We start from the raw sequence: 60,948 nt of genomic DNA, 5'->3' as shown, positions 1-60,948 counted from the left end.
GGACTTTGGGTGTTGCAGGCGTATTAAAGTTCCGGAGGTAGAGGAGGCTATGCATAAGATGAGTAGGGGGAGAGTAACCGGGTCTGACAAAATTTCGGTAGAATTATGGAAGAGCGTGTATAGGGCGGACTTGGAATGGCTAACTGGGCTATTCAATGTCATTTTTATAACAAAGAAGATGCCCGAGAAATGGATATGGAGTATGATGATCCCGTTGTATAAAAACAAAGGGGATATATATTATGAAAGTATGGGAGAGGGTGGTAGAGCTGAGAGTGAGGAAGATTGTATCTATTTAAGAGAACCAATTCAGATTTATGCTGGAAAATTCGACTACATAAGCTATTCACCTTGTTAGGAGGTTGATGGAGTAGTATAGAGAGAGGAAGATGGATTTACATATGGTGTTCATCGACTTCTAGAATACTTGCGATAAAGTGTCGATCGAGGGAGGTGCTGTAGAGATGTTTGGAGGCTAGAGGCGTTCCTGTTGCATACATTAGGGCTATTAAGGACATGTATGAAGGTGTTAAGACTCAGATGAGGACAGTGGGAGGGGACTTGGAATACCTCCCGGTTGTGATGGGGTTGCATCAGGGGTCATCCCTCAGCCCATTCCTGTTTGCCCTGGCGACTGATGCACTGACTCGTCACATTAAATGGGAGGTGTCGTGGTGCATGTTATTTGCAGATGATATTGTACTGATTGACGAGACACGTTGTGGTGTTAACGAGAGGTTAGAGGTATGGAGACATACTTTGGTGTCTAAAGGTTACAAGTTGAGCATGACCAAAACATAATACTTGGAGTGTAAGCTCACTGGGTGCGACTCAGGAAGAGGATCGAGACGTGAGGCTTGATTCATAAGTCATCCCTAGGAGAGAGAGTTTTAAGTACCTTGGATCTATTATACAAGAGAATGGGGAGATTGACGAGGATGTCACACACGGTATCGGGGCGGGATGGATAAAATTAAGGCTCGCTTCCGATATTATATGTGATAAAAATGTGCCACCAAAACTTAAAGGTAAGTTTTATAGAGCGCTAGTCAGACTGACTATGCTGTATGAGGCGGAGTGTTGGCCAGTCAAGACATCCTATGTCTAGAAGATGAATATGGCGTAGATGAGGATGTTTAGATAGATGTGCGGTCATATCGGGTTAGATAAAATTAAAAATAAAGTTATCCGGGACAATATAGGTGTGGCCCTTGTGGAGGACAAGATGCGGGATGCGAGACTGATATGGTTCAGACATGTAAAGAGGAGAGGCACTGATACTCCGGTGAGGAGGTGTGAGAGGCTGGCACGGGAGGGCCAACGGAGAGGTAGAGGCAGGTCGAAGAAGTATTGAGGAAAGGTGATTAGGCAAGATATGACGTTGCTCCAACTCACTGAGGACATGACCATGGATAGGAAGGTGGATGTTGAGAATAAAGGTAAATGGTTAGGTAGCCGAGTGTTGTCCTTGTTCGTAGCAGTAGCTTTGATATACTATTTGGTGCCTTCTGTGTTTGTAGCAGTAGTTTGTTTTTCTCTTCTCTTCGTACCCCTAGTCTTCTGTTACTACTTGTTGTTGTCTTTTGTTTCGGTTTTCTGATTGCATTACCTATTGTTAGTTTTGAATTTTTGCTTCGGTTGTCAGATCGGTTTGCTTGTTATTGCCCCTCCCCTCTCCCCTTCCTGAGCCGATGGTCTACTGGAAACAACCTCCCTGCCTTTTTAAGGCAGGAGTAAGATATGCGTACACTTTATCCTTTCATACCCTGCTTATAAGACTACACTGAGTATGTTGTTGTTGATTTCTCTTAATTCGCCACTGAAAATAGTTCAACGGATAACGGATCCTTTTCCCAACAAAATAACCAAGCAGAATGAACATGACTGGCATTGGATATAAAGGCAAACACAAACAAGATTATTATTTTAGTCCGATGAAAACAAGCATTATTTGTTGGATGATACTCTGTCAGGGATTCCCACTAAACTTCTATTGTAAAATGATTTTTGCTATGAGGTGCCCTTTTGTATTTGTATGCTTAATTGAATAAAGTTTAAATATTACTTTTTCAATTTCTCAGCTATAATGAAAACAATAATTTTCAGGGTACGAGGAATACACCTCACTTTCAGTCTAAATGCGACACAAATTTATTATTTTAAGATTAAAATTTATACATTCTAACTATTCAAAGTTCTTGAAAATTTGGAAGAAAATAACCTTTTTTAACTCTCCATTAGTAATAGTATCATATTTTTTAAATATATGATATATTTTTTTGAACAATGATACTCTGCATGATAAAAGCTGTTACTGAGATTGAGATTTATAAATATGTGTATAGTGTAAAACTGTTAATTTTATAGTAAATGTGTGTGAATTACTTTCACGGTAGACGTGTAAAATTAAAACATATGAATATGTAAAAGTTATCCCCCATGCAAATATGAGTGGGATAATACTATGCATGTTGTTGTATCCACCCATCCAATATTTTTTGGCACATGTACAAAAATAGTCAATTATGTGTGAAATTTGATAACTACAACAACAATAATAACATACTTTTGTAAAGGAATTTTGAGGGAATAATGGTTATGCAGATCTTACTCATATCTTTATAAAGGGAGAGAAACTATTTCTGATAGACCTTAACTCAAAAAAAAAAAGAAAGTAATCCCATTTATCATAGAAAGAAAAAAGTTGTGAAGCATATTAAATAATAGTATTTTGGAAGAAGTGATAGATTTTAGGGGTCGTTTGGTAGGGCGTATAAGAATAATGCTGAATATGATGTATTAGTAATACTGATATTAGTTATGCTTACATTAGTTATGCTGATATTAGTTATGCTTACATATTTTTTATCAATTGTTTGATTTGATGTATTAAAACATTGCATAATTTTTAAAAGAATTGTTTGTTTACAAAAATACTCACATAACTAATCCATCACTTTATTTTTTTAAAAGAAACATATGTTGAGGAATGTTTTTATATGAACAAGATTTTAAAAAAATTATTTGATTTGTCTACCTATATTGTAGTATAGATATTTGTTTAATAAAAATAAAATATGCTAAGTGTTTATTTATTTACTAGGGATATAATTTTATTTCTCACTTTCTTGGATTAATTCAAACTTGCATTAATATAATAGCATATTTTAATAAAGCATAAATTTTGAAAGATAATTTTATCTTTAATTAAACTAATGCATGCATTAAACCCCATTGTATTGTTAATACCATGGTTTCTTATGCATTAGTTATGCATAAGATAATGCCAAATATGGTGTATAACTAATGCATAAGTTCAAAAAATGTACCAAATAAGGTATTATGAGTATACAAAATTAATGCATGTATTATTTTATCTAATACATTATACCAAACGACCCCTTAGGCAATATAAATGGCCTACTATACACGCGTATCTTTTTTTTTTTCTTCAAAAAAGTTGTTTGAATTTAACGAGCACGGTAAATCTGACAATCAGTTGATTTGGTTGAATCCAAACCCTGCTTTTAATCCAAAATTTATAAATTTTATGTGAAATTGATTACGAAGGATCTTCCACGATTATTTATCAGAGTATTTAATGTCATTTTCCTTTGAACTTCGCATAAAGATTAAAAACTAAATATAATTTATTGGAACAAAATTGTATGACCGTGTGGAAAATATTTGCTGTGAACTAAGCCAATATCTTTTTAAAATAATTTTGAAAATGAATGAAAAGCCAGTAAGAGCTGAAAGAACACGATCACTACTACCCAACAAAATCTATGTAAAGATTTGAAAATTTGATTTGATTGTAATAATAAGTAATTATATGATTTGATTTGCTTGTTTGGCCAAAAAATCAATTAATCAACACCGAATCAATTGTAATTGCAAACTACTACTATTACGTTCTCAAATTCAAAATAATGTGATTTTTCAAATTTAATTATTATTTTTTAAGAACCTACTCCTATTTTGTTTCGACAGTTTTTTATCAGAATTTTATTTTTACGAGGATGATTTATTTGAAAATTTTACCGGTTTATTTTTTATTTTTTAAAAAAATGGCATCAACATTACAAAAACCATTGATAATTGGTGAAGCGACAAATTATTGACCGAGTCATTCTCTTTGATCTTTTAAAAAATAATTAATTTTTTCTTGATTTAATAAAACTACAAACTATTTTTGAGAAATATAAGGACTACATAAACTGAAACAAGTATTTTGACCGGAGTAGTGAGGTAATTACAAAGACGGTAATGTTCAGACCAAAATGGACTTGAAAGGGAAAAAGACACATTGTCGCTCGTATTTCCTACGTCAGAGGGACGACAATATTTTGACTCGCCAAAGTGGAAATCCTAATTTCACGGTATTGCTTTTTACGCGGGAACATGTAATGTAAATAAAAAAGGAATTGGAAGTAAAAAAGTGTAGGACACGCGCAGAGGTGGGCCGTGGTAACAGACAATCATCAATTAGCGAAAGCAAGTGTGCTGGTGGCTACACCGGCAATAAAAGCCATCCCACTCACTCCCTCACCTTCCACTCTCCCTCTCTCTCTCTTTCTTCTCTCTCTATCAGCTTAATTCTTGCCGGAGATCCATTATTTGTCGTTTCTAAGCGCTTACTCCGCTGTACTCTATGCATAACTGGAAGTACTTTTAGGAGCATTTCCGCATTTCCTGGATCTGTAAAGTACAAGCATTGATTGCAGGACCTGCATTGTCCAGTTTTGAGCTAGGGTTTTTTAGGGTTCTGAAGATATGCAATCTTTGGATTTGAGTAAAGGAAGTTCATGGAAGGTGTTTTCAGCTTGACTACTAGTAGAACCCTAGAGAAGTTAGGAGAATGCTGTTCCAGTTTGGATACTGAGGATGGTGTTTGGGAATTGCGCTTTAGAGAGAGAAGATGCCAGCTGCTCTGATGCTTCTCTTTCTTCTTTCTTTCCTCACTCTGCTTCCTACTCCTTTCGGTAATTTCATGCCCTTACTTCTTTATTTTTTATTTTTTAAAATTGTTTCTTGAGATGCTGGTGGTGGCGTGAGATGAATTTAAACGGAGAATCATGGTTAGTGAGTTCTTCTCATATAGCCGACCCAAACTTGTTTGACACTAAGGTATAGTTGTTGCTGTTGTTGCTTGTGGTGTTCGATGTCAGTTTATGCATACATTGACTAATACACTAGGTAGTCTGCCCACGAGCACAGGTGTCGGCTACACATGCTCATTGGTGCTGGAAAAGATGGGCTTACACTTAGGTTGTAGCTGAGATTCGATCATTTTTTCATAGAGTAGTTGGGGGTTCAAACAATATGCTTACTTCTTTATTTTTTTCACTTTTTTTTTTTATCAAACATAAGGGGAGGGGATTACAAACTGGGGAATCAAACCCCATAAACAAGGTGAAAGTTCAGGTAGGAACCAACTGGACTACTATGAAAATTTAGCATAGCTTAGTAGGTGTGAAGGTTGGGATATAATCAAGAGAGAGCCATTGTGTGGAGTTTATTCACGATTCTAGACTGTTGGGGTGTGTAATTTCGAATTAAAATGCACACTTGTCATCGATCAGTAGAAGGTCCTACTTGCCTCCTTTTGCATTTCAAATAAAAGGAAGCCCCTTCTTGTTTGGAAAGAAATAAAATGACTCGGATTAGAGCAGAACAAATATATAGAGCTCATATAGTTGACTCCAACTGTTATTAGGATTGCCGCATAGTTGATATATAAAGAAAGCCCTTTCCTGTTTGAAAGGAACGGGATAGACAGGCATTAGTTAACTGATGCTTGCGGCTTGTAATGTAGGAGTGTTTCCTTTTCAGTTATCCTGTTTTAAGAATTTCTACTGTATGATTCCCCTTTCAGATGTAGACCTGCCATCGGTGAAAATTATGCATTCATGAAGTTTTTGGATTGCCTAATTATTTTTCTGTACTTGAAGTTCGGTTACTTATTTGCTTCTATTACTTCTTACTTCAGGGATAACATTGCCGCATATTTACCTGTCTCCTACTCTACTGCCAAGCAAGGGTTACTTTACAAGCAAACTTTCCTTAGAAGATGGTAAGACTGATACATCAGCCTCAGCTTCTTATGGCTCTATAATGATATCTGTTGACTGATCTGCGAAGCAATTTGTTTGATGAAGATTAGAGAAGCAATTTGTTATGCCATTTTAGTGATAAATTTGGATTTGGAATATACTTAGTGGTTCTTAACATTGTTTTGCAGTAAGATTATTGTCCAGACGTGCCTCATTTGCACCAATGTCAGCACCCCATAGACACCATTTTAAGCAATATCCGAAACACTCTAGTGCACCTGCTCCTTCCCCTGCATCTCGAGGTACTACAAGTTACTTCTTTACACCATCTTTTAGGACTTCTTGGGATTTTATTGATGTGAACCTCTAATCTTTAGGTCTAGCCCCCAGTCCAATTGCCAGCCGAGTGGCAAGACATCACCGTCATAATAATCATCGGGCAAGAGCTCATGTTTCCCCATCTCCAACTGCGGGCTCAGGTAATGTTGCAGGCGTAATATAGAATATCCTGTTGATACTATGTGTTTTTCCCTCCTGTTCGATGCTTCAACTTTAGGAAAAAATGTGGACCAAAGGAAAAAATTGAAAATGAGAATAGGAAGAATGAAGGCCAAGGGTGCATTGGAGGGCACAAACTAACAGCTTACTATATGTTCACCTTTTTGCGTATTCAATGCATCACTGTATATTCCCTGTCGGTGATGTTGTATATATAGAGCATGCGTCTTGCATATAAATCTGGCATAATTGTCAGCTTATATGTTACAATGGGTATCTGTTAAACTTGTTTCATAAATGTTTAGAATTGGTGAGCCCCCTCATAGTAACTGGCATTGCAGCTACATAGTTTCTCTACCATTTGTTGTCAAAGTGCAGAACCTCAACGGGTTGTTTGGTTCTCTGATACGTTACACAGGGATTTTAAGATAGAGAGATTGTAATATGGTGATTAATATACTTGAATTCTTGTACTTACTATTGGATGTTCGGTTCCGGTCATAGATATACTGTGGATGGTCTAAAACGTATGTTTGGTTTTGAATTGGATAGAGATTTGTTTCCAATAATACTCTTGGCCAACAATAAAACTTTATCCATTCTAGTACTAGTTACTATCATATGTAATTGAGAAAAGCTATATTTGTGATTAAAAATATTTAACGTAATACAGTGAAAAGTCAAATAAAAGATATAATTACTGAGTTTCAATTACCTGAAATGAATAACAACTTTAAGAAGGAAGCGAATGGGCTATACTAAAATATTAGATAAATAAAGAAATAAAAAAATCTTGAATTTCTCTTTTAGATGGGAAAATTCTTATAGACAAATTTCTTATATTTTAAAATCAATACTACAAGCAGTTTGGAAACATAAGAGAGAGATTAATAAGCGATTAACTAAACAAGAAATAATTTAAAGTGTATTTTTGTCATTTACGTAATAAGTGTGGTACTCTAAGACTAACTGTGGTATTCTAACATTATATTGCTAATACATTTCATGTTAATTCAGAGATTAATGCATAAATTATGCATGCATTATCTCTACAAGAAACAAATATGGTAGCCAATCGTCGTATTGACAGTGCATTGTTTTATGGTCAGGTTATTTCTCTTATCCCTCGAACCAGATGTGCCGGTGATGTACTACTCTTGTTCCTAAATGTATTACTATCATTACAAAACTATCTCCTACGATTCTCCTTCGAATAATCCTAAACTATTGTCCACCTTGTTAAAATAGGAAGTCAATGCACTGTGCTTAATACAAGAGTTACATGATATTCACTTTTATTCTCTTGATACCGTTTTATCTATTCCTAAAAAGTAAAAAGTTATATGGTCAATATATCCTTCCCATGTAGAAGTGAGCACCTCATGCTTTTTACTGCTTATAATGTGTTAAGCTGAACTAAGACATTCAATATAAGATAGAGAATTTAGATGCTTTGTCGAATTTTTGAAACCAAATTCTTATATCATAACTTATAGGAGGCTGCAAATGGATCTTCTTTTGGAATTGTGATTTTTCTAATAACAAAAAATGGGGGTTTTCCTCTTTAGGGCCCTGATTTACCAGGATTAAGGAAGTAATGTCCCGCCCTATCCATTAGGATGTTGCACATAATATCCTAACTATTGTATATTCTCTCAAACATAGGCTCTTACAAGATTCTTTTTTTTGGGGTAACTCTTAAGCTCTAATAAGCTGAAGTTAGATTTGGATGGTAGGTATATGACCATCAATATTTATATTATCACGTCTTTTCTTTCTCCTAGAAAATATAAAAAGATAGGACTCCCTTTTCTCCTAGAACAAAATCTAATTAGATAGTGAACATAATTGTTATCTGGCTTGAGGGTGCTATTCATTTCATGCATCTCTCACCAGGAGTTATTGAAGGGAAACTCATGGTAGTGATGAATTTGTCTAAGTGATGAGTGGATTTGTCAATTGTAAGTAGAAATGAGTCCATCAAATTTGCAGAAGATATAATTAAGTTGCTTAAGAAGTTGAAGTTTCCCACTCTCTATCTTGTGCTCATCCAATTGTACCCAGGTTCCTCTTCATCGAAAGTTAACTTGTATTCTTCTGAGCGAGCTACCAGTCCATTTTCCTTTTCCAACCACATACCAACTTTGGCACAAAATTGGTGACTTGTTCACCAAGATCTCTTATTAAATCAACTTGAGAAGTCTCGTTAAACAGAAGGTTGATCTTCTTGGTAAGTGAAGCTGGACGGAACTTTTTCTGTTCCCTCTAGTTGTCGGTTATCAATCTTCCAATTGGGCAGCTAACCACAGCCAAAATGAACAAAAGAAAAGGAGAGACGTGGACGACTGATTCAGAGGGGTACTGAGGATGAATGAGAACCTTGTAGCTAGTAGAGAGACTAACATTATTCTCACAAGATCTGGTTAGAACATGAGCACATACACTAAGATACAAAAGATTGTGAGTATTAAAGGAAAACACTACAAGTGGGATATTCAAATTATATCTTGAATTATAGATTTATCAACCGAAGGAAGACAGTAAAATACAAGAAAGGACATGCTTCAATATTCATAACTTCTACCTTAAAGAATAATAACTTTGATCCCTCATAAGCTCTCATATTTCTCTCCCCCCACACAAAACCCACATGATGGCTAGAGGGGCAACATTCCACGCCCAACATCTTCTCTTCCTTCTTCTAAATACCCAGATATATATTGTATGCATCACGATATCATTCTATGCATGTCAAACCATCCAAATTTAGTGCTTCTTAATGAACTTGGAATCTTCTGTGGCTTGTTCGTTACAACTGAGAGATTCAAGCAAAACTTGGAACTATAGGATAAGATATGGGTATTAATTTTAAAACATTTGGAGGTGTTGGTTTCAAGTGCTAGAAAAAAGCTGCTGCAGAACCTATTCTGACACGAGTTACAGGAGTGCATATTGCTCCTTTTCTTACTTAAAAAGAAAACGATTCTTGGGTACCAAATGGTGTGGTTTAGGATCAATGAAGTAGGTGAAAACTGATGGGAGATCCGGGTTTAAATCCCAACAGAGATGTTTTCTCATTTGCCTAAATCTTGGGGGACAAAGTATCCTGTACCTGTGTTGGTGGGAGGTAACGAGTACTTGGTGAAATAATTGAGGTACGTGCAAGTAGCCCAGGCATCACCATATTAAAAAGACACAAAACAACAACAACAACCCAGTATAATCCCACTAGTGGGGTCTGGGGAGGGTAGTGTGTACGCAGACCTTACCCCTACTCTGGGGTAGAGAGGCTGTTTCCGATAGACCCTCGGCTCCTTCCCTCCAAGAACTCCCCACCTTGCTCTTGGGGTGACTCGAACTCACAACCTCTTGGTTGGAAGTGGAGGGTGCTTACCACTAGAGCAACCCACTCTTGTCTAATCATAGACAAGCAAATAACAATATAAAAGAGAATTTGAAACATTAAAAAATCTTCTTTTCTGAGTAGATGAGGGCAGTAATAAAGTATACAGGAAAGCGGCAACATTTTATTTTTTTCTTCCTAATCAAGAATTTGCATTTTCTTTGTGTCTTTTTAAGCACAATATAGCCCCTAGGACAGTACAACTTTATTTGGTTATAATTTCCCCCTTCCCTTCCCTTCTTGTATGGGAAATTAATTCAAATTGTCATTGATATGCTTAACATGCTAATCTAAATCCTCTAGATCATTTCTCCTACAGTTAAGTTCCTCGTACACAATATTCTATGTTGAATATTCTTGACAAATTTGCAGGTTGTGGCCAGATCTGTGCTGAGCCATTTGCTTCTGTTCCTTTTGTTACACCCTGTGCTTGTGTGTTTCCAATGAAAGTCAGACTTCTCTTAGACAAGTCGCTTTATTCTATATTTCCTGTGGTTAGAGATCTGGGAATTGAGGTTGCAGAAGGCACCTATCTAGATCCAAGTCAAGTTGTTGTAGTTGGAGCTAGTGCCGATAATCAAAATCAAGAAAGAACAATTGTTGATATTAATTTGGTTCCCCTAGGGGAGAAGTTCGATAACACCACAGCTATGCTGACCTATGAAAGATTTTGGAAAAAGAAGGTGCCTCTCAATAGAACGATGTTTGGGGATTATGAAGTGATGCACATTATCTATCCAGGTATAATATGAAGTGTTTATTATTATTTTCCTTTTAGCTTAATGGAGTTATGGTGAAATATAACCTGAACAAGTTATTCCAGGGCTGCCTTCTTCTCCTCCATCTGGCATTGATTCTGGTAATGGTCCAACTGGAAGTGCTGTCAATCAACAATTCCCTATTACTGCTGATTTTGTAAACAAGAGTCAGAGAATGAGTCCCCGAGTCATTTTTCTCATTGCTTCATCAGCATTAGTACTGTTGGTGGTATGCTGTGGTGCACTAGTTGTCCTCTTAAAATGCAGGAGGACTGGCCGACCGTCAAATGCTGTTGGTCCAGTGTTTACACCATCTATGCACAAGAGATCTGGTAAAGGTAGGTACTTGTTTCCTTGTTTCAAATTACTCATCAGTGATCTTTGAAGGTGGGATTTACTGTGAAGAAGCAGAGATGTAAATTTTGAAATGTATGTTTAATTTAACCACAGTACTTTTTTTTTTTATGTTTGTGTAAAAGAAAAAACATGCGATTTTATCATCTTCTGCTATTAGTTATACACTGACCTGTACTATTAAAAACTTTTGACTTCTCTAAGCCTCTCAATTATTTACGTCATGAAGATCGAATGAACGCATATTTTGGTTTGCAGGAATTGGGTCGACAATATCAAGTAGCCCGACTAGTTCAACATCGATTTCCCTCATTTCTGCTATGCCTGCTTCTATCCTTTCTGTCAAAACATTTACGCTTGCGGAGCTTGAGAGGGCAACTGACAAGTTTAGTTTAAAAAGGGTTTTAGGTGAAGGAGGATTTGGACGTGTTTATCATGGTATCTTAGAAGACAGAACAGAAGTTGCCGTGAAAGTACTGACTAGGGATAACCAAAATGGAGATCGTGAATTCATTGCTGAAGTTGAGATGCTAAGCCGATTGCATCACCGTAACCTGGTGAAATTAATTGGTATATGCAGTGAAGAGCGGACTCGCAGCTTGGTATATGAACTTGTTCGGAACGGTAGTGTGGAGTCTCATTTGCATGGTATACTCTCTTTAAATCCTCTACCTTCGTTGTTCAGTTGTTCTCTTACTAGTTTTACTAGTTCTTTTCAGGCTCAAAGTTCCTTTAAATCACTTATATTAATCGTGTATTTCAGAGCACATAATAATCTTAGTCATCCTATGCACAAGAATTATGGAAGTCCATTAGTGCTTTTTGACTACACGTTTCCTTTCTATTGCTAATACCAGTGTCACGTTTCTTGAGACATTTTAGTCGATCTACTCAGCAAATCCTTCTCTATAGGAGGATTGCCGGGGACCACCTAACTTTACTCTTTGAACTACATTCTGCGCAAATTTTTTTGACTTCTGGAAAGGCATTGTATTCACCTTATCCTTGTTTTTCCTTCTTTTAGTTTTAAGCCAGCAGCTCCTTCCTCCTGCCTAGGACCAGTTTCCTTGGCTTTCTTTTCTTCTTTCTCTTGTTTCTTTTGTTTGTGGGGGAGGGGGGAGGGGGAAGGTGCACCTGCAGTTTCTGCTGTGGTCCTGGCTACCATTTTCTTTCCGTTTTTGCATTTCTGTTCTTTCTTTTTGTCTGCTTTGCTGCCCACCCAACAACAATGGCGAAGAACTCCTATCCAAGCTGGTGGGACTTCGTTTCCTCTTGTTCTTCCAGGTTGATTTTCCCTAAGAATAGGTACAGAGAGTAATTTGCCAACGTGAACAAGTTAATTGTTCTTATTTTCAATCGAGTATAAAAAATTTCCAAGAAGCTTCACCATTTACCAGCTAGAAGCATAACAATGTCTTTGTGCCTTGGTGCAAGAAGAACCTATTATCATGTGATTATTCTCCTTAACAGAACTCTACTGCTATATTTCAGGAAGAGACGGGAGAAAAGAGCCACTTGATTGGGATGTGAGGTTGAAAATTGCTCTTGGTGCTGCGAGAGGACTAGCTTACCTTCATGAAGATTCTAATCCTCGTGTAATTCATCGTGATTTTAAAGCCAGCAATGTTTTGTTAGAAGATGACTTCACGCCCAAGGTTGCAGATTTTGGGTTAGCAAGGGAAGCAACCGAAGGAAGTCACCACATATCTACAAGAGTCATGGGAACTTTTGGGTATATATCTCTGAAACATAACTAATTTTGAAGAGGTTGCAATTCACTCAACTAAGAGTGTAATGAACTTGTGGTGCGATAGTGAAGCATACTCGTCAGGAAAAAAGAAGAAAAGAGTGAACGCAAGTATGATACCAAGAATAACTATTATAAGCTCCAATTGGTTCCAAAATGGATCATCTATAGGAAGTTTTTACTAGTACTAACAAAAAACTTGTTAAATTCTCAGTCAAGTGATGCTTGGCTGTGTTTCTGGAGGTGTAATTCACGAAACTGATGTTGAAATTTGTGCTGTTATAAAGTTGTGTGTGTTGGAGAAGGTGATTAGATAGTGTGACACTATTTCCTGCACATTGTCTGAATTGAGTTTTCACAACAAAGGAAACAAGAAAACCCTCTCCTGAAGCTGTATTTGCAGGGACATCTATCCACTGTACCACTTTTGTCATTAAATTCTATCACCCTACTAAGAGGATGGTCGTCTCAGCCCTAGCCAGTAGTTCTCTAGTGCATCAGGCTGTGGTCAATATTCCTAGATATTGTGAAATCATGCTGTTACATTTTTTTAATTAGTTTCTTGGGCATCATTATTTGTTCGCCACTTATTGTCCTAACAGATATCATGTTTCTCTTTTTCTTTGATTTTTTATTTAAGTTCTTTTGTACAAATAGCCAATTTATACTTGCCCTTATTTGCAACTCTGATTTGTGCTATAAAGCAGTTGCTAACCTTCCCTATTTAATGGGTTTTCAGGTATGTTGCTCCTGAATATGCAATGACGGGACACCTACTTGTTAAAAGTGATGTGTATAGTTATGGAGTTGTATTATTGGAGCTTCTCTCCGGAAGAAAACCTGTGGACATGTCTCAACCTCCTGGAGAAGAAAACCTGGTAACTTGGGCGCGACCTCTTCTGACCACTAGAGAAGGTTTGGAGCAACTAGTGGATCCTTCTTTGGCTGGAAGCTATGACTTTGATGATATGGCAAAGGTGGCTGCCATTGCTTCAATGTGCGTGCACCCGGAGGTGACTCAAAGGCCATTTATGGGAGAAGTGGTGCAAGCTCTCAAACTAATCTATAATGACAATGATGAAACTTGTGCTGATGGATGTAGCCAGAAAGAGTCTTCTCTGCCGGATTCAGATTTCAAAGGTGTCCCTTCCGATAGCAGTTGGTGGAATGCTGGTGGGGTTACACCAAGATTAACATATGGACAAGCCTCCACTTTCATGACCATGGATTACAGTTCTGGTCCACTTGAAGAGTTCGAAAACAGACCTTTTTCAGTTTCAAGTTTTAATCTTGGTGGAGGGGCTGGCTTAACAATAAGCCATGGTAACAGATCTGGTCCTTTGAGGACTGTAAGGAGTAAACCTGCTCTCTATAGGTTAAGGGGCAGTATGAGTGAACATGGTGCACTTCTTCCAAGACATGGTTGGAAGGATGGCACCAATTATGATGCTTCTTTTTAGAGTGTTTTGTCAAATGTACAGTGCCGAAGGCCGTTTCTATTTGGGAAAAAAGATGGTTCTCTGGTGTAGATTAGGAGTTTGAAATTGCCGCTATATCCCTGTGGGGAGAGTGGACTAAGCCTTCTAATTTTGGTAATCTTACATTCATTTTAATACAGACAGGAAAGATAAACAGGGCACTCGTTGTATATGTTGTCAAATTAACTTTTTCTTTAGTCCAATATTGGATCGGACTACTAGTCTTTCTACGTTTTCTTTCATTTCTTTTTTGTTTCTTTTATAATTCATTGAACTTGCTTGGAATTGAGACGTACCCGACCTACATGCTGAGGAGTACTTGCTCACTAACTGGGTAAGTTCTTGTTTAGTCTTTCTTTGTCTCCTCTTCTGTTTTCAATAAAGTTTTCGGCGGATGAGCATAACATGGTTTTAAATTTTTGGTGTTCCTTTAAGGCAATGGGTGCCATTCTTAGGTGAACCAAACTGTTAGTTTACTTGTCACAAAAGATGTTAGTTAACTTACACAGTTGTTAATTCTCTTCAAATAATTTAGTGACAGATTCAGAAGTGGAACTCCATGTGAAGAGAATATGGCCCTGAATATTTTGTTTTGTTTGAACAACATTTTGATGTCACGAAAACAGAGATTAATGGAAGGTTTTGATTCACATAGACTTTGAGAAGTTCTGACTAAAGAAAGACGTTGAGGAGTAAAGAATGCTTAACCAAGCAGTTGTTAATTATGATTTATTCGGTATGAAAAAATATGTTTCGGATAGTGTTTTTCAAAGAATAAATAAATCATTCTGATGTTTGGTTGCTACAAAATATTTCTCAACGGAGGTGGGAAAATAACATTTCTGGAAGTTATTTTCTTAAACCTTTTCCAATATTACTTCAACCAATATTATTATCCATCTTTAATATTAAAATTTTTGACAAAAAATTATCATATTTTCTAATCTTCAACAACTTTTTTCATAAAATATTTTTGACTTTCCAGTCAAACATAAAAACATGTTTTTACAGAAGATAAATTATTTCTCAGAAATGCAAATGCTCCCGGGTCCAATCCAATAGATGACTAAAGTCCAAAACCAAGAAAATAGGCCTAAAAATAAGGCCCATGCTCTCGCTTCTCATCTACATCAGTGGATATGTTATTGGCCGTCATTAGAGACACGCGCGGTTGATCAACGCCACGCGCTTCCGCAGTTTAATGCTTAATATCAGGTCCTCAAAAATGGCGACTTTAGGACAGCTGCTTCCAACTGGCAGTGGCGCAGTGCTAAATTCTAGGACCCTTTTGCCGTCTCCCTTCCCTTCGCTAACTACAACTAGGTATACTGACTTAATTTAAAAATATATTTTTCCTAAAGATTATTTAAAAATACACTGTTTCACCAGAATAAGCTGACAGTTGTAGTGCAGAAATTTCAGAGTGAAAATGTCAATTCCGGCGACTCAAGCTTCGATAGTGCTCCCCGAAAATCGCATCATAGTGGGTCCCTTTTCCTCTGCTTCTTATGGACTTGTAGTTATTATTAGAGTGAGTATACTAACAGATGAATTTTGTTATGTAAATTGAGCACAGTTAGGTTGTGGGTCGGTGGGAGTGGACTTCTTGGCTGCTGTTGCTTCTTATCCTAATCCAGATGATAAGATTCGAAGCACTAGCTTTCAGGTTCTTTTTAAACATTTATACAAAGACTGTTACTGCTCAAGTTTGAGCTCAGTTTTTTTTTTTTAATTCTTTGCATAATGAGAAATGATTATTCTGGTAATTACAGGTTCAGGGAGGTGGTAATACTGGGAATGCTTTGACTTGTGCAGCTCGCCTTGGCCTAACTCCTAGAGTTATTTCAAAGGTCTCTCTCTACTATGAAATTCAACTCTTTATGCATCCTCTACTCGGTTGATTATCTGTATAAGAAGAAAAAAATGTATTTATATGGCGTAGTTTGACTAAATGTACTACAAAAGAAAAAAGAAAAGAAAAAAGAATCCCATCATAGAACTCTGCATTATTAATGCGACATGATTTCCTGCTTAAAACTATACATTATTAAGATAACTCCACCAATACAATTTTTTATTTCTATTGGAAAACTACCTATAGTTAATACCTGCATAACTCTTTTTTTTTGATAATATAATACCTTATATAACTCCTGTAACCAAGAAATCCCTTGGTTCGGAATTCTGGGGAGAATGGACCTAGCCCTCTAACTTGGGGCAGCCCGGTAGGCCGATACACAAGGCATCCGCGTTCACGCAGGGTCCGGGGAAGGGCCACACCCCAATGGGTGTGATATAGACAACCTATCCTAATGCAAGCCCTCTAACTTGCTCCCACTTAAATACCAGCGTCGTGTCGGTGGCAGGGTTCGAAATCATGTCGTTCGCCCTATCCACTCATTCCATGTTATGTTTTTTTTGGTAGGTAATAAAAGATTTTATAATACTTGCACTAAGCCAGATCGTTAGGCATAATTACAGGTTATGCAATCCCTATTATGTCTAGCATAGCATCTACATTATGTACAATAACCAGATTGCACCAAAAAGCTAACAAAAAAAATACATCTCTGTTTAAGGCTATGAGTGTTTCTCTTTTTCCTTCAAAAATTCCATGTTCCATCTTTACCGCTGAACCAAAGCCCTGGGGCCTGTAAGACCTATATAACTTATGAGGAAATTGCTGTCTTATTTTATACAGGATGTACGTGTATTAGCATTTTCATGATAGGCTTTGGTAATAACAATCCATTTATTGTAGTCCTTGCATAACTAGTCTCTCAACCTACCAACCCAATGGTAATGCCTTTCATCATGTTGGATTGCTAGAAACAGTCTTCAAGCAGTAGCATCCATCAATCTTTCCTCTGGCTTTATTAATTTCCTTTTCAATTTGTAACTTCTATAACCTTTTGAATTAATGTCCTAAAAATCTTCACCTTTATCTCCTAATTCCTAGTTGTTTTCTTAGGTTTCTAATGACTCTCAAGGAAAGGGGATACTGGAGGAACTAGAAGCTGATGGTGTAGATTCGTCTTTTATCGTGGTGAGCCATCCAGACCTTCAGTGCTTCTAGTGCTAGAAAAATGATAACTAGAAGATCTTTCTGTGTTTTTGTAGTTTGTTTATATAATGGAAATGGTGGTTTTCCTGTACCTTTTTCAACAGTGAAATTGTGATTCTTCCTTTTTCTGTCGTCAGGCTTATTGCCATATACTCACCTCTAAGAGAAGTATTTAATTACTTATACCATATGTTTTTTAATTCCAGGTGTCTGATGGGGGCAATTCACCATTTACCTACATCATTGTTGACAACCAAACGTGAGTGCCTTTTGTTCTGTTTTCAGCCATTTACAGACTGTTGATAGTGATTAGTTACGATTGCGAAGTAATTTTCCTGACATGAATTTGCAGCGCTGAAGTTTATGTCCAAATGTTAGTTGTGACTTGAGTCCTGTCTAATGTTTTCTTTTAATTTCTATGTCAAAAAAATTCTATGATATACTTTTTGCTGGGTGGCAGCTGCAAATTTTAGCGCTGTGCCATTGAAGAATCAAACTAAATTTCAAGTCTCTGAGTACTTATCAGAAGTCAAACAGCGCCCTAACATGCCCATCTAAACCAAAATTCAATAGATAAATAATGAAAATATGCTGTGCTCTAACTTGTTCTAACTGCGTTGACTCTGATGTTTAGTTCCCTTAGTCAGTTTCTGGTCAGTAAATCTTCTCTATTGAGATACTGGGTTGAAATTACATCAAAAGTTTAACATGTTTAAAGATGGAGACTGGCGTGTCTTGGATACTGCTTACTGCAGCATCTTTGCAGCTTGTATATCAACCAATCAATGAACTGTTCCTCAATCACGCTTATTGGGCTTGGTTATGAATTTTCCATTCTGCTTCTGCTCTATTTTGACAGATTTAACTTCATTATTGGTTAACAATTTGTTTTTAACGGCAAATTAGGGGTTTTCTAATATTAGATGCTCTCTATATCTCACATTTCCCTCCTATACCGCCATACAAGTCTCTACCCGAACCGAGAACTTCAGGCAAATCACAGACACAGCATCAATGAATCTTAATCCCAACTAGTTTGTATCGCATAGTTGATCATTTTTCTTGGCAGCTTGCATGCTGATTGAATTTTACTGGGGAGGTTCTAGCACTAATTGTAGGAAAACAGGTTGCCTTTCTATTGAAGAACTACTTGTGTTTGATGTTTCAGGAAGACTCGCACTTGCATTCACACCCCTGGATATCCACCCATGATACCTACTGATCTTTCCCAATCAAATTTGTTCTCATCATTGGATGGTGCTAAGCTTGTCTATTTCGACGGGAGATTGCATGAAACTGCTGCTGTTGTAGCAGAGGAGGTATTTTCCTCTCACTTCTCTCTCCATCAAGCTTTCTGAGTTCTCAACACTATTCCTGAATCCAATACATTTAAAATGGAAATGAACTGCATGCTTTTGGATTTCCAGTGCAGGCAAATAGAAGGGGTATACCCATTTTAATTGATGCTGAGAGGAAAAGAGAAGGATTAGATCACCTTTTGAGCTTCGCAAGCTATGTTGTTTGCTCAACCAAATTTCCTCAGGCAAGATATTCACTCTTATAAACTAAATCTGTCTAGTTTTTTGGCTGCAAGCATATGTATGGAAGTCTGTGAACATCTCTTGTCCTGCTTCTAGCCGGTTCCCTGCCTTTGAATGAGTTGGACAATCACTAATCTTCATAGAGAATAATTTTAGATTGGGATAGTTTCCTGTAGTTCCTCGTTACTCTAAGTAATAGTAGCAATCTATGAATAAAAGGATATTATACTAACACTAATGCTAGCGAATTGAGTAAGACAAAGAGAAACAGTCGACTACCTACTAGCCTTCTACCTTAATCTTCGACCTTTACACCCTCCTATCTAGGGCCATGTCCTCGGTCAGCTCTAGCTGCGCATGTCCCTCCTAATCGCCTCTCCCCAAGACTTCTTAGGCCTACCTCTACCCCTCCTGATACCCACTAAGACTAACCTTTCGCACCTTCTAATTGGGGCTTCTCCTCTTAACATGCCCGGATCATCCCAACCTCGCCTCCCGCATCTTATCCTCCTCAAGGGCCACTCCCACCTTATCCCAAATAACTTCATTCCTAATCTTACCTAACCTGGTATGCCCACACATCCACCATAACATCCTCATCTCAGCTACTTTCATCTTAGTCCTGAGAGTTCTTGATAGGCTAACACTCTGCTCCATACATCATAGTTGGTTTAACTACTACCTTGTAGAACTTACCTTTAAGTCTCAGCGGCCCATTCCACACGATTCTTATCACACAAGACTCTGGAAGCGAGCCTCCTTTATGTAGCTTGAGAATGGTCATGCTTTTGTGAAGCTCATATAGGCATAGTTTAAGAAAGTACACGGGAACTCTTAAAGAAAGTATGAAGGAGCTAGAGAAGAAATTCTTGAAAATTAACTGCAAAAACGGTAGAGAAAAGCTCCCTGAAAGGGAAGGGAATTATTCATGTTCTTTATGAAGAGAAGACTTTGATGAATATGGAGATGCCATGTGGGGAAGGGAGTAATTATTAGTGAGCACATTTATGCAAAACGAATGAAGCTGAAAAGGTCTTTGCTTTTTTATGGTAATAATGGCAGTAAGGCTGTGATGAGCTATCTAAGAGATTTCAGCTTGTGACACCTCACTCCATTAGATGCCTCTACTTCCTTTGTGGTTGGAACTTGGTCAAGCATGTCCTCTGTAGTCTGCTCTTGACCAGGGTTTTTAGGCGAGACTGCAGTTAGCCGTAGCTCAACTCTTTCAATATAAAGTCTTTCCAACTTCTGAATGAGATGAGAATTTGGTTCTATGTAGGTGACAAAAATTTAGACTACTGCAACTGCAAGTGTCTCACGGCAATAACCTTTATGTTGGGGGTAGTGTTCACACATTTGGTTTTATGATATAGAAAGGGCCATACTGGCTGAAAATTGTATGTCACACAGCATCTTAACCGTTCTCAATTACAAGCAAGTTTTGAGCTATTTTCATTCACATCAGTTCTTTTTGTGATGCTCTGATAAGGAAACTGTATATTGATTGACTTGCAGGAATGGACTGAGGCTTCTTCTATTCCAAGCGCCCTTCTTTCCATGCTCTTAAGATTGCCAAAAGTTAAATTTGTTATTGTGACATTGGGTGAAGATGGTTGCTTAATGCTACAAAGGACAGAAATGGGTATTTGCATACTTTTTTTTCCTTCTCTTTTTTATCAACTAAAGACTGCAAATATTTTTGTATTTTCTGCATCCTACAGAGACTTCAATGCTTTTGCAGACAATCTTGACCCGGAAGAAAGGGATGTCGACGATTTGTTCGAAAAGCTGAATCAGAAAAAAGACACTAATGCAACATCGCCAGCATGCATATCCTCGGTATTTACCTGTTCATCGTTTTCTGTAAAACAAGCAGTTATGGAGGAATCATGCAAAAGTAGGCACATGGAACCTTATTTTACAGTTAACTTATGGCCTCTTGGGCTCATTGATAACCTCTGTTATGATAGTCTTTATTCTAAACCATGGTATTATCTGTATTTCTTCTTGGCTAAAGAAAGTATCGGCACTTCTATTTCCTTTTACTTACCTTTCAAACTAGCCTTTTTAACATGTATTAAAGATGCCCCCCTCCTACATTTCTTGTTTGGATTTCTCAACCCTTAAGACTGTATGCTCTTTGACTTTTCAGTCAACGTTGAATGCAGTCAGGTGCTTCTTGTGCAAATGAAACTGCTAATTAGAATTTTGTTTATCTGCTGTTTTGCTATTTAAGATTTCACTTGCATGTAGATATGATTATGGTGTATTAGCTTCAGATTATGTGTTTTTATGGCTGCAGAATGTGGCAAAGCTACATGCAAAAGGGATAGGGACAATCAGCGGCAAGTTACTTGTGGGGACAGCTGAAAGTATACCTCAGACAGAACTAGTTGATACAACTGGTGCTGGAGATGCATTCATTGGTGCAGTTCTTTATTGTATGTATTTATCCAACATAATCTATTTCGGTGTTGTCCCTTTTACTGTGATTCCATGGCCTTCCTACACGCTGTCTGAAATATTATGAGGGGTTGGATGTCCCTCACTTCTATTGATCTCCTTTCTTCTTGAAGTTAGATTCAATGTGTTAGGGGTTCCTTTAGTGTCTTGTTAAAGATCTCACCATCTTGGTCTCTTTATGTTTGCGCGCATCCATTTCCATTTGCTCTCTTATTGAAGTCTCATCTCATGACTCCTATACTATATCTTGCAGCTATCTGTGCCAACATGCCACCAGAGAAAATGTTGCCATTTGCTGCTCAAGTGGTTAGAAATCTTGTTTCTCTGGACTAGTTTTCTTCCCCTTTTGGTTCCTTTCCTCCATTAGCCTAGGAAGTCAGTTCAAGCCGTGGAAACAACCTTTTGCAGAAATGCAAGCAAAGGTTGCACATGATAGACCCAATGTGGTCCGGCTCTTCTCCGAACCCCATGGTTAGCCGGAGACTTCTCTTTTCCTTCCCTTACCCCGAGAGTCTGGAGATGTAACTGAGGCAACAAATGTCAGGAAAGACTAACCTTTGATTTGTGGGTGGATTGCAGGCAGCTATTAAATGCAGAGCCTTGGGAGCTAGAGCTGGCCTTCCGCATTACACAGACCCTCGCTTGACACCTTTTTTAGTCTAGAGAGCCCAAGGGATGGCCGCCATGGTTCTACTGTTGTAGAAAATGGAAGCAAAACTGGTCATCGACTTGGGCTTTTTCTTATTGTGTTTTTAACAGGGTTTCTGTGGACTGACATTCTGCTTCTTTTCTTACAGCATCTACCCTGAAATTTTATGGCAAAGGCTAAAATGTCCTTTCTATGTGTATAATTCGATGTTACTAGCTGCTCGAGTTTCTTCAAATGTCTGATGGATTTGTTTGTTCTTGTGAGTCATAGTTCCTCATTTTATCCAATAAATTGCTAAAAGAAATTTCATAGGTGAAAGATCATAAATTGGAGACTAGTTATAAAAGTTTTCTTTATTCTTTAACATAATCTGTAAGTTTTACAAATCAATGCACTAGGTAGAAGAATTGAAGGACCAAAAGTATAAAGAAGGTATGACAAAGGAATCCAAACTGTATTTCTAAAAAGTACTTAGAGTCAGAACTTTTTTATAACATCTCTATATAACAATCATTCACTATAAAAGTAAGTTATTTTTAAAATCGATTTTTATATTATGTTATAATATATCTCATCTATAATAGCATTTTCATTATAATAACAAAAAAATACTACTAGTACTACTATTCTCCATCAACCTTATTTTCAACTATTTAATTTCTCTTTTCGATTAATGAATTAATATTTTTTTAAACTTCATACCCAAATTTACTTTTGATTAATGAATTAATAATACTTTTTTACTATTTCCATATGATGTACTAGTAGTGATATGTTAAACATTTTAAATTTAGTGTTCAGTCAATCATGTCATATTATCAACAAAAAAAATCGAATTGGTTGGTTTCTTATGAACACTACTTCATAGTTATGGCAAAGCCAGTCTACACATTTAATGAATCTGTAGACATTATCAGAGCAAAACCATAAGAATTTGATGAAACACAGTAGCATTAGAGTAAGGAACTAAGGTATCCTAGAGGAGTTTAACTTCTGGTACACAATTTTACTCTATCATGCTAAGATTACCTACAACTACAAGTAATTTTCTATATTGATCTTTAGCTTAGTAATATAAAAATGCAGCAAACGTCATAACCACTATTTTAACACTAGTCTATCTGTACGTGCGTTGCGCGTATTATCATGTATATATCTTTTAAGAATATGTGTGAGTAAAAAAAATAATTAAAGAAAAAAGTATGTGATCTTGAAAATAATAAATGTTGATCACATTTAACTAAGTTAATAGAAGAATAAACCCATAAAACAAATATAGAAAAACAGCTCAACAAGAATAGAATATTGTATTGATTTATATTCACACTGATTACATTAGTATTTCACCCCTTCAGTATATGGTGTTTACACCTTTTTAGTGAATTTGAAAATGCTAGCTTAAATGTCGCAAGCCTTCGTAGCTCTGAGAAGATAGCACAATATTTTTAATATACAAGGAATATTACAATTATGGCATCATGGTATGGTAAATCTAAAATTTCACCAGTTATAGCAACAATAACAAAAATTATATCTATTTCTAATGAATATAAAATATATTATTATTATCTTATGATCATATATAAAATATATGATCAATTATTATTATTATCTTATGATCAATACATCAAAAATAATACAGATGATCTGGGATCGATCCCCCCTCTAGGGCGCCCTCTACCCGTATGTCCCTTCACCTCTAGCTGGATGTGCAGGTCCATTGTGTAATAGCTTGCAAATCACACAGGGGATATAAACCGCACTGACAAGCCTTGTGCGACAGGCTCGACCTAGAAGGTATTGAGGGAGGATCGATCCCAGGTCATCTGTATGGATGACTGCCCTCCAAACCAACTAGGCCATCCCCGGGGGAGGGGGGGGGGGGATTACCCAATGTGCACAGAGTACTCACCCGAAAGGCAAAGGCTGTAGTGGCTCCGGGTTTTAATGGTTTGAAAAAAAAATAAAAATAAAAATAAAAATATATATATATATATATATAAATAGATAGATAGATAGAAAATATCACATATTTACTGATAAGAGCGCATAATTTTTAAGTATGTTTTATGAAGAACAAACTTGAGTTCCCATATGATTATTATCTTATTTGGAATAGTATTGTGAGGTTAAAACAAATTTTTAACCACACTACTTTTCAGCAGCACAATAATCTTGGTTACTTGTTAAAAATTTCATTGAATTAAATAATAGTTACCTTGCCGAATAAATTAATAGTATGTTTATGAAAAGATAAAACAATTGACAATCGAACGGTAATTCATCTAGTTAAATAAACTCATGATGATTCGAAATATATCTTGCTTTGCGCGAGTCTCTTCGACTGAAAAATAAGTCTCAATTTAATCTTCAGTGTTAGTATTTTCTACCTAGCTTTAGCGTGGGCATATTTTCCAAGTCCATCGACAAACACTGAGTGCATATAGCAAGATCGGTGACAACCCCATGTAATGCTATATTCGCCTGTCTTCTTAATACTTGAATTAACATCGGTTCATCATATAGTAGTTGGAACAGATATGATTGTTCCAAACTTATAAGTGCTGTAAACTTTTTGATCGTTTGAATTAAATTTTTCAAGTGCTGGAAATTGCATAATAATTTAATATTTATAGGGAATGAAAAAAAATAACTACCACATCTTTTAATGGAAGATGCGTCCTTTAGAAATAGATGACATCTTTTCCAATATTATTTAGTATTTTATTTAATTATTAATGTTATTAGATATAAAACTACATTACTAAAAGAATATCTTAGTCTTTCAACTTTCTAATTTAGAGCTTCCCACTTTTAAATTAGTATAGATAGATAGATATAAATATAGATATAGATATAGATCAGTGTATGTACTACAATGCAACAAAAAGAGAATAGAAAGTACCCCAGATATATTACAATGATAGAACAAACAAACTAGTACAGCAAAAGGTCAGGGCAAGTCTACATCTGAAATCCAAAATAGAAAACCCAAATCCTACTCTTGATAAAATTCTGATCCTACAGTTCATAAAATACATGTCTAACTCCCCACCAATGACTAAGATATTACAACATGCTATCTGCCCTGGTTGGCAGCCTCTTCAAGAAACAAACAGCACTAGATGGCAACCTGTTTCTGAACTTAGGTGGTCTCAAATAATACAAACCCCAAAGAGCCACCACCCATTTGACTGGCACCAAATAGAACCCAAATGCAGCAAAGAAGCAAAATATTACAAACAAGAATGTTGCTCTTGGATCCCTCCAGCTTAACAATGCCTGAAATCTCTCCCCTTGAGTTGCCATATCTCCAACCACAGTTTGAATCCTTCCGGCCACGCTTCTCAGTCTATCGTATCTCATTCGAACGATTTCTGCACTTCTACTTGTCGGGAACGAATCAAATTCCTCGTCTAGTTCATCAGGATAAACGCTCTCTGCATACGAGAGTCGAGTATCCATATGGGGAGGGTGGCGTGGGCGGGACCTATAACGCCATAGTCCTACCGCAGCCAAGGTGAATAAAATACAAGGGATAATGAGCTCGGGCACCAATACGAGAATGATAAACGCAATCAGCACTAATGCTGAGTACACTGGCTTATGCCAATTGCGCGCGGACTCAAGCAACCTGCTCATAATAACAAACCAAGAAACCACATTTGTCAGCCTAAAGAAATTTGCTTTGCTCTTTCTCATGCTCCACATATGAGAGTCATGATCAAGCATGTACTCCACCACTTCTCTCCCCAAAGGCGGCTCAGATCGACTAAGCCTAGCTGCCACCACATTCATAGCCTGGTGCCTCAAGGTGTCTAACTGAATTACAGACAAAGGTTGAACATAATGCATCTTCGGAAGCAATGGCATCGTGTACATATGAAGCACATTTACCATATTAGCACAAGAAAACCTTACAGCCAAATGAAGCTCCCCCATTTTTTTCACCCCAGAAGGATGCAGCATCAAGAGTGGATATGCATGAGTATAAACTTTATCTGATTCAAGAGTTGATAGCCTGATCCTAACCTTTCCAATTCGAGAGTCCCGGTTTCCCGCCATAGTGTTAGCCATATTCTTGTCTACACGAGAATTATCAAACACCCCAATAGTGATGACAGTGCAAGGGTCAAAGACTTCCCAAGTATATTGCTCATTCCACTTGGGAGATAAGCTGTCCACCACAGTCCTTGTTCGGACCCATTTCTGCCCATACTTTGCCACACAATACGCGTCCGTAGAGCCACCCTTGCCTTCTTTCATTTTCATTGGCACAAGATTGGTGGCTCCCAAAACCCCAACCTCAAGAACTCCAATGTGAGGCTTCCACAGCTGCTTTGCTGTTGGCCTAACATCACTGCTATACATTGTGGCCTCATCGAGCACATGGTAACCCCCGTCAAGAGAGGCTCGGAGGTGAATCCGCGAGGCAAATCTAACCACAGCTTTGGGATCATTCGGGTTGCCCAAATGAGTGTCAAGATTGAACCACCTTGAAGTCACTGGCTTCTCGTTTAGTCGCCTTTCTAGGCTTGAAACAGGCAATAGAACTCTCCCCACGACTTCCTCTCTGTTGGGAGCAATTCTATCCTCGATCGAAACAAGCAAGAAGTCTTCAAATGGCTCTGCAACCACAAACATTAAGTCCTCATTCCAGAAAGGATTTGAAAGGCTTCTAGTAGCAGCAGGTGGAGAAACTCTAGTCCTCAAAACCTGGTTCCCAACTTGAACTTTGGCGAAAAGCTCAGGGTATCTCATCAATGATGACCCTTTCTCCCCCATAACAATATCTTGAGCTTCAATGACCCCAACTCGTAAATACCAAAGCTTAGGTGACAGATACACTTTGGACTTGATAGAACACAAACCATCAAAATGCACATTTGCTGCTTTAGAATGCCAAGCCTCAGCAAAGGCTTCATCAGCTTGAGTTCCAAACCAAATGGCAACCATAACTTCACCACCTTTAGACTTGTCGCCTTTCTTGTCTTCCATTCTATACCACTGTGGAGCCAACTGACTATCCGGAGGAGCTCGTTTAGGGACCTCATTGAGATCAAACCAAACACGGCCCAAGTACTCGTCTTTGTTATTTTCCTTCACAAAAACTTCCACCACAGAGGACTGAACACAATCTTTGGAAAAGGCAAAAACTTGGTCCCATTCAGCATGATTTGAGGTGACCCTTTTAGTAATCCCTCTGTAATTTCCAAGTTTCACCTCTGATACAAGCTCACCACCACCAAAAACAGAAAAATCCCTAGCCTTTACAACTCTAACATACAAATACTGCATTTGTTCCACCAGGTCATATGTTGAGCTAGTCTTGTCCTTATTCAAACCACCACCAAGATGTGGACTTGTTTCTTTGAGAGAAAACTCACCTTGCCCAGAAGTGTACAAACCAACCCCACCACCGCCACCGGTGACATGGCCACCGGACATGGCGGGGATAATGGGGCCAGGGACAGTAGTAATAACAACAGGCTTAATGTCACCAGGCACTGGCTCCACTGGCTTTGAATGGTTCTGGTTTTGAAAATTTACCTGTTAAGACATAGCATAATTAAATAAAAGTTGATACAATAACATCATTAAATAATAAAAATGTGTTCCTTCTAATATATTAAGCTTTTAGATGAGATTTCATGCAAAATCAGCATTGTACCAGGACAGGCAAGAGGTTCTGGGTTGAAATCTCACCCCAATAAACAAAAAATGCAACCAAAAAAAAGTATTTTCATATGTTTAGTCCAATGAAAGAAAATCAAGCCTATATATAAGGGGTACTTAAGTAAATAAAGTGTATACATAACATCATTAAATAAATAAAAATATTTTCTTTTTTTTATATTATACTTTCAGATGAGATTGTCATGTAAATTCCAATATTGTAATAGGATATCCAAGAGGTTTTAGGTTCAAATCTCACCCAATGCACAGAAAATGCAAAAAAAGGTATTTTTATATGTTTGGTCTATATAAGGGAATCAAGTCCACACACAAGAGGGTAATTAAGTAAATAAATATTTTTCTACTAATAGCTTAAGTTTTAGACAAATGATCAGAAAAAAATTGAAGATTACCTTATTTTCTTGACCCCAAATAAACAGAAAATGCAACCAAAAAAAAGGTATTTCATATGTTTAGTCCATGAAAGAAAGTCAAGCCTACACATAAGAGGGTAATTAAGTAAATAAAAGTGTACTAAGTACACAAATTCAATATTACCTTATTTTCTTGACCCATTTGGACCATCATGTTTGTAGCATTTGTTTGTTGCTGCAATTTCTTGTTCTTCTTAGAAGAGGAATTAACATTTTGGGTAGCAGAAGAAACCATACCCCCACTACCACCATTACCACTAATAACTTGTTTCACTTCTTCTGTTGTAGACAAATAAAGCTTCAAACTCAACTCACCACGTACATGAGAAAAAAGGCTTCTTTTATCAAGAGTATAAAGTTGTGCCATTTCTTCTCCTTCTCTTGCAATGCTGGAGCCCGAAATCCGAACCCGACCCAGAAAATTTCTGCTTGTGTTTGACCTTTTCTCGTTAAAAACATTAACTTCAATAGTCCGGTAAGGAAGGTCAGCCACGTCATTAACATGAAACACAAGCTTTTCGTTCCAAACAGGGTTTAAATCTCTCATTTTGACTTGAGTTCTTTGTCTTTGGTTCTCAAACTCAACTTCTACAAATGATGATGATGAACCTTCACCATCTTTTGGCATTAAGTTATGTGCTGCTACCACTTCTACTACCAACTTTTCTTTACCGTTATTCATGGCTAATTTTTCAAGAAATGAAATGAAAACAGAGAGGGTGGCTAGTGAAGAAATGAGACTTGAGGGGGTTAATTATTTGTTTAATAAATACTAACAAGAAATACAGAACAAAGAGAGAAACAGAGAAGGAGTGAGATTTTACAACAGTGAAACTGACCAGTTAGAGAGATATATGAGACAGAAGTACAGAATAGAAGAGAGAAGTGTTGTTGTGGGGGGGGGGGGGAGTTGTGTTTAGATTACAGAGAAAGAGACATGGATTTAGTTGCCTTAAATGCCAAAGATGCCTTCTTTGTTATTGGTTCCTTATGGTGGAGCATCAAAAACACTTCTTTTTCAGTCAAAACTATTTAAAATTTTGCTTCTTTTTCTTCTAAAATGTTAAATATGATAATGACTATCCTAATTAGAAGGATCAGACTTTACAACGTCAGAATTATGAAATTACCAAAGTCCTAGTGTCCTCAATATACCAGAACCATTTCCATATTTTGTGGAATTTAGTAATGTAGATGTTGGAAAAATATTTGAAGAAAATTATATATTCACCTGTATCAAAATCTTATACGGTAAGGTTGAACTGAAAAATCAGTTTTAGTCTTATTTGAAAATTACATGAATTGAAAGACAAAAGTAAATGGTAACAACCATAGTATAAATCCTTTTGAATTATGTATATTAGTAAGTATATTTTATTAATTATAACAGATAAGTTTTGCCATCGTAGTGAATTAAAGGTACATTTTTCGTCTTTCACATTTTCTTTATCTCAAGTGGTTTTCAAAGACATATTTGGGGTGGTTTGGAACCGGCAAAGCTGGAGCCAGAATTTAAAGCTTTATGAATTTATAATTTTAATCTTTTTAAGTCATTGGATTCTAAGTTAATAACATTATGTATATAATAAATTTTTATTAATAAAATATAAAGTTTAAATTAAAGCTATTGAGTTCGACTAACTTTGTATTCCACGCGCTAGCTCGAATAGAGAAGGATATTTTATGGGTTGACGTGCTAGCTCGAATAGAGAAAAATATTTTATGGGTTGAAATATCCCATTGGATCAGTTATCCCATATTTTATAAAATAATTAAATCCTATTATTGTAGTACACAAAATGATTCTCCAGACTAATTAATATATATAATCAAATGTGGATAAATAGTTTCGTATTTTATTTCAAGATTGGTATCTCTTATCTTATCAACCAAACGACCCTATAAGGTTATACATTATATATACTGAAAATTTATAATAATTATGTTATTAATGAAATTTAAGCAAAAAATTAGGAGTACTATACAAAGTCAATACACAGCCCTTAAAACTCTTTAAGGAGTCGTCTGATTTGAAGACAAGTTATAATGAGATTATTTATCTTGATATTTTTTTTTATGGATTGTTTGGTGTCTTGTATTAGTTTTTGAATTGTTATTTTTACTGCTTTATTTTAAAATAACTTATTTGAGATTATTATTTCATTATTTGATAGATATAAATTATTACGGTATTATTTTTAATCCTGAAATAATTTATTCTAAAATTAGTAACTAAATAAAAATAAAATAATATTAAATTTTTATCACAAAATTATTTTTACTTATCCGTTATACCAAAATAAGGAGCTCAAGGGTGGAGGGGCAAAGCCAAAGGTGGCGTGGTGGAAGAAGAGAAGGGACGGGGTCAGCAGTCAGCAGCGTGTGACAAAACCTGCAGACAATTCGATAATTACTTTACTATCTACAACGCAAAAGAAATCTCGTGGTCCGAGGTTTTTTTCAGTGTTTTGTTACAGAGGAGTTTCGTTTTGTTGTTTTTGTCTTTTTTATACTACTCCTTTTTAGTCTTTTTCTCAAACATCTCGTTCACTACCTTAGCTCATACAGTACTATTTTATATTCTTTTCATGCTTTTCAAGAAAAATAATAGGATTCAAAATACAAAAATTTAAGCGCCTAGTTTTTAATATTCAAATATATTACTATTCTTTAAAACTATTTTATTAAAATTAATCAACTTCCGGATAATCGAAGTCATTTGTTTAACCAAATATAGTACTTCCATGAGAATATTTGAAATTTTAGTATCCATAAGCCGATTTCTTTTTATAATATTCAAATTATATCCCAATTCATATAATTTAAAATATTATTTTAATAATATAATTTTAGAAGCATTTTGCTCTTAAATAATAAGGTTGACCGGATAAGAAAAAATAATCATGGCACAAAATTTTGCATAACTAATTCAAGTAACTAATGTAGCATATGCAAAACTAATACAATGCTTGGTTTTTTTATATATATTAAACTCCACATTATTAATAACTTTATAATATTATGCAAAAGTTGTATCTATATGAAATAATTTTTTTGACCTCAGCAATACACATATAAGGTCTTTAAAATAGACAATTCTTCCACAATCATATACTCCACTATTATTCTCCATATAATAACAATTGATATTACTTAATTTATTACACAATATTCTTAATATTAATAGCTCTTGCAAAATAATTTATGAGAAGTACAATATATATCGGGATATGATAAAGTTGTTATCATGGGACCAGGAGGTCACAGATTCAAACTGTATAAAAAATTCCTTACAAAAATATAAAGTAAAATTTTATAAACTGGTCTTCTTCGAACCCCGCACGTAAAAAAAAAAAGCTTAGTGTATCGAACTGTCTTTTACAATAATACAATATATATTGTGATGTGAATCAATCGGTATCACTATATATCTTTTGGGAACAAAAACATTATAAGTTGGTCAGAATGTTGGGAAATTTTCGCAGTTACGAGGCGCGTGAAATACGTTGCCAATGTGCTGACGGATTATAGCTGTTCAGGTGGGACCATTGGAACTGGAAACAACACTTGTAACTCGGGGGACGAGATAACTCTTTTAACGTTATTTTGCTCATTCTTTTAGGAGCGTGGTGTGGTGTTAGAATTTGGGGTGAGAAATCCAAGCTTTTGAATCTACGGCCGTTGAATCTATGCTCCTACTCGTGTATTGTAGGTTTGATATTTTTCCATATGAAGATTAAACCATGTGTTAGATCATCTCTGACTCTTGTCTCCATTATCTCTTTTAAATTAGAATAAACATTAAAATACAGTAAAATTATTTCCACCATTATTTTATTTTTATTTTTTAAAAAAATATTCTATTTTATATTCTTCTCTCACTATAATATTATATTATTATTTTTTATTTAAATTTTATTTTCTTATTTTTATTAAATAAATTATATTTTTTTCTTTTTTACATATTTATCACATATAATTTATATACCTTTCTTATATAACCATTAAATATAAAATTATTTTATACCATATTTTAAATAATATAAAGTGAAATCATTGAGATACGAGATAATTAAATACATATTACATTATGGTAAAATTTAGATTAAACACTACATAAATATTCAATTTTCACCTCTAGTATGCTCCCATAAATAATCTATTAATACATTACGAAGTGCAAAATGAACATCTTTGTCCTTAATTCTTTTGTGTCGAGCTAAAAATTGTTCAAATCAGTGATTTTCATCTACTACCATTTCCACCGTTGGAGGTGGACATTCCCAATCATCTTGAATTGGTGCATTAAGATCACGCGCATCCTCGATTATCATGTTGTGCAGTATAATACATGTAGTTATTAAATCATGTAGCACTTCTTTTCTCCAAACAACGTGATGGTCCTGCAATAATTGCAAAACGAGCTTGCATGCACGTTCAACATTTTCGGCATAATTCTTGTTTCATCGTAAAATATTTCTTCTGTGGCGAAAGTGGGTCACAAATAGTTTGCACAAGGGTTGACCATTTTGGATATATACCGCTAGCTAAATAATAACCCATATCATATTCTTTTCCTTGTTTAGAATAATGGGCGGGAGGAATAATACCTGCAGCAAGATCGGAAAATAAAAGTATGACTCTAAAACATTAATGTCATTATTGGTGCCGAGCATACCTAAATATGCATGTTCATAATCAGCTACAACTACAAGAATTATTGATGGGGATCTACTACGACCTGCATAATGTCCCACCCATGTTATTGGACAATTTTTCCATCTCCAATGCATACAGTCTAGACTTCCTAACATTCCTGAAAAATCACGTTGTTCACAGATGTGCAGAAGCCTTGCAACATCTCAAATACTTCTTGCCAAAAATCTCTACGATAGCTCAGCAAAATCTCTTCATGCTTTCAATTGCAGCCGACTCTTCAATTTTCACATATTCGTCAGTGGCATCTGCTGGCACACCATATGCCAACATTCTAAACACGACTGTGATTTTTTGAGGCAGGGCCCCACCGTACCCAAAATGACTGAAACACACACTTCAATACATATCGACTTCTAAACAGCTACTCCAGATCAATGGAGTGCAACCAGCAGCTGAAACGAACACCCTACTGTGGAGGAGCGTCATCGGGTCTATCTGTACCTGTGGACATGATCACAACGCCCAAAGAAAGGGGCGACAGTACGAAAATGATATCGAGTATGTAAGACTAAGAAGACATGTAATTCAAGGACATCACATAAGAGATATAAAAGTATCATTTCGACCTGAATATCGAAGACAAGCGACCGAGGGCGTAACTGTAAAAACTATAAAACTTAAAAGTATGCAGGCTTTATAAAAGGTTAAGCCGCTCAGGAAGACTATCCAGTAAATATAATATAATATTACTCATCCACTCTTTGTGGCATATTATTTCATGTCGTACCCGGCTTCGTAGAGGACTTAGTAAAGTTTTATTCTTCCATCACATCGTACCCGGCCTGAGGAGATCTCGATCGTACCCAGCCACACCAAGGATTTGGAGGTTACGTTCACCCCATCTTAAACAAACGTTCGTCCTCGAACGTGCCAAGGACCGTTTTGAGGTCATCAAATCACTGAGTGTACTTACCATACATATTCTCGTGAGTGATTCCATGTCATCCCAATTCACATAAGCCCGACATCACGATCTCGATTGAAGATTATTTCTTCTACCCACACTAATAAACCTTAGAACCAAATTTCTCACCATACGGTCATTACCAAATGACCCGATTCCCATATCAACACACGGTATCAGCCTCAACGAGTTGTAATAACTCTTGCCTACACTCACACGGTATAACCACACATCATGCATATGCCCATAACAACGTCACTGATCACAACAACTGCCCATAATCAAATACAGCACCGACAATTAGTCTCATCTCATTAAAACCTCGTTTCAAACCTTCACAACACTGACAACAATGTAAGAGACATGGAGACCTCATAACTATTCTCCCGAATCAACAAGTCAAATTTAACGACACCTGGGCACACACCTCGTAAGCTAAAACCCAATAAGCACAACGCAACTATGACTAAATATGCAAAGAGAAACACATAAGATAAAACTATCAAACAAGCCCGACAGGCACAACTCCCTATCAACAATATACTACGAATTAATTCCACAAGGGAAAATCAAGTATATGAACAAATCACTAGGATTTCATCCTAATATAACTTCATCGCGGCCCGCAGCTCGGTTCAAATATATCAAATCACATGAAGGCGCGAGGATCCCATCCTCATCTCTGAATCACAAGTAGAATACATATCATACCAACCGGAGCCTCCCACTTATTCTATTTTCGCTAACAAAGTCACAACTCATCTTGAACTCCCACACCGGTAGAGCATCTAAATCACAAATCGCAACCAACCACCCAAAAATCACATCAAAATCTACCGTAATGGGTAACAAAAGTCATTTCTAGTCTCAAATGCTCTCAATAATGAATAAAACAAAACGATAGACAAATGCTACCACTATAGGATCTCCCAACAGGGGTAAACACATAAGTAGAGTACAAAATCACGAGGCTCGCCCATATGTGAAGCATGATAGGAGGACTCACCTCGATAAGTAGTACCGAATCAAAATATGAATAGTGCTCCTCTATAACAAATCGAAACCATAACTGTAACGAAGCTATATGGTGTAGCGACCTCGGCCATACTGTAGAAAGCACATCAACGGGCCGAGCCTCCCCCTCTTGGGCACCATCTAACTGCCTGTCCTTTACCCCTAACTGGCTGTGCAGGTGGAGTAGCAACTGGAACAGAACTCATAGCCTGAATACTCTGCTGTGACATATCTATCCAAGGTCTGGGATAATATCTCACCATATGGTTGGTATCTCCACACTCAAAGCAACCTCTCTACTGACGTGGATGTGGAAGCCGTCCGGTACGGGTACTCTGAGACCCATAGGTATCTGAAACACCGCGCGAAGCCTGAAATGTAAACTGGTCTGGCTGACCCACAAAATATCTACCATGGAGTGCCCTGCCCCCATAATAGGGACCAGTAGATTCTCCCGGTCTACGAAGCCTCTTAGCCTCACTGTCCTCTCTCCCCTGACCCCATATGTCCTCTCTCTCTCCTATTCCCGCATGCCCTCTATTCGATGAGCGATCTCTACCACCTACCGAAATGGAACGTCCGACACTAACTACCGAGCTATGCTGAACCGGATATCATGACTGAGCCCCTCAATGAACCTGCAGACTCGCTCTCTAACAGTAGAAACCAAAACAGGTGCATGTCTAGACAAATCACTGAATCTAACGACATACTCTCACACTAACATAGTGCCCTGGCGCAGCTGCTCAAACTCCATGCTCCATGCATCCTGAAGAGTCTGGGGAACAACCTCTCTCAAGAACATCTCTAAGACTGAGTCCATGAAAGTGAAGCTGCATCGGCCGGGCTACCCAACTCTACGCTCGCCACCACTGATATATCGCTCTCTTAAGCTGGAACGTAGTAAATACAATCTCACTTGTCTCCACAATATCCATAGTGTGGAGAATACAGTGGCACTCCTCTAGAAAACCCTGGGAATCCTGTGAAGCCAAACAACTAAAAGTAGGAGGGTGATACTTCTTAAACCTCGCAAGTCGAAGCTTTTTCTCCTCAGATGTTACTGCCCTAACCACGGGCTGAACTGGAACAACAGGTTGTGCTGGCATGACCCTTGGAACCTGATCGACGTGGACTCGCTGCTCTAGAGTACGAACGGCGGGAGTCTGAGCTCTTTCCCCGATCTGTGAAGTAGCTGGTGCAACCGGAATCAACCCGTCTGAGCCAATGTGTCAAACATGCTCAAGAACTGTGGTAAAGTCTCCTGAAGTCTCGGTGAAGCAATAGGTGCCTCTGGTACCTGTCCCCCAGCCGGAGCTACTGGAGGCTCCTCAACTATTTCTCTGGCAGGTGCTCTTGCTGCGGTACGTGATCCTCCTCGACCTCCGCCTCTGCCCCGGCCCCTAGCAACACCGGATCTGGGGGAAGTATCTTCAGTGACTGCAGCTCATGTTCTCACTATCTGTGAGAGAATAGAATGACAAAGGCTCAAACTCTAGATCAATAAACTTGCACGAGATGAATGAAAGAAGTGAAGTCTTCCTAATAGTTCTATAGCCTCTCGAAGATAAGTACAGACGTCTCCGTATCGATCTGCAAGACTCTACTAAACTCGCTTATGACTTATAGCACCTATGAACCTAGAGCTCTGATACCAACTTGTCACGACCCTAATTTTCCTCCATAGGATGTCGCGGTGGCACCTAGCCTTAGGGACTAGGTAAGCCTAACACTTACTAAATTAATGAAAAACTCAACCAAAACCTATTAAACATGAACAAAAATTTTCTATACAAAGCTTGCAATCCCAAAATCGGTAGTACAAGTCATAAGCTCTACTGAGTTTACTAGAAAGTCTTCTAAGTACATCTATTTCAGAATAGAAATAAATAATACAAGTAAAATATCAGAAGGTGACTCCGAGGCCTGTGAACATGACGATAGGTATACCTTAAGTCTCCACAACAAAGTTTGAACATCTAGCTAATGATCAACCAACTCCGTAGTACCTAGATCTGCATAAAAATATGCAGAAAGCGTAGCATGAGTACACCACAGTAGTACCCAGTAAGTATCAAGACTAACCTCGGTGAGTAGTGACGAGGGATAATTAAGACATCTACTAGATCAAATAACCTGTACAAGTATGAATTTGAAACTAACAGGGAACAATATCAGAATAAAGCTAAGCATGATAACAATACCAAACAGTTCTTATAATAGGAAACTAAGAGCAACAATTAGCAGCAGGGAAACAAATAGGTAATAATGCCGTGGAGAAGCTGAATACAGTTAAAGTCCGGTGAAACCAAGTAGAGGGAATAAGTAATAATTCAATAGGAGCAAACGCTTCCACACAAGATTTGTTCAAATATTTCCCCAAGGTACTTCACCTCATAGTCACATTTCACGAGTCTCAATTCGTGAACCCTAATCACTTGGCATCTTATACCCACATTACAATTCATAACCGCAAGGATGACTCACGTGCCAAGAGAGTGACAATATCAAATAACCGCACAGACAACTCACGTGCCAACAATAATAATGATTCATGACCACACAAGCAACTCACATGCCAATAGAATAACTTTGACATAGAAGGTAAGTAAACGGGACTACATATAAATGGTTAAAAACATCATGATTCATCTTCTTAAACCGATACAGGTGATTAAGTACGTGTATGCTTGTGCAAGTGTTCTTTCTCAATTCAAGTCAACAAGTAAGACTAGAGACAATGAATGGCATATAAGAAACGATCACCACAAAATGTACAAGGTATAACTCACACAAGGTAGGCACACCACTACACAAATATCAACAATAACAATACCCTCAGGCCATCACAAGTCATCACAAATAATTCCCCAATATAGCCCACCGTGTCTCGCCACGTGCGCAATAATAAGGTAAATGCCTGCCTTGTCTCGCCACACGCGCACAATAATATTCCCACCTTGTCTCGCCATATGCGCAAACCCACATATATAGCCTGCCTTGTCAGGCCGCATGTGCAAATATCAATAATAATAATAGTACGGACAACTCGCGTGCGAACACCCCGATTATCCTCTCAATAATACCACGTGTGCCAAAACATAACAACACAATAAAATGACTTTCACAACTTGTGCCTATATGCCACAACATTTTCTCAAAACAGTTTCAATACCACAACCACGCATAGCCCTCGGCTCAACAACACTGAGTACAACAACAACAACAACAACAACGATAACACAAGAGTACGACAAGTAAATCAAGACAAGAACTTCAGAACACAAAGAAATAGAAGAACGAGCTCACAAAGAAAAACACAACATGGAATAACGGTCTCAACAGGAATAGCTAAACAAGGGAAATATAATGTGTAACAATGATTCCAAAATAGTGCTATTCAACGATAATAGAGATAACATGAATCAATGACCCAAAATAAGAATATGTCAACAATGAAAGGGATAACAAAACTTCAATTAAGGCTAAGCAATTACAGAAGAAATAATAATAACTTCAATTAAGGTTAAGAAATTACGGAAAAGACAACAAGGCAATAAAGAGGCAACAACTTCAATTTAAGGTACACAAGAGTTTTATTGGCAACAAGGGTAGAACATGAATCAATCAATTCCAAGTAAAACACATAAGGGTGAATTTAGTAAATGGAGGATTTAACATAATAAAACAACTTCACATCTAATGAACATAAGAACCTAAGAGCCCCAAACAACCAAATTTTCATAAATAAGTCCGAGTACGTACTCGTCACCTCACGTACACGGCCTTCACTCGACACAATTAGCACAAATGACTCAAATCCTAGGGGTTAGTTCTCCCACACAAAGATAGTCAAGATACTTACCTTAAAGATGCTAGACTGATACTCTAAAATGACCTTCTCGAGTGAAACAGAGTGGGGAACAAGTCAGAAAAATTTTGAGAAGTCTTTCCACAATTTGGCAACCCAAAGTCATTGCACTGAAATGTTAGGATCTTGACAAAAATGTCCTATAATGAACTTAGAGGTGATCTAATTGTGTTTGAGAAAACACACTTAGACATGCAAGTTCAACAAGAAAAGAAGAGGACAGTTGCATTCAAGGCAACTGTGGCTGAATCAGAAAATGAAGAATAAGAAGAAGAAGAAGAAGAACAAGATGAAAACATAGCTATGCTCTCCAAAGTTGTAACAAGCATGATGAGGAAAAATAGAAATAGTAGAAGAGGTAAATCAAACTTCAGAAATGGAAAGATGAACAATGATAATGATAAAAATGATGAAAGATGCTACGAGTGTGGAAAATAGGGACACATTCAAGCTGAATGCCCTGAACTGAAAAAGAAAGGGTAAATGGCCATTATTGCCCCTGTACTATTGTAAATAGTACACGCTTGTCCTCTGTTTCACTTTACGTCCAAAACCCACCCTACCATTAACAAAGTTGATGTAATTTCCCCTAATCCTAACAGATGGTCAATGTGGCAGCTGACCCACTCCATTTTTTCCATGTCAACTACCAAGTCAGCTGCCAAGTTAGCTTTCCATTAAGTTGAAAGCCCCAATTCGACTCTCAAATTAGATTTGACCCAATTTCACTCCCAAAAATTTGACCCGTAACCCAACAGTTTCTTCTTCTCCCCCAAAAGACACTCCATTGCTGAGAACTTAGGGTTCGACTGAAATCTTCCCAAAATTTCTCTTTTCTTCATTCTCATAGTATCTTTGGTTGATAAATGTCGCAAGGTAGCTGTTCATCATAGATTAGGTGTCGATGTGTCATTATAGCCAACCCCTTCACTTCGTCTACTCCATATAACCCCGAAAGAAAATTCTACAAATGTCTGAGGCCTAAGGTTGTTTGATTTCAGTTTTCTGTTCTTCTTTTTTAAGTTTACTGTAATTATGAAATCTATAAGTTTAGGTTTTTTTTAATGATTAGCTAAATGATATTTTTGAATTAAGTTTGACAGCCTAGTTGATGTGTGTTTTGGGAATGGGAAGATGAAATCTTCCCGCAAAGTGATTGGACTAATATTAAAGATGTAACATCGTCGATGGATGAGGTTAAAATGAAAAGGGAAAAAATGAAGGAAGAAGTAATTGCCATGAAGGCTATACACTAATATGAAGTGAATAAAGTCATCAAGTTGGAAGATAAACTTGTAAAGACAAAGATGCTTCTTATGATTTCTTGGGGACTATTTCTTGGTTTTTTTGCAGCCTCAATGATGAAGTGACTTTTTTGCAAAGACAATGTTGCTGAATTTGAGTTATATATGTGTATCTGAATTTTAGGTCAATTAAGCCATGTTGTAGTAGTATTTGTTGCTATAGTAGTATTTATTGTTTTCCAGCCATGTTCTGCAGATTTGATGATGTTGGTGTAGTAGTATTTGTTGGTCAGTTTTTTCCCTTAGTGTATGATGATATTGGTGTAGTAGTATTTGTTGGTCAGTTTTTTCCCTTAGTGTATGATGGTGTTAGTGTAGTAGTATTTGTTGTTTCTTTCTTAAGATATTCAATTGCCTTTTGGGGCTCTTCTGAAGTTCCAACAAGATTTATGTCATCAACATAAACAGCAAGTATAACAAATTCTGAAGCCATTTTCTTTATAAAAATACATGGACAAATAACATCATTTATGTAACACTCTTTCAGCAAATATTCACTGAGGCGATTATACCACATGCGCCCAGATTGCTTTAAACCGTACAAAGATCTTTGTAATATGATTGAGTATATTTTCCGAGATTTTGAATGTGCTTCAGGCATTTTAAATCCTTCAGGGATTTTCATGTAAATTTCATTATCAAGTGACCCGTACAGATAAGTTGTAACCACATCCATTAGATGTATTTCAAGCCTTTCACGTAAGGCTAAACTGATGAGATATTGAAATGTTATGGCATCCATAACTGGTGAATATGTTTCTTCATAATCGACTCCAGGTCGTTGTGAGAATCCTTGTGCAACAAGGCGAGCCTTGTATCTTTCAACTTTATTTTTATCATTCCTTTTTCGCACAAAAATCTATTTATGACCAACTGGCTTTATACCAGTAGGTGTTTGGACTACTGGTCCAAAGACCTCTCTTTTAGCAAGTGACTTCAATTCCGATTGAATTAACTCTTGCTATTTTGACCAATCAGATCTTTGTCGACATTCTTCGACAGATCGGGGTTCAAGATTCTCACTATCTTGCATAATGTTAAGTGCAACATTATATGCGAAAATATTATCCACCACTATTTCAGATCGATTTAAATTAATCCCATCACTAGTAGAACTTATTAAAAGTTCCTCACTCACTTGAGTCTCAGGTTCATTGATTTCTTCAGGGATCTCAGAACTAATCAGATCTTGGGTCTCTTCAGGATATCCCTTCATAATATCATTTGTCGATTTTCTTTTTCTAGGATTTCGATCCTTAGAACCCACAGGTCTACCACGCTTCAGGAATGCTTTAGGTTCACTAGCTCTCATGCTAGTAGATGGTCCTGCTGGGACATCAATTCGGATAGGCACATTCTCTGCAGGGATATGCGACTTAGTTATCCTTTTCAAATCAGTAAATGCGTCTGGCATTTGACTTGCCATATTCTGTAAATGGATGATCTTCTGGACCTCCTAATTACATATAGAGGTACGTGGATCAAAGTGAGATAATGATGAAACTTTCCACACAATTTTTCTTTTGATTTCCTTTTTCTCTCCCCCCTAATTGTGGGAAATTTGTTTCATCAAATCGACAATTTGCAAATCGAGCAGTAAATAAATCTCCCGTCAATGGTTCAAGATAGCGAATAATAGAGGGTGATTCAAACCCAATATATATTCCTAACCTTCTTTGGGGGCCCATCTTACTGCGATGTGGTGGTGCGACTGGCACATATACAGCACATCCAAAAATTCGTAGATGGGCAATATTTGGTTCATGACCAAAAACTAATTGTGACGGAGAATATTTATTATAATGTGTTGGTCTGAGACGGATAAGTGATGTTGCGTGCAAGATAGCATGGCCCCAAACAGTAGTGGGCAATTTTATTTTCATAAATAGTGGTCTTGCAATCAATTGCAGTCGTTTAATAAATGACTCTGCAAGGCCATTTTGAGTGTGAACATAAGCTACAGGATGTTCAACTTTTATCCCAACTGATAGACAGTAATCATCAAAAGCTTGAGATGAGAATTCTCTAGCATTATCAAGGCGAATAGCCTTTATAGGATAATCTGGGAATTGTACCCTTAACCAAATTATTTGGGCTAATAACTTTGCAAACGCCAGGTTGCGAGATGATAGTAGGCACACATGAGACCATCTTGAAGATGCATCTATTAGGACCATAAAATATCTAAACAACCCACTTGGTGGGTGAATAAGTCCACATATATCCCCATGTATACGTTCTAAAAAGGCAGGGGACTCAATGTCAACCTTCATTGGTGATGGTCTAGTGATCATTTTGCCTTGATAACAAGCATCACAAGAAAATTCATCATTTGTAAGAATTTTCAGTACTTTGAATTTTCAATAATTCGTCTCATGATCCAGGATGGCCCAAACGGCCATGCCAAAGTACAAAAGTATTTGAATCAGTAAACTTCTGGTTTACGATAGAACGTGCTTCAACTGTACTAATCTTTGAATAGTATAAGCCAGAAGATAAAGTTGGTAACTTTTCTACAATGCATTTCTGGCCAGAAATATTCTTTGTAATACAAAGATATTCCACGTTCATTTCATCTATTGTCTTAACATGATACCCATTTCGACGGATATCTATAAAACTCAACAAGTTTCTTCGGGACTTGGAGGAGAACAATGCATTGTCGTTAATAAGTTTTGTTCTCTTAGAGATAAATACAGTAGCTCTCCCGGAGCCTTCAATCAAACTTATATTACCAGAAATTATTGAAACATTTGCTTTTTCCTTATGCAAATAAAAAAAGTATTTCTGATCTTTGAATATGGCATGAGTTGTTCCACTATTAATTACACAAATATCTTTATGATTGGTCTTTGATCCAAACACAATTTGAGGATTATCCATAATCTTCAAAATGACATAAACAAAATAAATATGATAGTAAACATCATTTTCAAAGCATAACTTTTATTTATATACAACAATTACATAACCATACTATCTACTACAAACAATAAAAATTAAAATATTTACATATTCACTACCGATCACTTGACTTGTTTCTCCTTCTGGGAGTGCAAAATAATCAGCTACATCCAAATGCATGAAATCTAAATTATCTTCAAAAATAAAATTTGCTTCAGCATTTTTCTCTGTCTTCTTCAGAGAGGCTTGATACAGCTCAACCAGGTGGTTTGGCGTACGACATGTACGTGACCAGTTCCCTTTTCCTCCACATCTATAGCATGTATTTTCTGGCTTTGCTACTTGCACCGCTTCATGCTTTTGTTCCTTCCTTTTTCACGGCTGGTGGTGATGAGGGTTCTTTGGTGCATTGTTATTACCACGATTAGAGTTTCCTCCCCGACCACGGCCATGACCACGACTGGGGCCACGTCCTCTTCCACGCTTAGTTTGGTGGAAGTTCGTCTCATTCACTTCAGGGAATGGACAAGAACCAGTAGGTCGGCTTTCATGGTTTTTCATTAATAGCACATTATGTTGCTCGGCTACAAGAAGATGTAAGATAAGTTCAGAATACTTTTTGAATTCCATCTCTCGATATTGTTGCTGCATGAGCATATTCGAGGCATGAAAAGTGGTGAAAGTTTTCTCCAACATATCATGATCAGTAATATTATCACCACATAGTTTCAATTGGGAAATAATTCTGAACATAGCAGAATTATACTCACTGATAGATTTAAAATCTTGTAGCCTTAGATGAGTTCAATCATAACGTGCATGTGGAAGAACGACCATCTTTAGGTGGTCATATCTATCTTTCAAATTATTTCACAGTATGACTAGATCTTTAACAGTAAGATATTCCATTTTCAGGCCCTCATCAAGGTGATGGCGTAGGAATATCATTGCTTTGGCACGGTCTTGATTTGATGCCTGATTTTTATCTTTGATGGTGTCTGCCAGACCCATCGCATCAAGATGAATTTCGGCATCAAGTACCCAAGACGTGTAGCTTTTGCCCGATATATCCAGGGATACAAACTCAAGTTTAGAAAGATTTGACATTATTTAGGAAAAGAAAGTTCGTACCTCTGATACTTTCAAAGTATTTTCTCGAGATGGCAGAGTCTCGTACTGATAACGTGTTATAAAATAAAGACAATAAAGTAAAGACAAGTATAGAAAGAAACTGATATATTATTCAAACTTCAAACTTATGTACATAATGAACTAAATTCTCCTCTATTTATAGAAGAAATGAAGTTGTTGTGTAAGCTGCTACTGCAAGCTGTTGTGTAAGCTGCTTGTAAGCTGTTGTGTAAGCTGCTACTCTAAGTTGTTGTGCCAGATATAAATAATCTTCTACCATGGGTAATATTTATCCATAATGGAGTACCGAAAGAATAAGTTTCTTGAGGAGGCTTATTTCCAATGGAGCACTAAATAGATAAACATATTTACGGCGGAGTCTCATATGGATAAGGTTCTTCATGAAGCTTATTTACAACGGAGTACTAAATGAACATTCATAATATAATATATTTATAACATTTGTTTTATTCTCGTAGAAGAATGGCCTTATTAGGCTCTTTAGCTTAGTTTTGAAGTGATGATCTGTGAGAGTGACCCCACCCACCCCTTCTCTCTCTCATTTGTTCGAGATGGAAAATTGAAAGGACTCCACGTTGACTAGTCTCTTTTCCCCATTCTTTCGTTTTGTTTAGCTTCTCGCCTCCTCTTCCGATCTCTTTTCTTTTTCCTTACGTCTTCAAGTTTATTCAAATGTCAATGTTAATGGATATACTATTATTTAAAGATATCCGGTAGAGGTAGTTTCACGTATGGTTGTTTAATTTTGTTCAACGTATAGATAAAGTTATAATTTTTTTTTTTGGTATCATTAAAATCATCATTTATTGATTGTATTAATAGAGTCATAAAATTACTTTCTGTACCACTAAAATCACTAAACTATGGAGTATATGTTAATTTCCTAAAAAATACAACTTCACTAAAATTCAAATTTCTAGAACCGAAATATGAACTATAAACTGATAACTTGGAAGATCGTTTAACCTTTAAACTTTGACTATGTAAACGAATTTAACAATTGCAAGTTATTTACAAGCTAATTACAAATAAATGTCTATAGTATACATGCGTTGATGACCTGCATATACTATTCAAGAAATATCAAAAAATTTATCCGGAATAAAAGTTTCTACTCCACAAACCAAGTTTCTATTCAAGATGCAACCCATTGCCGGTGCAACACACTTTACAAAGTCATCACCAAAATCATTGTAAATAGGATTAAGCTCATCCTCCCCACAATCATTAGCCCCAATCAGGCCAACTTTCTTTCTTATAAAAGAGCCTTTCATGTTCCTATCATTGTTCAGGCATATATGTCCTACTTTAAAAGAATAAGAGGTAAGAATGTCAAATATTGATCTTTGTGAAAGTTTTTGACAAACTGAATAGGTCATTAATTAGGGAAACTCTCACCTTTTTTGACATTCCTCTTAAGCTGATCAATCTTATTTTATCCTGCATTAGCTGTAACTACATCTATGTGGTTAATAGAGGACGAACGGTTTCTTTCTACCCATTAAGGGGAATTAGGCAAGGATACCTTATATCCCCTACTTCTTTATCCTACCACATAAAACAAAATAAAAAGATTGTCTAAGCATCCAGGACACTTAATTCCTTCCAAGAAAATACTTCGGGGTGTTGATCAGTTTAGTGCAGAAACTGTCATAAGAAGCATCAATAACTTTGGTGACTTTGGTCAGCTTCTCGGCTACATCCTGCATCGCCCTGATCCCTTGCCTCCTTGTGGCTTGGAGAGTGATCCTTAGCTTAGCCACGTCTGCTCCAGTTTCCTTGGTTGCTGGCTTGATTTTGTCCACCCGCTCCTGTATAGAGGTTAGTAATTCCTTGATACCTGCAATATTTTATTGCATTAGCAGCAGCTGATCTGAGGAGGAGGATTTGCTGGCTTCAGATTTGATCCCCCCCTCCCCCTCCCCCAGTGCTCTGATGAGGGATGAACTCTGGTGCTTTGTCTTTCTTAAGCCATGTTCCCTCAATCAAGGTATATCATATCATGGCAAAGCCAGTCTTGTCATAGGTACTGGAGATAGTTTTAGGAGCATAGAGAGACAAATTCACTTTCATAACTTTCAAGATATGAGAGATTAGTAAACCATATGGCAAACTGTTCGGAGAAGATGAGACTTCCCTAATGCTTTCAAGCATGTACTGACGTACCCAGGCAAACCAGTTGATAGCTTTCCCATTTACCAAACAATACTAAACAAACACATCTCTGAGAGACAGAGTACTAAGTGAACCAGTACGGGGTAGCAAAGTGGTAGAGATAATGTGGGCTAGAACACGGTGCTCAAATTTTAAATTTTTGGACCAACGTCAGGGGGTTGTCACACAACACACTTTTGGCTTCCTCAAACGATACTTCAGAATTATCTAGCCAGAAGTGTTGCACAAAGAAAATGTACCCAACAAACTTTGTTGCAAAGATTTTCTCAAACTGATATTAGTCAAGGATAATACGAGTTCCTAAAACCATATATTCTAGATCATCTTTATCATTCACAAACAGATTTGCATGAAACATACGCACATGCTCTTCATAGACAGTATCACCAACAATAGCAAATAAAGAGATAAGTTTTTGAGTATAAAAAATAGACATGACATCACAGTGAGAGTTTTGCATAGATTTTAAACTTATAGTGCAGGCAAAAGCAATCGACTTTCCTTTGAAACAACAAACTTAGCCTTCTCTTCAGGGATATAGAAGTTCATCTTGTCTTCAGGGCCAAACTCTACACTTTCAGTTTTCCCCCTTTTCTCAGAAGATTATTTGGGGATGGACTCCATTGGACGTTTTCCCTCCCTCTTTTGGGAGATAATAATGTCTTCTTGAGAATCACTGGAATCTTCCTCGATCAGTAGATGGTATGTGCTTTCTGCGGATTCTACATCAACATGATCATCTTTGATTTTCTTGAAGCGATGGCTTCTTTTGGGTATGGAGGAGAAAGGAGAGGGTTTGGTTTTGGCCATGAGTAGGAGAGAACAGAGAGAGAGAGAGAGAGAGAGAGAGAGAGATTGAGTTTCTTTGATAGAATGGGAGATATGATTGAGGGAGAAGGGATTAAAAAGGGCTTGAGAGGATGCCTTGATTCTTTGAGAGACGTGTGAAGGGCAACTGAAAAGTTGTCTTCTGCAAGCCCACCGTCAGTTCACAATTAATGCTTGTACAAACTAATCAAGTGCTAAAAGATTTTTGGGGCGAAAATTATGAGAAAATATATGGACAAAAATTAAACTTAGACAGTTATAGAAAATATTAAGCACAGTTATACGAGAATTGTACAAATATCAATTTTGTTACGAAGGAAACAAAATCTTTCTTCAAGTAAAGGTTTTGTAAAAATATCCGCTAACTGATTTTCAGTATTTACAAATTCTAATACAATATCACCTTTAGCAATATGATCACGTATAAAATGATGCTTAATCTCAATATGCTTAGCTCTAGAATGATGCACATAATTTTTTGATAAACAAATAGCACTAGTATTATCATACATAATAGGAACACATTTAAGACGTAAATCATAATCTAATAGTTGATGCATAATCCATAGTACTTGTGTGCAATAATTGACTACTACCAAATATTCCGCTTCAGTAGTGGATAGTGCTAAATAACTTTGTTTCTTGTTATGCCAGGATGTAAAAGATTTTTCAAGTAATTGGCACGTTTCACTTGTTCTTTTCTTGTCAATTTTATCTCCTGCAAAATTTGCATCTGAAAAACCTTTGAGATCAAAGATATCTAAACTTTCGTAGCATAATCCATAGTCGACTGTCCTTATCAAATATCTGATAATACGTTTAACAATAGTCAAGTGGGACTCTTTAGGAGTTGACTGATATCTTGCACATTTACAAACGTTGAGCATAATATCTGGTCGACTAGTAGTAAGATAGAGTAGGGAGTCAATCATACCTCGATACATTGTTTTATCAAAACTCTTACCGTCTTTATCTTCATCCAAGGTGGTTGACGGACTCATAGGTGTTCCTATGGCCTTTGCGTTGGACATGCCAACTTTTTTGATGAGTTCTTTTGTGTATTTTGTTTGACTAATAAAAATCCCTTTCTGTACTTGCTTGATTTGAAGCCCAAGGAAGAAAATTAGTTCCCCCATCATACTCTTCAAATTCCCCTTTCATGATATTTGAAAAGTCCTTGCACAAAATAGAGTTAGTGCTGCCAAAAATAATATCATCTATCTAGATTTGTACAATTAAATCACCTAGAGGTGATCGTTTGATAAAAAGAGTAGTACCAATATTACCTCTATCAAACCCATGTTCGACTAAAAATGAGCTCAGCCTTTCATACCAAGTTCTAGCAGCTTGCTTTAGACCATACAATGCTTTGGACAATTTGTAGACATGATTTGGAAATGATTCATTTACAAATCCTGGAGATTACTTAACAAATACTTCCTCAGAGATGAACCCATTTAAGAAAGCATTTTTCACATCCATCTAAAATAGTCTAAAACATTTGTGACCAGCATAGGCTAATAGAATGTGAATTGATTCTAACCTGGCAACAGGGGCGAAGGTCTCCTCGTAATCAATTCCCTCTTGTTGTGAATAACCTTGTGTGACCAGTCTAGCTTTATTTCGCATAACTTGTCCCGATTCATTCAACTTATTTCTGTACACCCATGTTGTTCCAACAATGGATGCATTCGGTGGTTTAGGAATGAGTTCACATACCTTATTTTCCCAAATTGATCAAGCTCGTCCTTCATTGCAGTTATCCATCTTTTGTCCCCAAGTGCCTCATCCACCTTTTTTGGCTTGAACTAGGATATGAGAGCAACATTTGATGTCTGGTTTAGTGATCTTCTAGTTTTCATTCCTTCCTGAGGATCTCCAATGATGTACTTATGTGGATATTCAGGCTCACTTTTCCATTCATTTGGAACAACTGATATTGGCTCATTTTCAACAAAATTTGTTTGTTCACTTGTAGAAGGTCCCTGATTTTCTATAGGACTGTTAGTCGACAGATCTTGCTGATCAGTCACTTCACCAAGAGTGTTCTCACCTGTATTGATAAACTTTGGAACTATGAAAATTTTCTCATCTTCAGGAAGTTGTTCATTCCTTAAGCGAGGGTTAGTGTCCACAAAAATAACATGTATAGATTCTTCAATAGAAAGAGTACGCTTCTAGCTTCTTAAAACAGCTCTACTAGAGGGAGAGTATCCGAGAAAAATACCTTCATAGCTTTTGGGATCAAACTTATCAAGATTGTCTTTTCCATTGTTGTGTATGAAACATTTGCAGCCAAAAAGATGAAAACAACTAATGTTGGGTCTTTTTCCTCACCATAGTTCATATGGAGTCTTCTTGAGAATAGCTCGAATTAGGCATCTGTTGATGATATGACATGTTGTGCTTACAGCTTCTACCCAGAAGTAGTGTGGAAGAGAATTTTTCACAATCATAGTTCTTGCCATATCTTTCAAGGTTCTATTTTTACGTTCTACCACTCCATTTTGTTGCGGTGAACTTGGAGATGAAACATTGTGAGAGATATCTTGATCATTGCAGAAGTTCTCAAATGCTTTGCTTTCAAATTCTCCTCCATGATCACTTCTTATGGAGGATATGTAGTAACCTTTTTCCCCCTGCACCTTCTTGCAAAAGACTTCAAAATTCCTTAATGCCTCATCTTTATAACTTAGAAAGATAACCCAGGTAAATCGAGAACAATCATCTACTATAACAAAGGCATATTTTCTACCACCTATGCTAGCAGTTCTAGTTGGACCAAAAAGGTCCATATGCAGGAGTTGAAGAGGCTTTGTAGTAGAAACAATGTTTTTAACTTTTAAAGAGGACCTGGTTTGTTTTCCTAGTTGACATGCATCATAAATTTGATCTTTTGAAAAATCTAGTTTTGGCAGACCAATGACAAGATCATTTTTGGAAAGTTTATTAATAGTATGCATGCTGGCATGACCAAGTTTTTTATGACATACCCAAGGATCATCAATCATAGAATCTAGACAAATTTGATTACTAAGGCTATCTAAGTTACTCATGGTATAGACATTCCTGTCCCTATTTCATAAAAGAATAACTTTACCTGATTCATCTTCAATGAACCAACCATCTTTTTTGAAACGAACCTCATAGTCATTGTCACATAGTTGACTGATACTGAGAAGATTGTAACCAAGTTCATCAACCAGGTACACTTCGTCTACATCACGTTGAGCTGGGGGAACTCTTCCAACTCTAATTACATTTTATTTTGATTTATCTCCAAAGGTGACTGTTCCTCCATCTAGTTTGGTGACTGTTTTAAATAGTTGTTTGTCACCAGTCATATGTCTGGAACACGCGCTATCAAGGTACCATTTCCCTTTTCGATTCTTCTTGCGGTGTTCCTGCAAAAAAGAGATTACTTATTTTTAGGTACTCAAGCCTGCTTGGGTTCTGAATGGTTAGAGCTCTGAGTATTAGCTTGACTAGAGGGTTTGGGTCGCCAGACCCATCTCCTGTTGTTCTTGAACCTGCAATGGTTAGAGGTGTGACCGAATTTTCCGCAATAAAAACAGGAGGGGTTATTGGGATTCTCAGAGCCTTTTTCTCCTCTGATTTTAATCCTGCATTGGTTAGTGTTATGACCATTTTTTCCATAATGAGTACATGCAGAAAGATTTCTAGTTCTAGTCGGAGATATAAGAGGAGCAATCTGATTTGATCTAACTGAACTATGACTGGTGGATTTTCGCAATCCATTCAGTTGAAGTTGAAGTTCATTAACTTCATCTTGAAGCATATCTCGCTCAATTTCATACACTTCCAACTTCAAAGCCCAGTCTTTCTTTTCTCTTTTGATTTTTCTGAGTTCATTTAGAACTCTCTCAATATCTGCAAGAGAAATATCAATAAATTCTTGGAGTTCATGACAGTTATGAGATGTAGGAAGACGTACCTAACTTGTTCCTTCGTCTGCCATGAGACCAAGTTCACCTGAGTCCTCATCGCTATCTTCTTTCATAGCCATGAAACACATGTTGGCAATTTTCTCGTGATCAGATTCTTCTTCATCACTCCAAGCTCCAAAGGAAAAGGCTATTATTGCCCATGTACTATTATAAATAGTAAACGTTTGTCCTCCATTTTACTTTACATCCAAAACCCACACCACCGTTTACAAAGTTGATGTAATTGCCCCTTACCCTAACGGATGGTCAATGTGGTAGTTGACCCGCTCTATTTTTTTCAGGTCAACTACCAAGTCAGCTGCCAAGTCAGCTTTCCATTAAGCTGAAAGCCCCAATTCGACTCCCAAATTAGATTGACTCAATTTCACTCCCAAAATTTTAACCCGTAACCCGTAACCATTTGCCCACTAAATAAATAGAAATAACCCGTGTAAAACGAGTAGAGGCCTTCATTTGGTCGAACCTTCTAGTACTTGAAAGAAAACGAGAGAACCAAACCCATCTGTAGAATCCTTGCGTCTAGTGCTGATTTCAAGAAAAGGTAAGAAGTTATTCCAAAAAACTTGATGTTTCTGTTAGTTTTATCTCTTTCTTGTATGTAAGTGAAGTGAAGTTTTACTGGGATTTCGAATCCCTTTCAGATTTATTGTTGGTTGGTTAGGGCTTTCAGTTCCTCCTTTCTTTATCAATTATTTCAAGTTGATAGGTGTGTGTAACCGAAGTGTAGTTGTCATAGGGTTTCGAATTTGTTGTTTATTAGAGTTAGGGTTTTCAGAATTATTCTTGGTTGGTTAGGATTTTCACTTCTCCCTTTCTTTATCGATAATTTCAAACTGGTAAGTATGTGTTTTGCGTTTGTATTCAGTTGCATGTGATTTTTCATTATTAAACCCTAATTTTATTCTTTTTATTTGCATGTGCCTCATATCTGGTTTATGCTTTCTTGGTATTAAAAAGTACTTTGGTGGTTTAGGGTTTCAATTTTAATATTTTGTGGTCCCAGCTTCCTTTGATTTTTTTTGGTAGAAAATAGGCGAATTAGATTTTTTGTATTGGCTTTCATTTGTTCTTTTCTATGTTATTTATTGGAGGGTGGGGCAGGGAATACTTTATTTGTTACTATAATACTTTAATGTATGGTCCCATATATCCATGGCTGCATCTATTAGTTTATTAAAGTTGACTGACTTCTTCAATGTGTGGTACCTTCTATTTTATTCTGCCTTTATCTGCCTTTATCTCTGTACCTTCTATTATTCTATTTTGTTCTGACTTCCATTAGTCTTTGTTTATTTATGTTGTCTGGTTTTAGTGTGTATTTTATATTGTTTCTTTATTTTTTTACCTTAAGTGATTTTAGTGTGCCTTAAATATGTATATTCTTTATTCTGCAGTTTACTGACAATGGTCCTATTGGATTTGGTTTTTTATCATGGTGGAGAGTGGGTCAAGAAACCACTCGTGGCATACTCAAGAAAATTTATGCACACCAAATAAGGTTTTGCTCTGACTTGCTTTCCTATAATGATTTAGTGGATGAATATGTTTCTAACTTGGGGTATATTGGAGTCCAACAACTGATAGTTAATGGTCCTTCTGGTAGATACTATGAAATAAAAGGTGATTATGGCATTAGAACTTTATTGAACTTTGTTAACAACCAGTTTAATGTTATTAATATATTTTCTGTACAGGAATGTGAGCCAAGTATTAATGTACCTAATATAATCCATCACAATGAGCATGATGAACCTGATGAACTTGAAGCTGCCACTGATTGTGATGAAAGTGATAATTGTGATGATAATGAATATGTTGTTTCTTCAGATTATGATTTTGATAGACTAGAGAAACTTTTTACACAAAAGAAGAGAGACATTAATGATAAATTGACTAACTATAAAGAGTTGGATAGGTCCATGACATTCAAAGATATTGTTGAAGGTGGGAAAGTGATAAATATGTATGTACTTGCAAATGGTTATGGGTTAGAGCAACTTAAAAGTGACCCAACTAGGCTTAGGTACATTTGTGAAGTTGGTTGCCCTTTTGTATGTCACATATCTAAGAATTCTTCAGGGGGTGGGACTGAATTCAGGGCCTTAAATTCATAGCACACTTGTGAACCTGCATATGAGAATTATAGAGTTAATGCCAAGACCATTGCTGCATACTTCAAGAGAGAGTTGCAAGATGATCCAAATATTATAGTTTGAGAGATGAGGGCAAGCTTGAAGGCTGCATTTAATGTAAATATTAGTGAGGTAAAGTGTAAGAGGGCAAAAAGATTGATTTTGGAGAGTCTTGAAGGGAGTTTTACTGATGAATATAATAAGTTGGTGGCATATGTTATTGAATTGAAGTTTAGTAATCCTGGAACTGATGTGATAGTTAACTTATCAAAGGATGCTCTAGCTGAAGGCAAGAGAAGGTTCTTAAGGATGTACATAAGTTTTTATGCAATGAAGATGAGGTTTAAGAATTGGTTGACACCCTTTATAGGGTTGAATGGAACTTTTTTGAAAGGGAAAGTTAAGGGTCAGCTTTTGGTGGCAGTTGGTCAAGACTCTGTAAACCATTTTATCCATTAGCTTGGACTATTATGGATAAAGAAACAAAAGTCACGTGAAATTGGTTTTTAAGTCATCTACAAACATCATTGGACCTTAAGATGGGTGAAGGAATCACTTTTATCTTGGATATACAGAAGGTATGAACACTTTACTTTATTATTTTATTATTTTACCAATATGTATATATAGATTTTAATTCTTCTTTACTTTATATTAAGGGGCTAATTGATTCAATCTTAGGAGTTCTTCATGAGTCCCACCACAGATTTTGTGTGAGACACATAGAAGCAAACTGGTGCAAGGGATGGGGGTCAGGGGAATACAAGAAATATCTTTGGTGGGCAGCTTGGAGTACCTATGAAGAGGACTTCTAAGATAATATTTAAAGAGTGTGAGTCAAGTGGATGATGATGTTAAGGCTGTTATTGAAGATCTGTTAAAGTATCCACCTACTTGCTGGAGTAGGGCATTCTTTGATACTACCTACAAGAATCAGTCAGTTGATAATAACCTGACTGAGTCCTTCAATGCATGGATATTGCAAGCCAGACACAAGCCAATTATAAAGATGTTAGAGGAGATCAGAATCAAGGTTATGAACATGTTGACTGATAATGAAGCTGAAGTGGTGGGTAGGGAAATGAATACAGCCCCAAGACTCTAAATTTGTATAACCAATTCATAACGATTGCACAAAAGTGTCATGTGAATGGCAATGCTAACCAAGGTTATAAAGTGACAGAAGGTAATGATAGGCACATTGTGAATCTGGGGGCAAAAAAATACACTTGCAGGACATGGGACCTTTGTGGACTCTCATGTCCTCATGCAATTTGTGCCCTACTGTACAAAAAGGTTGACCCTTTAAGTGAGATTCACCGGTACCTTTCCAAAGAGGCATATCTCCAAACTTATTCTCATAAGTTACAACCTGTGAGAGGAGAAAAGTTCTGGAAGATAGACCCCTCACAGAATATGGAACCACCTGAGTTTGTAAGAATGGCTGGCAGGCCAAAAGTAAAAAGAATAATAAAGACAAATGAGTCCTTTAATAGGCAAGGGCAATGGTCTCAATCCAGGAAAGGGAGAGTAATGACATGTAATAACTGTGGAGAACCTGGACATAATGCTAGGGGATGTGCCAAGGTAATCTATCTCTTGAACAATAAATTTATGCTTCTATTTTATTCTTCCTTGTTCTAACATATAATTGTGTATATTGATAATAGCACTCTAAAGGAAAATAATCAATGGGTGGCAAAATAAGGAGAAAGCAGAAACAAAAACAAAGAACTTTGGTTGATGAACCTGATGATGAACAACCTATATCCCCAACTGTTGCAGATATCCCAACTAAAGATGACTTCCATTTATCAGCATCCCAGCCAAGTCAAAACAGTCAAGCTAGTTAATCCAGCAACTTTGTGTTTATGCCAACCCCTGCAGTTCAAAGGAAGCTTCCAACTAGCAATGAATGTCTAGATTTTGAGATCCATAACTGAGCCTGATAGCTATAAGACCAAAGAGTATCTCAGAAGCAAGGATAATACTCGAGTTGAGGCAACAAAGTGTACCAGCTACAACCATGCAAATTAGATTTGTTGGTGATTCAAGCGGTGTAAGTCAGCCATCGAAGCTTACTTTCTCAGCAAAAGGAATAACATGGATGGAAAATTCTGCCATCACTGGAAATCAGTTGAACAAACAAAGGTTGACCAAGTTGCAAGTAAGAAAGGGTAGTGGTAAAGAGCAGAAGTGATGGAAATTTGCTTCTAGTGAACTTTTATGATGTAAATTTTTGGAAGTGTTGTAATTACTACCATGATAGTAAACTTTATATTTTGGTTGTGGTTCTTTGGTTGTGACAGTTGGATGCCATGTTATAACTAGGTGTTGACATCTTTTTGGGGTTATAATATGGTATCCAGTTGTCTTATTAAACGCACTTTATGAATGTTGATAGTTGGTACGTTATGAATCAAGGTTAATATTTGTTGATGAATTTTCAGTTCATTGTTGTCCATTTTGTTGCCTTTTCAATTTCAGTTATCCAATTATCTATTTTTACGACTGGAATATAAGTTTTTCATTTTTACACTTGTTGTTGTCTTTCATGTCAAATGAATTGGATTGAAAGCAATTAAATGACTTAGTTATTCAACATGCCATTTAGAACAATCAAATATGCAGAATATATACTAGTAAGGGATCTTGGAAAGACAAAACTTTGTCTTGGTCTGCAAATTAAACATTTAGTAGACGGGATCTTTATCCATCAATCTGCCTATACAGAAAGGGTCTTAAAATGCTTTTACATGGATAAAGCGCACCCATTGAGTACACCAATGGTTGTTCGATCACTTGATGTGAATAAAGATTTGTTCCGACCTCCAGAAGAGGATGAGGAACTCCTTGGTCCCGAAGTACCTTATCTTAGTGCAATTGGTGCACTAATGTATCTTGCTAATGCTACAAGGCCTGACATAGCATTTTCTGTTAATTTACTAGCAAGATATAGTTCTTCTCCTACACGAAGACATTGGAATGGGATTAAGCATATATTGCGATATTTAAAGGGAACTCTTGATATGAGTTTGTTTTATGCTAACAAAGATAGTGCAGATCTTGTTGGTTATGCAGGTGCATGTTATTTATCTGATCCCCATAAAGCTAGCTCTCAAACCGGGTACGTTTTTACATGTGGAGGTACTATCATATCATGGCGCTCCACAAAGCAATCTATTGTTGCTACTTCTTCAAATCATGCTGAAATAATAGCTATTCATGAAGCAAGTAGGGAATGCGTATGGTTGAGATCAATAATTCATATTATTCGAGAAAAATGTGGTTTGGAATGTGAGAAAAGACCTACAATTTTATACGAAGACAATGCTGCATGCATAGCCCAATTGAAAGGAGGATTTATAAAAGGAGATAGAACGAAGCACATTTCACCAAAATTATTCTACACACACGATCTTCAGAAAAATGGTGACATTGATGTGCAACAAATCCGTTCAAGTGACAATTCGACAAATTTATTCACTAAATCTTCACCAACTTTAACTTTTGAGAAGATGGTATACAAGATTGGAATGTGGAGATTTAAATATTTGAAACAAGGTTTTCATCAGGGGGAGTAAAATACGCGATGTACTCTTTTTTCCTTACTAAGATTTTTTTCCACAGGGTTTTCCTTATAAGGTTTTTAATGAGGCAGCTAGCAATGCGTATTACTAATATGTGTACTCTTTTTCCTTCACTAGGATTTTTTCCCACAGGATTTTTTCCTAGTAAGGTTTTAATGAGGCACATTATATTTTAATGAATATTCAAGGGGGAGTGTTATAAATATATTATATTATGGATGTTCATTTAGTACTCCGTTGTAAATAAGCTTCCTGAAGAAGCTTATCCATATGAGACTCTGTCGTAAATATGTTTATCTATTTAGTACTCCATTGGAAATAAGTCTCCTGAAAAAGCTTATCCTTTCGGTACTCCGTTATGGATAAATATTACCCATGGTAGAAGATTATCTATATTTGGCACAACAGCTTAGAGTAACAGCTTACACAATATGTAGGCGATTAGGCGTGTAAGAGAATTATCACTTATTATGCTAAGCCAAACACTTAGAATGGTTTTGAGAAAATATTTTTAACTAATTACGAAATGTAAACTAACCTAGAAAGCAAGTAAAATGATCAGTGGCTACAAGTATGGATGCACGGGGAATTACACTCAAGTAACGATCTAATGTATTTTACGATTTTACAAATATGAGCGAGGTTATGTTAATTAGCCTCGGGTAATAATTCTATATTAGCTTCTTCCAAAGATTAACAAAACTTCCTAATTGAATTATCCCTAAAATAATTAAGAGATTAAGCACACCGAATATGGCTACAAGTAGTTCAATCCTATCCCTATGTAGAATCTATAAGTGAGGGTTAAAGCCTCCAGTTCTTGTTAATTAATCTTTCCCAACCCAAATTATCTTTTCCAAAATTAATTCGAAATAAATGGGCGAGTCCTAGGGTTAGATAATCCCTTTGGAAATATTAAAGAACAAGAATAATTAAAGAAACAATAGCTCACTTCAATATAACTAAAAATCGTTCAATACATAAGCACAACAAGATATTTAATCCACACTTTAAATATGAATATTCCCATAAACAAGATTCAAGTGTTGGAAAAAATACTACACACTTAAATATACAATACAAATCAAGGAAATGAAGAAATGAGCATAAATGAGTAAGAAATTCTCAACCAAAAGCTTCAAATCTTCAAGACCCAAGTGTGTGTGCAAGAACCCTAGCTTCCAAAACTTGTATTCTCTCTCAAGATATGTTCAAAGCTGCCCAAGATATGCCAAATATCTGTTTCCAATAAGCTAGGTCGTGATTTGTGGGTTTGGAATTGAGAAAATGTAAAATGCCAAGCCTGTCCATAGCTGAAGCCCGTTGACCGCACCTGCAGGAGCATCAACGCAAGTGCGGCTCCGCAAATGCAGATACACACTCGCAAAAGCGGATTTTTTGAACAATGTTTACTTCCGCAGAAGCGGACCTCCCTGCGCAGATGCGGACATAAAGTGCAGAAGCGCGACCGCTGATGCGGTATGCCAATCGCAGATAGGATTTCTGCTAGCCAGGTCTTCTTCCGCAGATGCAGGTCTTATATCGCAGATGCGAGATCGCATAAGCGACATGTCTTCCGCATATGCAAAATAACTGAAGGATTTTGCATTGTTTCAACTCTCTTTTGCTTAATTTCACTTCATTTGATTTCAATTCTCTTCAAGACTTCATTTCCCTGAAAATCTAGAAATACTCACCATAAACAACCTCATATTATAATTAACGAACGCAAAATCTAAAGAAAAGAGTCTAAAATAAATGGTAAAATCGCCACTCATCAACACCTCCAACTTAAAGCTTTTGCTTGTCCTCAAGCAAATCAAAACCAACAATTCAATGAGGTTATACTATTTAAAGCACAAGTAGCATTGCTATCATTTACTCATCACATTCTCCAATTAAGCACCATACTTATGGATTTGGTTGGTATTAATAATTAGGCTCAAGCATGTGAATCTCTACCAAATAACTCCCTCATTTAAAAACAACTTCAAAAAAGCATTGGGATTTCGAAATGATCAAGTGACAACAACCAAGCCTCAAGAAGTGACTCAAAAGCACTAGTCTACTACATATGCTCAATTTACTCAATTTGGGACATATCAATGTCATCAATCCATCCTAATCCATGTGCCCTCACAAGAAAGAAAGTCCCAAAATCATCATATTTACAATAACAACACAAGGGGCAAATGCACAAAGACACTCACTCACTTACAAAATATCATGCCATAAGCTTGCCCTTATTTTAATTCGCCTCTTATTTAAGAACGTTCGGTTGGAGATCCCATAAGGACTTTTTAAGCTTATAATGAAGGTTTAGGGAAGGGTAGGATAAGCATTTGGGATACAAGTGACTACACTTTCCTTGAACACTACTCACATTTGTCTTTCTTTTTGCACTTTGCTTCTTTTTAAACTACATAGCCCAATTGGCATCGAGTTACCAACATAGAACCACATTAAAGTACCTCTCTAGTTTTCTCAAGACTCCACACCAATTCTTTTTTTAAAACATATGTTTTCCTTTTATTTTTCCTTTGGAGCTTGAATATCTTCATATACACAACTTTGAGGTTTTTTGCTTCTACGCACAATGAGCAACCTTACCAATTTCCACTTATCGCCGACACCCCCAACTTAGGCTTTTAGCCTCATTCTTAATCGTTTAAGGAAGGATGGGTTCAAAAGAGTGAATTATTTCACAAAGGGGGTAAAGGTTTGTAATATGGTAGCCAAATAAAAGGTTAAAGGCTCAACATGGGGTAACTAGGATAATAGATGTATCAGGGAGGTCAATTTGGTTAAAAATTAGTTAGCAATCACAAAGAGAGCCTAAGATCATTTCAACACCCAATAATTAACATGAGAATTGCATTAAAAAATCAACCGGGCAAGTTCTAGACATCACAAGTTAAGCACATGCATTATTTATACAAATCCTCACTCACTCACAATGCCTGAACTATTTGACTCGGCATAACTTCAACCCTCAAGTGAATACAAGGCAACTCAAAGCTTCATCACATGATATTTGAGATTCTAAGAAAGCACAAAATCAAATAGCAAGCCTCAATTTCACAAGAATGACTAACCGTTTATTTAAGAATTTAGAAACGTGCAATTAATTCAACAAAAACTTATCACATGCTTGAAGCTAGAACAAAAACACCAAACAAGTCAAAACGTTTTGTGCTACCGCCATGGTTCTGCTATTACACCCTTGGAAAAGAACCCAACGAAAAAAACCAAGGGGAATTTATTGTTATATACAAATCTACACTATTAAGGTAAAGAGTTTATATACAAGTTTTAAACAAAAATATGAGTACCACACCACCAACCAAAGAGCATGAATTGTCCCCAATGCATTGAGAAAGTAAGAGCAAAGTTCAGGGGCTTCCTAGGGCACACTAAGCGCTTGGAAGGGCTGGAACATCCGAGGCAGCTGTGGGGTCGGAGGCTGACACTATGGAGGCAATGAGTGGAACATCTGACTGTGCAGTGGTGTCTGAGACCAGAATAGGAAGCTCCACCTGCTACGAAGCTGGGTCTTGGACTTGGGAACTACTAGCCTCACCAGATGATGGTTGTGTGGTCATGGTAGTAAGCTTGATAACCATATCTGCAAGGGAGTGTACGATAGCTGTCTGCACATTGGCTTCTTCCTCACCCGGTGTATATGTAGAAACAACAATTTGTTTACCTATGTTGTCCCACTGATCATCATCCTTCTCAAGAAATCCCTCCTCATCAGTTTCCTCCTCATCAGTTTTCCCCTCTTTCCCCCTCAGACCCTCCGGATTCCTCTTCTGAATGAGTATCAATGTGCACAACAGAGTCCGGAGCTTGTGAAGCTTCAATACCATGGGCCACCGGAGCTGTCATGAGGTTTGTGAAATCTAGGTCAAGGCTCACAATGTGGGAGGTACCAGTGCCCTGCTCCCCTTCCTCCAGAAGAATGGAGGTCAATTCAAACTCCAGATTATACATCTTGTGCAGCTCTGACTCCATCTCAGCTACATCCTTTTGGAGTTGAGGCATGTCTCTAGCTTCACCCCGCTCGACCCTCTCAAGGTGCACTTCAAAGTTCTTGAGTTGATCTTCATGTGATTGATGCTATTTTTGAAGAACACTCACTGAAATTTGGATAGGGTCCAGTGCTTGCCGGATGAGAGCTGGAAGTTCTTTCGTCAATCTGTCTACTTTGGCATTGGCATGTTGTGCCAGAAGACCAAGCTTTGAGAGTGCAGGTGAGGAAGCAGG

The 60,948-nt window shown here is 36.9% G+C and overlaps 4 protein-coding genes across 6 annotated transcripts; 3 read left to right on the top strand and 1 right to left on the bottom strand.

Moving 5' to 3' along the window:
* The first annotated feature begins 4,508 nt into the window (after window positions 1-4,508).
* Window positions 4,509-14,512, top strand: LOC107803768 (receptor-like serine/threonine-protein kinase ALE2). The gene is made up of 9 exons (XM_016627536.2): window positions 4,509-4,985; window positions 5,993-6,076; window positions 6,245-6,358; window positions 6,434-6,535; window positions 10,330-10,698; window positions 10,781-11,053; window positions 11,328-11,717; window positions 12,561-12,801; window positions 13,556-14,512. The coding sequence occupies exons 1-9, from the start codon at window positions 4,922-4,924 to the stop codon at window positions 14,274-14,276; spliced, it is 2,358 nt and encodes a 785-aa protein (XP_016483022.2). The 5' UTR covers window positions 4,509-4,921; the 3' UTR covers window positions 14,277-14,512.
* Window positions 14,513-15,412: 900 nt separating this feature from the next.
* LOC107803772 (uncharacterized) lies at window positions 15,413-22,276 on the top strand. 3 transcript variants are annotated; one of them, XR_001652075.2, is made up of 13 exons: window positions 15,413-15,617; window positions 15,708-15,777; window positions 15,871-15,960; window positions 16,067-16,144; window positions 17,266-17,340; window positions 17,565-17,617; window positions 18,527-18,677; window positions 18,791-18,901; window positions 20,415-20,541; window positions 20,641-20,796; window positions 21,202-21,340; window positions 21,616-21,668; window positions 21,942-22,276. XR_001652075.2 is itself a non-coding variant. In XM_016627538.2 (13 exons), exons 1-13 carry the CDS (start codon window positions 15,496-15,498, stop codon window positions 22,023-22,025), a joined length of 1,251 nt encoding a protein of 416 aa, XP_016483024.1. In that variant the 5' UTR covers window positions 15,415-15,495; the 3' UTR covers window positions 22,026-22,276. The 3 variants fall into 3 exon arrangements, 2 of the variants coding, with proteins under 2 accessions (XP_016483024.1, XP_016483026.1); XM_016627538.2 differs by having other exon boundaries at window positions 15,415-15,617; window positions 20,641-20,738; XM_016627540.2 differs by having other exon boundaries at window positions 15,467-15,617; window positions 15,697-15,777; window positions 20,641-20,738.
* A 2,627-nt stretch (window positions 22,277-24,903) lies between these two features.
* LOC107803767 (multiple C2 domain and transmembrane region protein 10-like) lies at window positions 24,904-29,243 on the bottom strand. The gene is made up of 2 exons (XM_075237722.1): window positions 28,246-29,243; window positions 24,904-27,561 (listed from the first exon to the last, which is right to left on the bottom strand). Exons 1-2 carry the CDS (start codon window positions 28,801-28,803, stop codon window positions 25,081-25,083), a joined length of 3,039 nt encoding a protein of 1,012 aa, XP_075093823.1. The 5' UTR covers window positions 28,804-29,243; the 3' UTR covers window positions 24,904-25,080.
* Window positions 29,244-53,179: 23,936 nt separating this feature from the next.
* Window positions 53,180-54,780, top strand: LOC142173469 (uncharacterized). Its single transcript, XM_075239066.1, has 4 exons — window positions 53,180-53,530; window positions 53,922-54,161; window positions 54,233-54,679; window positions 54,763-54,780. The coding sequence occupies exons 1-4, from the start codon at window positions 53,180-53,182 to the stop codon at window positions 54,778-54,780; spliced, it is 1,056 nt and encodes a 351-aa protein (XP_075095167.1).
* The last annotated feature ends 6,168 nt before the right edge of the window (window positions 54,781-60,948 follow it).

Source organism: Nicotiana tabacum, chromosome 19 (assembly GCF_000715075.1).
Source record: "Nicotiana tabacum cultivar K326 chromosome 19, ASM71507v2, whole genome shotgun sequence".
NCBI classification, from domain to species: domain Eukaryota; kingdom Viridiplantae; phylum Streptophyta; class Magnoliopsida; order Solanales; family Solanaceae; genus Nicotiana; species Nicotiana tabacum.
Note: the sequence above shows the minus strand (reverse complement) of the source record. Positions and strands in the feature narration are given on the sequence as shown.

Bases quoted from the DNA above. Each gene is read 5' to 3' on its own strand.
- LOC107803768 (XM_016627536.2), top strand. From the start codon at position 4,922: ATGCCAGCTGCTCTGATGCTTCTCTTTCTTCTTTCTTTCCTCACTCTG. The intron at 6,359-6,433 runs GTACTACAAGTT...TCTAATCTTTAG, and splicing joins TCCTTCCCCTGCATCTCGAG to GTCTAGCCCCCAGTCCAATT. The intron at 11,718-12,560 runs GTATACTCTCTT...GCTATATTTCAG, and splicing joins TGTGGAGTCTCATTTGCATG to GAAGAGACGGGAGAAAAGAG.
- LOC107803772 (XM_016627538.2), top strand. From the start codon at position 15,496: ATGCTTAATATCAGGTCCTCAAAAATGGCGACTTTAGGACAGCTGCTT. The intron at 16,145-17,265 runs GTCTCTCTCTAC...TTGTTTTCTTAG, and splicing joins CTCCTAGAGTTATTTCAAAG to GTTTCTAATGACTCTCAAGG. The intron at 21,341-21,615 runs GTATGTATTTAT...TATATCTTGCAG, and splicing joins CATTGGTGCAGTTCTTTATT to CTATCTGTGCCAACATGCCA.
- LOC107803767 (XM_075237722.1), bottom strand. From the start codon at position 28,803: ATGAATAACGGTAAAGAAAAGTTGGTAGTAGAAGTGGTAGCAGCACAT. The intron at 27,562-28,245 runs GTAATATTGAAT...ATGTCTTAACAG, and splicing joins AAATGGGTCAAGAAAATAAG to GTAAATTTTCAAAACCAGAA.
- LOC142173469 (XM_075239066.1), top strand. From the start codon at position 53,180: ATGAGGGCAAGCTTGAAGGCTGCATTTAATGTAAATATTAGTGAGGTA. The intron at 53,531-53,921 runs GTAAACCATTTT...TAATATTTAAAG, and splicing joins TGGCAGTTGGTCAAGACTCT to AGTGTGAGTCAAGTGGATGA. The intron at 54,162-54,232 runs GTGGGTAGGGAA...ATTGCACAAAAG, and splicing joins CTGATAATGAAGCTGAAGTG to TGTCATGTGAATGGCAATGC.